Source organism: Cornus florida, unplaced genomic scaffold (genome assembly GCF_030987335.1).
Source record: "Cornus florida cultivar Cherokee Brave unplaced genomic scaffold, ASM3098733v1 CherokeeBrave_3.0.0_Hap2_Chr10, whole genome shotgun sequence".
Lineage (NCBI taxonomy): Eukaryota > Viridiplantae > Streptophyta > Magnoliopsida > Cornales > Cornaceae > Cornus > Cornus florida.
The window spans coordinates 111,520,049-111,592,137 of record NW_026775580.1 but is presented as its reverse complement, the minus strand read 5'-3'; the positions used below and the strand labels follow the sequence as shown (position 1 = coordinate 111,592,137).

The 72,089-nt window shown below is 34.2% G+C and overlaps 4 protein-coding genes across 10 annotated transcripts; 2 read left to right on the top strand and 2 right to left on the bottom strand.

Moving 5' to 3' along the window:
* Nucleotides 1-27,866: 27,866 nt before the first annotated feature.
* LOC132277170 (dolichyl-diphosphooligosaccharide--protein glycosyltransferase subunit STT3A) lies at nucleotides 27,867-46,123 on the bottom strand. The gene is made up of 23 exons (XM_059778934.1): nucleotides 45,903-46,123; nucleotides 45,584-45,646; nucleotides 44,955-45,010; nucleotides 44,766-44,837; nucleotides 44,471-44,576; nucleotides 44,290-44,340; nucleotides 41,452-41,547; nucleotides 41,195-41,254; nucleotides 40,995-41,108; nucleotides 39,937-40,023; nucleotides 37,334-37,437; nucleotides 36,914-37,009; nucleotides 35,436-35,556; nucleotides 35,222-35,302; nucleotides 35,003-35,134; nucleotides 34,668-34,895; nucleotides 33,575-33,718; nucleotides 31,842-32,028; nucleotides 31,667-31,764; nucleotides 30,028-30,107; nucleotides 29,846-29,933; nucleotides 28,350-28,439; nucleotides 27,867-28,253 (listed from the first exon to the last, which is right to left on the bottom strand). Exons 1-23 carry the CDS (start codon nucleotides 46,017-46,019, stop codon nucleotides 28,191-28,193), a joined length of 2,334 nt encoding a protein of 777 aa, XP_059634917.1. The 5' UTR covers nucleotides 46,020-46,123; the 3' UTR covers nucleotides 27,867-28,190.
* Nucleotides 46,124-47,090: 967 nt separating this feature from the next.
* On the top strand, nucleotides 47,091-54,746 carry LOC132277171 (SNW/SKI-interacting protein A-like). 7 transcript variants are annotated; one of them, XM_059778940.1, is made up of 4 exons: nucleotides 47,091-47,487; nucleotides 47,685-47,758; nucleotides 49,805-49,893; nucleotides 52,667-54,746. In XM_059778940.1, the coding sequence occupies exon 4, from the start codon at nucleotides 52,721-52,723 to the stop codon at nucleotides 54,527-54,529; it is 1,809 nt and encodes a 602-aa protein (XP_059634923.1). In that variant the 5' UTR covers nucleotides 47,091-47,487; nucleotides 47,685-47,758; nucleotides 49,805-49,893; nucleotides 52,667-52,720; the 3' UTR covers nucleotides 54,530-54,746. The 7 variants fall into 7 exon arrangements, with proteins under 7 accessions (XP_059634923.1, XP_059634920.1, XP_059634922.1 ...); XM_059778937.1 differs by having other exon boundaries at nucleotides 47,653-47,758; XM_059778939.1 differs by lacking the exon at nucleotides 49,805-49,893.
* Nucleotides 54,747-55,790: 1,044 nt separating this feature from the next.
* LOC132277169 (lachrymatory-factor synthase-like) lies at nucleotides 55,791-56,962 on the bottom strand. The gene has a single exon (XM_059778933.1). It carries the CDS (start codon nucleotides 56,612-56,614, stop codon nucleotides 56,090-56,092), a length of 525 nt encoding a protein of 174 aa, XP_059634916.1. The 5' UTR covers nucleotides 56,615-56,962; the 3' UTR covers nucleotides 55,791-56,089.
* Nucleotides 56,963-64,630: 7,668 nt separating this feature from the next.
* On the top strand, nucleotides 64,631-65,248 carry LOC132278403 (uncharacterized). The gene has a single exon (XM_059780194.1). The coding sequence runs from the start codon at nucleotides 64,631-64,633 to the stop codon at nucleotides 65,246-65,248; it is 618 nt and encodes a 205-aa protein (XP_059636177.1).
* Nucleotides 65,249-72,089: the final 6,841 nt, after the last annotated feature.

Genomic DNA, 72,089 nt, shown 5'->3' with positions numbered 1-72,089 from the left:
TTATATTTAATCCTCCTTTGGAGTTTGATGGCATAACCAATGAAGCATGTTCGGGTTTATGTATTAGTATAATGACCCTTTCATTTTACATTCCGGTTGTAAGTTTGAATTCTCTTAACGTTATAGTTTGCTGTATGTTGCAATATTTATCACGTTGTGCAACAGATTCAAATGAACAACGATATAAACTAATCGAATTTGTTGATTCATGAAAATATATAACGGTATTGAACCTTTTAAAAAGGGTTTTCAACTTATCGTGGACAAATTAATTGGAGGCTTGAAATTGCTAAAATAAAAAAAATAAATAAAAAAAAATTTACTAATTGAATGTTATTAAGAGATCTAACACTATCATTGTCAACCGAAAGAAAAAATTATACATTATAATAATATTTTTTTGATAAATAAATCAATTAAAAATAATAACTATACAACTTTCAAGGGACATATATATCCCAGGACCTTAGAAGAACAAAACCGGCCACAGCCATCCAAGACATCAACAGGAAGGAATCTCCAAAAGCTAAGAACAAGCCAAAAAAAAAAAAGTCGTCGCTGATTCGAAGTCAAATCACGGCTAATTATTCTTTCTTATTAACGTAATTGTGATTATATATATATATATATATATATGTATGTATGTATGTATGATGAATACACAATTACAACACGCGCTTCATTGACTTCGTCAGGTTGCTTCTTGTAATAATAGTAAGTCGTTATAAAGAATCATAAAAAGAAGAGGGTAGAAAAGTCCCCACCTAACAGAGGGTTCATTATTTCATTATTTAACAGTAATTACTAATTACTAAAGTTTTGATTAGTTTAAAATTCAGAACGGTCTTGACTCAAAACAAGACGACTTGCCATAAATTATGTTATGTTATAATTAAATTCTTAAAGAAAATAATAATTTTGACAATACCTATCTAGCGACTTAAAATCGATATAAATAAAAAATACTGAAGTCTAATAACTAGGTGGTCACTTGGTGATAAAGATCTATCTCTGCCAGCAAATTATTCCAAAATCTCAGAGATCCTCTTGATTTCCTTTTATGCTATTTCTATTATATGTTTTATCTGTGTACAAATTACTCATATGTACATATTTTTGCTTAAAATTTCTTATCTTTATCAAATATCTTTTCGGCTTTGTTGCAGGAAATGAAATTTTTGACGACTTTCTTATAATATTCAACTATAGTTTTCATCCAAGAAAGCAAAAAAAAAATAAATAAATAATGGGTTTGCATATCTATTTGGTTTCTCTTTTTCATCATTTTGAACTTTTTTTTTTTTTTTTTTCAAGAACAATAATTCGGAATTGAAGAACTGGGGTTCATGGGTTAACCGAGTCTCCATAACTCATTTGGAAAAAACATGAAAATAGAAAAAAGTTTAGAAAAAAAATACATATGAATATATGTGTATATATATATATATATATATATAGAGAGAGAGAGAGAGAGAGAGAGGGGATGGGAAGACTTGGGAGGTGGGTGAAGAGGAGAGAAGCATGTTTGCTTTTATTAAGGGCTTGTTTGTATTAATGACTTCACTAATTATAACATTACACTCGAACATTAAGAAAGAATTGGTACTAAGTAAATTTTTTTAAGTCAAGTAAAATAGCAGTGCTCAATTCTTAAACATCATATTAATTAATGTCTACTAAATCACACTCAAAGGTCTCTAGTACTAATTTCTATCTTATCTTCCTCCTTGTCTATATGTGGCATGGCATGATACGTCACAAAGAATACACGTTTGCATGTGCGAATACGATATTTGTATGTATATATATATATACGTGTGTGTTTGTGTGTGCAATATTAACAAATTGGGGTCCTGACCTCTAAAGGTGGTTGGTATGATTTGATTTTACCTCGAAATCCCTAGAGAGGCTGTAGCTCCATGCATTTGAACGGTCACTCTTCTCTTCCTTCCTTTATTTAGGAGTTTGGACATGTCTTGTATGGGCCCCACTATTTAGTTTTCGATTTAATGGTGTGTTTATGTCAAATGACTGTGATTTGTGTGGGCCCCACTATTTAGTTTTCGATTTAATGGTGTGTTCGTACTTTGTATATGTGTTGAAAATTAAATCTTCATCTGCTTGAACAATTTTGACAGGGAGTAATATTTTGGTTAATTTGTTTCACACCTTCTCAAATATATATATATATACTTCAAAGCTCATCTTAGGAAATCTTTCTTCGAGACTATCGTTTGTTTTGATCGAAGAAAAACATGCTTACAAGAAATAGTTTTCTAGTGTGAAAATAATAAAATAGTCCACGTGTACTACTTCTAGTCACCGATAAATTATTGTTATTATTATTATTCGATGATAACGGTGTCAAGTCTCTTGAGGTATTTCATAATTTACCAGACATTAATCGGGATAATTATTGAATTTTTTTTTCCATGAAGAATATAAACTTTAATTAATTCGTGTTAAGCATTAATTACAAATAAATATGAATTCCAAATCTTAGAACTTCATAATTTTCACATAATATCTATAATGTATAAATAAATAGTTAGATATAAATACATCGATCCGTAATTGTAAAACTCGTAGAAATCAAGGCAAACGTCGAGATCCTTTATGCGGAACGAATAATATACCAAACTGCAATAGCCAAGGAGTGGAAACCAAATTTTCTTTCTTGGCGTTTTGCACACATAAATATTATACGTGTTATTTTTATCAACGTACATAACTGATAGGAATATGCACTTTTATAAAAGTAGAGAGATGGTCAGTTTTCTTTTTAGTAACTTTAATTCCACTTTCCATCAAAGTACAGAATAAATAGGAAAACACTTCTCCAATAATTAATTACCAAAAAGGAAATTTATAAGTTGACCAAATAATATAATATTAATCTGATATCTATTTTATTTAATCACCAAATAATAAAAGTAAATCATTTGTCCAAATCACGTGAGCCACAAATATAAGAAAATATCTTACAGTCCCCACTTGGCCAATATGATAACTTCTGTAGTGATTTAGTAAAATAGTCATTAGTGTGCACCATAAATTAGATTGACTCATTAAGTTGGTCATCATAAATATTATGGTAAATAAACTACCAATGCGAGTTATGGCGGTTATATGTTCATAAATGACACAGTCCCTTACACGTACCATAACACTATTAACTTATTCAACATAGTTTATAAATGAGAAGTATCAATAATGATATAACAATAATGTCTTTTCCAAGACTATTCCTATTTCCATTTGTTAAAGCAATACGTATATGTCCATTAATTAATAGGAAATATCATAAACATGCACATTTAATCAGCGCAAAATGTCAAATATATATAAGCACTGTTAAGCAATCCACAATTAAAAAATAATCACCATTGACTACATTCAAGACCTATTCTTTCAATATGTTCCATAAATGTCTTGGGTGGTAGTCCATTCGTTAATGGATTGCAATCATAAGTTGTGTGCTTATATGTTTGTGGAGGGAAAAAATCCCCTCCAATGAGAATAATCCACGTCATCATAAATATAAACATATCCTTAATAAGTTTATAAAGCCCACCTCGCTCAAACCCAAATTGAGTTTGATACTAGTCCAAGATCACTATTCACAAGCCCAATACTATTGTTATATGACCTTCAGCCCTGTTGAAGCCCGAATTAAGAGATTATCAGCCCAACATGTTAATATTTAACATCCGGTCCGTTACTCAAGCCCAGCCGGATCAAAGTATGTTCAGCCCAGTTACTCAAGAATGCACAAGTCCTACCAGTTGAAGGATTTACCGTAGAAGGAAAATTCTGAGATAGGAAGTTCTGTACAAGGTAAGTTCTATGTATGGAAAATTAGACAATGGAAAGAACTCTATTAGTAAAGAATGTTTATATAGAAAGAATTGGAGGACAAGCAACGCGAGTCCTACCATAATTTTACAATCTTTTGTATATAAATAGAGGCTTAGACCTCCAATAAAGGCATCAAGCAATTTACGCTTCTCTATACACTGTTCTTATTTATTTTTATTGTTTTTTGAGTGAGTTGTTTTATTTTTCTCAATCATTATTGGTTGAGCGAAATTTTGCACTTACACTTTGGCGCCGTCTGTGGGAATCGTATAGAAATATATCCCCACCAAAGTTACGACACTTCAGATTAAAATCTCCAAGTCCAGCAACGTGACTTGAAATTAACATCTTCAAGTCCAGGATTTGAACCCAAGTCCTCTCCAACAACGACTCTCATGGTCAAAGGCCTCCACTCTCATGGTCAAAGGCCTCCATATAACAAGCGCCGACGTCTAAAAACGCAAGCCGGCGCACAAGGTTCTTTCCATCAACAACGCCGCTTTCCGGACAATAATGCGTAGCAAGGCTGAGGACAATAATGCGTAGCAAGGCTGATGAATGGAAAACCCAAGTGGCATCACGTGTGTTGGCCCTGGTAATCAGATGTCCATCCGAGCCCAAAAAGACATAAATTAATCAGATAAGTGTTCTGATCTTGGTTTCCTCTTAATTTTGATTATATATATATAATCTTGATCAACAAATCCAAACTGCATAATTATTATATAAGCGCTAGCTAGAAGTGATTAATTAGTTTTGCTTTGTTGCTAGTATATTATTCTTTGAGTATTATATCACATGAACAAAGGGTTTTTGGGTGGATCAGTATGTTAGGATCTCAATTATTGCAAAATATATTTGTTGGTTCATACTAATCTGAACTCAGGTTTATTAAGCTAAGTTGATCCCAAAAAATAATTTAAAAAAAAAAAAATAAGTTCATGTTTTTAAAAAAAAACTTGAACTACCCGGAACACTTTTTCCGGTGATTCTTGCTACTTTGACCACAATTTCTGGGAATTCCAAACCTGGCAATGATCCGTATAGAACTATGCAAAGAATTAGAAAATCGATTGGGGTTGGGAAGCATTGATATGACCGAATTTCTCTCTCCCCAAAGTGAGTTTATGCATGTTATCAGATATGTTTGTCTATTCAGCTAAGTTCTTGGATTGAGAAGGATATCACGCCAATAGGAGGATTCCCCCATTATGGTTGTTACCTTGAGGTAGTCTTTGTTGACACAGACATCCAGGGTTGCCTTGGAGGAGACTAAACTCAAATTCATTGATACACACCGGAACGAACTTTCTCGCAATGGACATCCTGATCTCGTTTCAGAGCTTGCTATCCGGTACGACGCACACGTTGCAGTCAAACCAACCATCTTTACCCATCACCTGCTGCACATCAAGCCCACCGCGAGTTCAACCGAAATTCGCCGTCATCTCGGCCGGAACAGAATCCATCCGAGCCAGCTGTCATCAAGCCCAGCCACAGTCGCTGGCCATCACCGTCCTTTTCACCAGCCGAGGTCAACCGAGTTATCATCGCTGCATCGCCATCAGGCCCATGCTCGCCATCGCTCTCATTTGATCTGTCGCGAATCACCCCCAGAGTTGGACCGTCGTTCACAGTTGCACAAGCTGCCATCACTCCAACAGCCTAGATTGTCACTACCGGCTAAGCCCGCCAGCGCATCGGCGAGAGGTCATAACTGCTTCCTCACGACCGGACCGGAGTTCATCCCAGCCAAACCACCCGTCTGCCGCGAGCTCGCCGGCCATCTCCATTATCACCGGCCGCAAGTCCTCACCAAGCACATGAATCTGTCTCGCCGGCGGTTTCCATCTCACCAGCCGTCCATCTCTGCCGTGAGCCCGCCGCCCATCTTTATCTTCGCCGAGCCGTCGCCCACAGGCGGAATAGCCCGCCGTCCACCATAGCCAAGCTTCTTATTGCTCGCCTCCTCTATTGACAGATAATTATATATATATAGCCTAATAGCCATTGTTTGGCGGCAAGAACAAAGCTGTCCCAGTTTTGGATTAGTCCATAACTAAACTGGTTCTGTGATAACCCAGTTCTATATAAAAAGAATATAATTGCCAATTCGAATTGGGGACTCATTCTGGAGCATTCAAAACTTGAATATGGTTATTGGAGCGCACGTAGAACAAACGACAAACATAGCTTTGTTTTCTAAGAACCTGAAGGAGTTGGGCTCTTAGGTCGGCGAAGTTCTTCCCAACATTCAATTTTTCAAGGCTCAACGCCACAAACTCCAGCAGACTTATTGGCCGGGTATTTCAAACATCCAATCAGATAAGTTTCCCAACTTTGATTTTTACAATTTGGGTTAAGCTTTTCATGATACAAATTGTTATTAAAAATTAAATACATAGTAATATATATATATATATATATATATATATACACATATATACATATATCATTATTATATATATATTTACACATGATGCAATCATATTTTGTAATTCATGTAGATGATCATTATACAAAAAGATTTATGACTTAATTTGGTATAACCTATAAGAACCAAATTGTTTATTCGGCACACTCTATTGTGTAAAAATATAAATGAGAGGCCACCATAAGCTTCTGTCTCCGTCAGCACTTAACAGATTCTTTAGTCTCTCCTTCTTTGGTTATGATCAGAAATCACTTTTATTCACACTTAATTTGCATCTCTCCTTATATATATATATACATATGTGTGTGTGTGACTGTCAATATTATAATAGATCTACGAATTCATCCCTCTTTCTCTCATCGAGGATTTTTAGCATTGCAATTTCAGTCATATCCACTAGCTGTTTCGCTCACGATTGACTTTGATCAGACTTTTAGATTATATCCATTAGTTGTTCACTGAAGGTTGATAATTGATCAGAACCTTCGAACCACAACACCCGATGTTATTGGTTCAGACTCTTCAGAGGGATGCACTACTTCGTCAATACTCAACTAAAAAGCGTTTGACCCTCTACATTGACTTCTGAAATTTATACTTGAATAAAAGATCTGAGGCCAAAGGCATTGTTGAATGCATGAGCTGTGCTATTTGGTCTATTACTTAAAGTCCGAAAATATTACATACATTGAGTAATTTCAATGTACTTGCTGCTAATTAGAATTTCTTATTAAAAATTCAATTTTGATATATAAGAAGTTCTTAAAATTCTTTATTTCCTTCAATCAGTTGCTATATGCTACATGTAATTATTTTACGTGCTTCTGATAACTTTGTTTACAAATAACTTCATATTTGCTCCTTATTCGTATATTGATTAATAATATTTATGTTTGGTTTATTTGCGTTGCAAGAAAGATTGATCCCCAACTGAAGTGGCAAATAGCCCAACTATGCAGCTATGTTATATGTGGTGTCAGAACGTCGAAAAAAAAATAATAAAAAAATAAAAAATAAATAAAAATGGGGGCAAGCCGAACACCAAAAAGTAGCCTCGGACCTCAAGAATCCGAAGGTATCAAAAAGTAAAATTTCTTCTAAGGCACACAGAGCTGCCGAGGAATAAAATTCATCTTCGGACCTCACAAGTCCGCACATTTCAAACTTCCTCTAAGCCGCACAGAGCTGCCAAGGAATAAAATTCATCTTCGGACCTCAAGAGTCCGCAGATTTCACTACAGTGGGGCTTGAGGTTAGAGGAATTGAAGGATCAGGAGCTGTAGGAGTTGATAAGCTTGGAGGATCTTCTGGGTGAGCCTTCACCATCTCAGCAAAAAGCACCTCAGCCTCTTGAGCCTTCGGACCCTCATCCTAAGGGAAGGACACCCCCGTGTTTGAATCAAAGGCATCAGGATCCATTGTTTTGCGGCCTGAGCCTTGATTGAAGCCGGACCGGTAAACTTTTGCACTCGACAAGTGCACCAAAGTGGAGTAACGGCCTTGCATCTGTCTCCCAGCAGTGACACAAGTTTTGATTGACTCGGTCAAGCGCTGGACTTCAGCCTCCAACATCTCCACCTTAGCTGCAGACTCAGCCAAGCGCTTCTTGTAGACATCCCTTGCCTCAGAAGTAATCTTCACATTCAGGGATGCGTTTGAAGCTTTCTTCTCAGCATTGTTAATGTCTTTCTCTAACTTCTTGATTGAGAGAGATTGCGCCTCACTAGTGGCACATAGGGCCATAGTATGATACAGACCCTACATCATCAAACAACAGAGATAACAATGTAAGTATAGTGGAAGCAAGAATTAAAAGAGCAGGGAAGGAAGAAGGAATAGATCTCTATGGCATGAATGGGGGCAGACGGAAGTAACTATTCCAATCTCATTCTGCCGATAATCTCTTCGTCTTTGGGGAGCCACATTCCCCGGGCAACTGCCAGTGCAGCTGATGGATAGGTGATCATAGAGTCACCAGAATGCAGGACCGATTTATCAGCCCTAGAAAAAGAAAGTGTCCAAGGCGTCCCAATTTCAGCCAAAACATATGCTATAACTTTATCCTCTGGCTCGATCTCTTCTGCCTTTTCCCCTTACTCTTAGAGGGAGTCTAACTCCTGCCAGAGGATTATAGATTGGGCTTAGTTTTCTTCAGAGGAGTCTCATCGACCTCTGTCTCATGCTCATTCGACCTAATAACTACCAAGGGCCTGTCCTCAACAGCTTTCTTCTTTAGGGCTTCAGCCCTCTGTTTTTCTTCCTTTGTCATTGGGAAGCTATCGAAGGTCGGGAGAGACAAATCCATGAGGTCTGCAGCTTCAGCTCTGGATGCGATTTCCTTAAGGTTTACCGAAGTAACAGATCCTCAATAGAAGGGGGTTCACACCAAACTTTCTTTTCAAGAAAAGAAAGCCTTTTCTTAGCAACAAAGGAAGGGAAGGTCACTGAAACAAGACCAAGAAATTCGTAAGTATACCGGAAGAGTAAAACTTGACATGGGAAACAACCAGAACAATTTTTATGTAAAGAAGGGGCATATTCTATACCTAACTTTCCAAACTTGCGTGGGATTGGGAGCTTGCTTGATTGAGATACATCCCATTTCCCTTTAACGATTATCATCCTCTCTTTCCACTTCTTTTCAGAGGAAGGGAGGTCTGTGCATATCCTCTGATATGAGGGAGAGGTGAAGAAAAAGCGACTAGGTTCGGTCCCATGCTTGGAAATAGTGTAAGTAATTAGCAAGTCAGCGAGAGTTAGGTCAAGACTCTCCAGCCTTCGGTGGACAAGGAGCGCCGAGATTATTCAAAAAAAGTTAGGGTTTACTTGAAGGGATGAAATACCTAACTTATTGAAAACTAAATGATAGAAATGGTGAAGGGGGAACCAAAGAGTGTTGAGATGCCTAACTGAGAGGAGCAACTCGTCATCTCCGACGCCCTCGCCAGCACAAAAGTCGGCACCCTCGGGGTATTCTACGATCTCAACCCCCTTGGGAATTTCGAAGTCCTCCATTGTGGATTCAATAGAGAAAGTAATACACCGAACAGACAAAATTGTCTCTCTCTCTTCCTTAGTAAAGGTATAATCTGACCCAGAAGTGGATGTTTCGACTTGAGGAAGAGGGATATTTGATTCATTTATCAGATCGTCTACAGAACCAGTGAGATTGGGAACCTTAGGAGGAGGAACCCTAATAAGTGTAGGGGATGACGAAGGCATAGATTCAGAATCCATGATTTATACGTGTTCAGGAGTAGTCGAAGTGTTTATGATGAAAGATCAAAAAAGAAGAAGACGAAGAACTAACCTGACAAAGATGACGGAGTGAAAAACGCAAGAAACGCAGTGAGAACAAAAGTAACCCTTATGGAATCTCTTAAGGCAGAATGGTAATGGGCAATCTTCGAATTGTCTTTTGCAAAAAACCATGCACTTTAATTCCCTTTTTAATAGGAGCCGCAATCCAATTAAAGAGGGAATTGGGGGCAAAGTGTGGAGGGAAAAAATCTCCCTCCAATGAGAATAATTCACGTCATCATAAATATAAACTTATCCTTGGTAAGTTTATAAAGCCCACTTCACTCAAGCCCAAATTAAAAACGCTACCAGTCCAAGATTACTGTTCATAAGCCCGATACTAATGTTATTTGGTCTTCAATCCCATTAAAGCCCGAATTAAGAGATTATCAGTCCAACGTGCTAAACATCCAGCCCGTTGGTCAAGCCTAGCCGGTTCAAGGTATATTCAGCCCAGTTATCTAGGAGTGAACAAATCCTATCAGTAGAAGGATTTGTTATAAAAGGAGAATTCTATGATAGGAAGTTCTGTACAAGGCAAGTAATACGTATAGAAAATTATATAAGGGAAAAGCTCTATTTGTAAAGAAACTCTATATAGGAAGAATTGGAGGACAAGCAATGCGAGTCCTACCTTAATTCGACCACCCTTTTGTGTATAAATAGGGGCTCAGAACTCCAATAAAAGAATCAAGCAATTCTACGCTTTTCTATATACTGCTTTGATTTATTCTTACTTTTTTGAGTGAGTTGTGTTATTTTTCTCAATCCTTATTGGTCGAGTGAAATTTTGCACCTACACTTTGGCGCCGTCTGTGGGAATCGTATAGAAATATATCCCCACCAAAGTTACGACACTTCAGATTAAAATCTCCAAGTCCAGCAACGTGACTTGAAATTAACATCTTCAAGTCCAGGATTTGAACCCAAGTCCTCTCCAACAATGACTCTCATGGTCAAAGGCCTCCACTTTAATGGTCAAAGGCCTCCATATAACAAGCGCCGACGTCTAAAAACGCAAGCCGGCGCACAAGTAAACCCTAACTTTTTTTGAATAATCTCTGCGCTACACTATTTCCAAGCATGGGACATGTGATCGAATTTTTTGGTCTATTACTTAAAGTCTGAAAATATTACATACATTGAGTAATTTCAATGTACTTGCTGCTAATTAGAATTTCTTATTAAAAATTCAATTGTGATATATAAGAAGTAATTAAAATTCTTTATTTCCTTCAATCAGTTGCTATATGCTACGTGTAATTATTTTACATGCTTTTGATAACTTTGTTTACAAATAACTTCATATTTGCTCCTTATTCATATATTGATTAATAATATTTAGGTTTAGTTTATTTGCGTTGCAAGAAAGATTGATCCCCAACTGAAGTGGCAAATAGCCCAACTATGCAGCTATGTTATATGTGGTGTCAGAACGTCGAAAAAAAAATAATAAAAAAATAAAAATAAAATAAAAATGGGGGCAAGCCGAACACCAAAAAGTAGCCTCGAACCTCAAGAGTCCGAAGGTATCAAAAAGTAAAATTTCTTCTAAGGCACACAGAGCTGTCGAGGAATAAAATTCATCTTCGGACCTCACAAGTCCGCATATTTCAAACTTTCTCTAAGCCACACAGAGCTGCCAAGGAATAAAATTCATCTTCGGACCTCAAGAGTCCGCAGATTTCAAAATTCCTCTGAGACACAACGAGCTGCCGAGGAAGAATATTCATCTTCGGACCTCAAGAGTCCGAGGACTTCAAATTACCTCTAAGGCATAACGAGCTACCAAGGAAGAAAATTCATCTTCGGACCTCAAGAGTCCGAGGATTTCAAATTTCCTCTAAAGGCACAACGAGCTGCCGAGGAAGAAAATTCATCTTCGGACCTCAAGAGTCCGAAGACTTCAAAATTCCTTTAACGTATAATGAGCTGCAACAGGAATAAAATTTCATGAAAATTACCTCAAATACATTAAAGGTTAAATTTTCATGAAAAAATTCTCTAAGGTACAAAATAGTGCCGATGAATAAAATTACATGAAAATCACCTCGAACTCAAATATGTCGAAGGTTAAATTTTCATGTAAACTCCTCCAAAGCACAAAGAGTGCCGATGCGTATAATTACATGAAAATTATCTACATCGCCGCCATCAAACGAGACATATTTTTCTTTCCTTCATGGGGGCAATACCTTCCATAACGGGGGAAATATAAGCAGCCCCAAAGAGATATTAAGAAAAGAAAACATATTCTCTCTTTTTTAAGCCCAGACTATCTGGCCTAAATACAGTTCCTCAGGCTCATAGCTGAGGAGCTTACTACCTCGGACCTCAAGAGTCCGATACATTACAGTTCCTTTCAGGTTTATGGCTGAGGAACTTACTACCTCGGACCTCAAGAGTCCGATACCTTATAGTTCCTCTCAGGCTCATGGCCGAGGAACTTACTACCTAGGGCCTCATAAGTCTGGTACATTACAGTTCCTCTCAAGCTCATAGCCGAGGAACTTACTACCTCGGACCTCAAGAGTCCGATACCTTACAGTTCCTCTCAGGCTCATAGCCGAGGAACTACATACCTCAGACTTCAAGAGTCTGGTACATTACAGTTCCTCTCAGGCGGAACTGCATACCTCAGACTTCGAGAGTCCGGTACATTACAGTTCCTCTCAGGCTCATTGCCGAAGAATTAGATACCTCGGACCTCCAGAGTCCGGTACAATACAGTTTCCCTCAAACTTATCGCCAAGGAACTACTTGCCTCGGCTCTCCAGAGTCCGTTACATTACAGTTCCTCTAAGGCTCAACGCCGAGGAATAATTCGCTTCGGACCCTAAATGTCCGCTTCAACACGTTTCCTTTAAGGCTCAGCGCCGAACAATACTTCGCTTCAGACCCTAAGTGTCCAGTTCAGCACGTTTCCTCTAAGGCTCAACGCCGATGACCGATTCGCTTCTGATCCTAAGTGTCCGATTCAGCAGATTTCCTCTAAGGCTCAGCGCCGAGGAATACTTTGCTTAGGACTCTAAGTGTCCAGTTCAATACATTTCCTCTCAGGCTCAGCGCCGAGGAACTGTACACTTCGGACCACAAAAAATATAAGGTCTTCAAACAAGTGTATTTTCTTGAGAAACAGGAGGACATTACTGTGCAACAAAGCGTATGCAATGTAAGGGCGGTCACAAATTCCCATAACAGAGCAGAGTCAAAAGCGTCCACCACAGTTGGACTTGAAGTTGGAGGAATCGAAGGGTTGGGAGCTGCAGGAACTGATGAAGTTGGAGCTAGATGATCATTCTGATGAGACTTCACTATTTCAGCAAAAAGCATTTCAGCTTCTTGGGCTTGTGGACCCTCAGGATAAGGGAAGGACACTTCCATGACATCATTAAAAGCCTCCGGATCATTCAACTTGTCTCCCGAACCTTGTACAAAGCCAAACCGAAAGGCCTTAGCCCTGGACAAGCGCACAAAGATGCAATCTTTGCATTCATAGCTGCATACGAGACCTTCTTTTCAGAATTGCCAAGATCTTTCTCCAACTTCTTGATGGAGAGAAGACAAAAAGAAAGAGAGAATGACGAACCTCAATGGCTCGAACAGGGGCAGATGGAGGCAGTTATTCCAACTCCATATTACATTCCCCGAGCAACTGCTAGTGCTACAGAGGGGTCGGTAATCATAGAATCACCAGAGTGAAGAACTGATTTATCAGCTCTAGATATAAATGGCTTCCAAGGTGCTCTAGTCTCTGCCATGACAAATGCTCTAACCTAGTGATGTGACAAAGTGAAGAACGTAAGGAATGAAATGAACGCAGTAAGAGCGGAAGTAACTCTTATGGAAACCCTTTGGTCAGAATATCAGTAATCACGCCTCAAATCCACTTCTTACGAAATTGGTAATCGTACAGCTTCAATTCCCTTCTTATTAGGAGTAGTACTCCAATTAAAAAAGGAATTGGGGGCTAAGTGTGGAGGGAAAAAATCCCCTCAAATGAGAATAATCCACGTCATCATAAATATAAACATATCCTTGATAAGTTTATAAAGCCCACCTCGCTCAAACCCAAATTGAGTTTGATACTAGTCCAAGATCACTGTTCACAAGCCCAATACTATTGTTATATGACCTTCAGCCCTATTGAAGCCCGAATTAAGAGATTATCAGCCCAACATGTTAATATTTAACATCCGGTCCGTTACTCAAGCCCAGCCGGATCAAAGTATGTTCAGCCCAGTTACTCAAGAATGCACAAGTCCTATCAGTTGAAGGATTTACTGTAGAAGGAAAATTCTGAGATAGGAAGTTCTGTACAAGGCAAGTTCTATGTATGGAAAATTAGACAATGGAAAGAACTCTATTAGTAAAGAATGTTTATATAGAAAGAATTGGAGGACAAGCAACGCGAGTCCTACCATAATTTTACAATCTTTTGTATATAAATAGAGGTTTAGACCTCCAATAAAGGCATCAAGTAATTTATGCTTCTCTATACACTGTTCTTATTTATTTTTATTGTTTTTTGAGTGAGTTGTTTTATTTTTCTCAATCATTATTGGTTGAGCGAAATTTTGCACCTACAATGTTCAATAGATATTCGTTGTTTCTAAACATCCTTCTTTAATAATAAAGTATTTCAACTTTAGAATACCTATCATTTTTCATACAAGAAGATCAACAATTGCAACATAAATTTTCAGCAATCTGAAAATGGTACCCATAACTTCAAGTCCTAAAATAAATTCTCCAACCATAAATTGTAGCCACAAAGCAAATTACAAATTAAAAATTCATAAAAGATAAAGTAATAATAAATTACTTTACATTTTTTCATAATATTGTTCCTCCAACCAAAAGGAACAAATAACCAATTAAAAAATATATTCCTAAGTGTGAGCATATAATCTTTTATCCCCTACCAACTTGTATATACATCAAATTTCACAATATATGCATAAGGAATATTTTTCATTTATTTACCTTCTAACTAACTTATTCTTTGGGATTACATTAGGCTGAATTTATCTCCTTTTATGTATGAAACAATACTGGTTGGATAATGTTCCATACCAAAACTTTCTAGAACTCTTTCAATATATGTTTTCTGAGACAACACTAAATATTCACGTGATCTATTCCTATTACGTAAGATACCTTATCCATATATTTCATTTCAAAGTTCTTAGAGATAGCTTCTAGTTTCATATAATAAACTAAGATCATTACTACCAAACAAAATATCATCAATATATATAGAATAAAGAATATAAACTTACTCCCATTAACCTTATAGTATATACACTAAACAACAGTGTTTTACTTGAAACCAAAATAAATAATGGTATAATTGAACTTAATATACCATTGTCAGAAGGCTTATTTAAGTTCATATATTGACATCTTAAGTTTACAGACCATGTAATTTTTACTCTCTAATGTAAAGCCTTCAAGTTGTTCCATATAGACTTCCTCTTTCTAAACTCACATTCATAAAAGTTGTATTTACATCCATTTGATGTAACTCTAAATCATAATAAACTACTAATGCCATAATATTTTAAGAGATTCCTTCTTAGATACTGGAGAGAAGGTTTCTTTATAATCTCTTCATTCATGGCGCTAATCCATTTAGTAAAATCATTACTATTAATGGCTTATGAATATATAACCGGATCCGTAGATATCTCACTATATATCAAAATCAGATTCTTGTAGATATATCACATAGTCATCCGGAATAACAGATCTCCTTTCTCTTTGAGATCTTCTTAATGTTATTCCTCTGTGGTTCTTCTACAATCTATTCATTGGTGACAATCTCATCATGGAGTTGTTGATCATTCAATTGTTATTCGTTGTTATACGGTTCAACAATTGAAGGAACAATTATTTTCTTATAAGTTATTGGTAAATGAATTTGTACCCTAACTTCTTGAATGATCACACTCTTATTTTTTATCACTACAATTGATTTCACCATTTTTAATGAATCTGACATTTCCAATTTCAACAATTCTAATATTATGTTTAAGATAATAAAACTTATATCCTTTAGATTATAGGTAATAAGAAATTACTTACCATACTCCTAATCATATCCATAATAGTACGATTGCGCCTTTTAGCTATACGCTTTTGCTGTGGCATGTATAGCAAAATGTATTGAGCACAAATGCCATAAAGTTGAAGGAGTTTAGCAAACGGTTAGAGTTTTAACCCGTTTCATCATATTTTTCATAATATTCACCATCTCTATATGATCTTATGATTTTCACTTTTCTATCTAATTATTTTTTAACCTCATTTATGTATACTTCAAGAGTACCAACTGCTTGAGATTTTTCATGCAACAAATAGATATATCCATAACGTGAAAAATTAACTATAAATGTGCTAAAATACTTTTCTCCACCAAAAGATAAAACATCAAAAGGTCCATAAATGTCTGTGTAAATAATTTCAAGAAATCCTATACTTTTTGTGGCTCATCTTTTTGTGTGCTTGGTTTGTTTACTCTTAATATAATCTACACACACACCAAAATCAGTAAAGTTTAGATTCAGAAGAATCACATCCTTTACTATTTTTCATAACATTTCACTGAATATTATCCAGTTTTTTATGCCACAAGATAAATAAATTTTTATTAATTGAGTTACGCTTAATTATAACATTATGATGCAAGGTCAAAAGGGTTTTAATAAATAAATTATCAATTTTGAATTTAAAGAAATCATCAAAAAAATAGTATAACTCACAAATTAGAATTTCTTAAATAAACATCATTATCAAATTTAAAGGAAAAATTATTAACATAAAGTTTTGAAATTAAATCAAAGTATGAGAAATTGAAAAAATATAAAGAGTTTAAAACAATTTAAATAAAATTCATTGTCTAAGACTACACAAAATATCTCAATGATTTCAACAATTTTTTTTCCTAATTCTCACAAATAAGAAATTCTCATTTAAATTTGTGATTTAGACCATAAGTAATCATTGCATCTATTATAAACATAAACGTTAGTACTTAAATCAACCTATCATGTATTAGAAAGAATTTCAATAAGTAATTCGAAATATACAAAAGCCAAAGGCTTACTATTCTTTTTCGAATCATCCTTTATATTTCATGCAATCTTTCTAAAAGTGTTCAGTACATAAATGACACTTTTACATTATTACATTCCTTTTTATTTTTATTTTTTATTTATAGTAAATTGACCTAAATCTTTTAATTTTGGGTGTTGCTTACTTAATGCCTTTTCAGGCTTATTCACAAATTTCTTTTTAGCTTCTTGAGTCATTAGATGAATATAATGATTACCTTGCTGCTTCAGCTTTGCCTCCTCCTAAATTAATATAATGGTCAATTTTTTCACTTTCCACTTGTCTTAATAGTGTAAATTCGAAATGACCCATACTGAGTAGACAAGATATTGAGAATAAATTGAATAAGAAAATTCTCATCCACAATCATCCATAGGGTTCTCAATTTTGTAACAACATTAGTCATCTCAAAATTATGTTCATACATGGTACGAGTACCAACACAAATGCATAATAGTGATATCAATTAATAATTTTTGTTTTTGATATTTATCTATAATACGAAAACATTCTTATAGTCAAATATTCCTTAGCACTATCACTATGGGAAATAATAATTCGCATAATTATAATACTTAACTTACTCATTTTATTACGAGAAGTTAGTCCTATTGAGAATCAAAATAAATGTAGAATGCGAATTAAGAGATGTAACAAAGAAACATAATAAGATAAAATGCTCATAACAATAATGTTTTGAGTTACAACACGTATGTATAACTTAAAAATATAAATACAATATATAACTATAATACCCCTTTGGGTGGCAACTATAAAATACTAATAATGATTCTTACATGTATTTATATGTATATATTCATTAGTGATTCATTATTTAATTAAACAAATAAGTTACATTTGGATATCCTACATCTACCTAATTAAAAATTACATACAACCCCTTAATTTTTATTTAATCACTTAAAAATCAATTCTCGTTGGGAAATTATTTATTATAATTAAATAAACTCAATATTCATGAATATCATAAGAAACCATAAGTATCAATAATTCATGAAATATTGCAATTATGTCTATTATTAAAACTAATATTCATCAACCATTATGGTTGGTCACTTTGGCAGCTACTAAGCTTCACATAATATGAATATTAAATTAGGTATTGACTAATTTCATCATTAATTATGTTTACTACTCGAATTAATATTCATCAATCATCATGGTTATGCCACTTTGGCAGTTACCAACCCTCACATAATATAAATATTAAATTATCTAGTGACATATTCATCATTAAGTTATATTTACTACTAAAATTAATGTTTATCAACCATTATGGTTAGACCACTTTGGTAACTACCAACCCTCACATAATATGAATATAAATTGGCTAGTAACTAATTAATCATTAATTTACCCATTTAACATTATACACACATACTTATAATGATCGATCTAAGTTTAAGTAAGTTCAATCCCAGAAATTTAATAGTAAAAAAATTCAATAAAAATATCATTTTACTTTATAAATATAATAAAATAAATTATTTTTATTTTCAGATTTGAAAATCATAATTGAATCAATCTAAAATTGACTCTCCATCATGTATGCATGTATTAGTATAAAACAATAATTTATTTGTATGTTCAATAAAACCAAATTTATATTCTAAAATTTTAAATAATAAAATAAATAAATACACATATTTTATGTATTTAATAATTTATTAATTTTCAAATAATTAAAATAGAATCTTTGAAATCATTAGACATCAATTAATATAATAATAAGTTTCATCAGAACAATAACAAACATAATTCTATTAAAACTTTCCAATTCAATAAGTTATTTCAGTGATGCACAAAAATCAAGAAACTAACACATATCTTGTTTGTCTATTAATTTACCATTGCATTGCTCATGAAAATCAATAAATAAATACATGCTAGATATATCTTGTTTAAATCTATAATAAAGTACAATCCGAATCCAATTTCATCGTAATGCGATAACCGCACATGATCCTAATAAATAAATAAATTATATAATTATAATTTTTATTTACACATATTATTTATGCAATCTTTAGTGAAAAATAATGAACCCCTATACCATAAGCTCTGATATCACTTGTAAACTTTAATTAATTTGTGGTAAATGTTAATCACAAATAAACATGAATCTCAAATCTTAGAACTTTATTATTTTCATATAATATCTATAATATATAAATAAATAGTTAGATATAAATATCTCGATCCGTAATTGTAAAACTCGTAAAAATCAAAGTAAACGTCGAGATCCTTTATACAGAACGAACAACATACTAAAGTGCAATAGCCAAAGAGTTGAAACCGATTTCTCTCTCTTGGCCTTTTGCACATATAAATATTATACGTGTTGTTTTCATTAGCGTACAGAACTGATGGGAATATGTATTTTTATAAAGGCAGAGAGAGGACCAGTTTTTCTTTTAGTAACTTTAATTCTACTTTTTAAAAAAGTAATTTATAAGTTGACCAAATAATATAATATTAATCTGATATTTATTTTATTTAACCGTCAAATAATAAAAGTAAATTATGTGTCCAAATTATGTGAATCACAAATATAAAAAAATATCTTACAAAGGAACCCCAAAGAAATTCAAACTCAGTCGTAGATAATTAACTCAAACTCAGTCGTAGATAATTAACTATAGTGATTATTTTCAATTGAATTTTAAAATTCATTCTTTGATTCCTTAAATGATTATTTTTAGTTATATATATATATATACATACATGCATTTAGACTCTAAGATAATCGCCATTGCTCGGGATAAGCAAGGTAAACCTAAAAAAGTGAATTTAAGTCTAGGTCGTGTCAGTTCAGACAACGTGAGACCCCACTAGATGATGACCTTCATCTACATTACTATCACGTGTTTGTCTTCTCAATGGGGGCAACGTGTTAGGTGTACTGGACGTTAACATTGGAGGATCAATCCTGTATAACCTTACATACATGTTCATAGTTGATTTATTGCAATGAAATTATTAAAGCTCTTCAACAGCCTTCATTAATTAATTTCCTAACAGTTCAGAGGTCACTTGTCAATCCTTGGAAAGCCTCGTACCCTATTAGAACCAATAGGGAAAAAGACAATACCTTTAATGTTTTTTTTTTTCAACGTGGTCCAAATTTTATTCAGTGGCCACTTCTAAAGGTTTCAAGGGCTTTAATGTTCATGTTTCATTAAATTTGGCACAGTTAGCAAACTTAGCAGTCAGCTTCTAACTTTTTTTTGTTACGTACAGATTTGAAAGCTATGGTCCATCATCAAACAATTTCACGGCTAAAGCACATGGTAAAGGCACATTTGCATGACCTAGAGGCATAAGTTTGGACCTTGGTTCTAATTGTGATTGTGATATAACGAATTCAGAAGAATATCGATATAAGTATTGGCTTATTTATAATGGTATGTAATAATATCGGTCCCTTAAAAATAAGTTACGAATCGACTCATACGACGAACCATGTATCTTAGTTTATGCATGATATGAAAAGATTGCATATTCTTGGGCACAGTTTAATAGTTGACGTTGGAGTACTGCACATTTGCCCATGAACGTTTTAGCTCCCTCATGGTCACTCCAAAAAAAGTTAAAATATAGTGATGAATTATAAGATGTTCTAAAATGCCCAACGTGAATTACCATAGTTAATTAAAAGAATTTTATCTTTTAATATTTTGTTAAAGAGGCCACTCACGCATTACACACAAGGATAGAGCCAATGAAGGCCTAGGGGGACGTGCCCCTTGAGTTGGCCCGCAGTTTATAATATAAGTGGTAATTTTTAAAATTTTTTCCATATATATGAAAAAAATTATACAGTATCACCCTCAATTTTGTAGTTCCTAAAATTATATCTTTTTTTTTTTTTTTTTTTTTTTTTTTTTTTTTTTTTTTTTTACTTTTAGAATTCCTTAAATTTTCTTAATTGAAAAAGTCAAAATTTTCTTCCTCAATTGAAACTTTTTAACTTTTTTCTTTTAAAGTTTTTTTTTTTTTTTTTTGACAGCTTCTTATGGCCCAACTTGAAATCCTGGCTCCGCCGCTAACTAATACAAATTCATGTGTCTGCATTAAATGCTATATACTTAGTAGGCTTTATATGGTTACATGACAAATTTTATTTGTTTGGTGATATAACCTCTGCAAAATAATATATATACTATAATCGTTTATAGTTGTATTAAAGACTTTTGAATGACGTAAATTTTAGAATGAGATCCATCTCTTTCAAGTGAATATTTTACTGGTGAATTTTAAATATTTAATTAATATACAGTTCTATAACAACCACATATTATAGAGGTTGTAATTAATAAAGTATAGCCTTTTGGCCGCCTCAACTTGAACAAAATCAATGAGACATCATTGTTGTTCCTAAAGCCGGTCTAATCATCACAACGCTTTGCTTTAAACCATTAGATGAAGGCAATTAAGGCTTCCACTTATATCACAACTATTCAGTTATCATTATTATATATATATATATGTATGTCTATATAGATATATATATATATACATCCTCTGCACTTGGCATGGGTTTTCATTGTAAGTAGGACTCTATTTCTCATTCATTGTCTTGATTTACAGATTAGAAGAGGCTCGATCTCATGGTTTTTCATTGATTATCACATTCGCAAACCTGCAAATTATGATGTCTTCTTTTTGTAAAAAAAAATCAGCTTTTGCAACAACAATTTTCTTTTCCAACTTATAGTACTATTTACTGTCTTTTATGGAATGTTTGTCTAGTGATTTGAGTAGCATACTAGTAATTAAAACTTGTAGCTTTCACTCCAAAGTCAAAACTATTAGTAATTAAATATAGAGATTAAAAGTTGTTTGTCATTGAGTCAAATCTCTATTTGAAAGTGAAGCATTAGTCAAATGGTATAATTTCTCGGACGGAAAACGTTAAAGATGTACAGTTATGTTTTGTATTCTTTGTGCTTATTATTAATTTCAAATGCTTTTACACAATTAAAAATATTCACACCTATAAATATCAACAATCTCTCTTGTTTAGATAATGTGAAACACCACTAAACAATTCTAAACAATATAGGAAAGGAAAAATAAGATTGTTTATTCATAACGAAGAAGGAAAAAAAAAAAAAAAACTATGCAAAACAGAACATACAAGCCTCTTCGAAATGCAGATCAACACATCATATATCAAAACCCCAGCGATGATCTTAAGTCTCGCTCATATCAATATAGTGTATACCAAATATAATATATTGTATAATTTCTACCTTTGAAGCTGTCAAAACCAGTTAGTATGTGAATACAGATATACTTTATCTCTGCGCATGTAAGTATTATAATGATGAAATGATTGAAGATAGAACTTAAATTTTACCCCTAATAATCTTTAGTGAGAGAATAGAACAGAGAAGGTTTGAGATATATGGATCAGATTGACATACAAAGAGACATCGCAAAATTGATGGAATGAGAAGCCATTATTTATTTCCTATTTTGTTGTTTGTTTGTTGTTATCGATCAGTAATTTAATTCCAAGTTTGTCACATCACATCACATTACATCACATCCTACTCATTAGCTGCCACTAAGATAGGTTTGACCTTTTGAACTTTAAACCTGGTTAATTTGGTAATCCTCTTCTATGGTTATGTCATATGTGATTGGTACCTTTCAAAGTAAAAATCTCTTCAAGAGCACTTTATTTGCCAAAAAAATAAAAATAAAAAAATAAAAGAAAAAGAAAGGAATATATATCCAATGATTAAATTTGGTAAATGGTATTTTTAAGTGATGGATGCATGATTGATGCATCCTAAACATGTTTGGCAAACAAGGTTGGTTTGTTTCAACTTTAAGTTAAATACTGTAACAAAATTCAACCCATTCTTTGAAAGGCATTTTGGTTTGCCAAGATGGTCCCACCTAAAACCTAAGGATCAAACTAATCAAACATGCACAATAAAAATATCTTAAACCTATAATCAATCATTCCTACAACAAACATTATCTGGAATATATAAAATTAAAATTAATTCGGGTATTCATATACGCGTACATATTTAAGGCATCAAACATTAATGTCAGATATACCCTTGTTTGGAATGAGTGATACAAGTTAAAATTTCATCAACTTCAAATCAATAAGGCATGCCTTCCAGTAGGAGTTAAAAAGAAAGACAAGGAGAGGATAATTTAATAGTGCAATCAACATTTTGTAGGTTACAACTGTAATTTGAGAATGTATATGTGAATTTACTTATTGTGTTAATCTCACTTCTTTCGGTGTACTGAGAGAGGAGTGAGATTAACTTTATCTTTTTTTGATCATATCAATTGAGCATGATATTATAATAGTATAATTAATATTTTATTTGAAATTGGTGCTTTGTTAACGATTAATTTTTATTAATTATCAATATTATCACAACGAGATTCATTACTCTACACTCTCCCATCTCTCACCCAGATTGCAATAATATTATCAATTAGAGATTATTTTCACAAGTTTATACTATGTGAATTACACCCAACTTGTTTGGTGTTGAGTTAATAATGCGTGTTCTTTAGGGTCAGTTTGGTAGAGTGGAAATGGGAGGAAAGGAAAGGGAATGGAAGGGGCAAGCTTGAGAGTTGAGAACGGTGAAACTTGCTTGCGAACAACGAACGGCAAACCCGAATTGGAACAGCGGGCGATGGAACCTGATATGGGTTTTGATTTTTTGAACAATCTGATATGGGTTTTGATTTTTTGAACAAATATATAAACTGAGTTTTGAACTTTTAATTCTTGTAGTAGTTTGTAGTTGCAGAGGAGAGAGAGAGAGAGAAGTTCAGCGTTGAGAACGAGAATAGAGAGATGGAGTTGCGAATGAGAAGAGAGAGAAGAGAGATGGAGTTGATTTGCCCTAAAAAAACATGGAGGCTGAAATGATTTGTCCTAAATTTTTTTTATTTTTATAGGAGACGAATATATATATATAAATTTATATTTTAAAATATAAAAAGATATAATAGTAAATTTATTAAAATAATTCTCCTTCTTATCATTTCCTTTTTTTTCTTTCATTAATTAACCTAATTAACCAAACACAATATCAAATTAAAATGAAAAATGAAATTAAAATGAAAAATTAATAAATCCCGCAAATTTTTCATTTTAATAAATCCCGCAAATTTTTCATTTTAATAAATCTACACCGGCAAACATAACCTTATTAACCAAACACAATATCAAATTAAAATGAAAAAAAGGAAATGATAAGAAGGAGAATTTTTCATTTTAATAAATCCCGCAAATTTTTCATTTTAATGTTATCATTTTTGTTCAAATCTACACCGGCAAACATAACCTTAGGGAGAATAAAACTGGTGGTGGTCATGGCGGCAGAATATTAAAATGAAAAATTTGCGGGATTTATTGAAAATGTGAAGAGATTGTCGGCACCTTGTGATGGAGACACGTGTTATCCTAAAAATGAAGCAGCCCACACTTCCATTAGATTACAGTGTGATTTGTGATTTGTGCACCCTGAGGCAGGAACATAAGATGAAAAAAAGTCAGAAGGACCCACTAACTTTGTGCTAATTTTACAACATTTTTCAAGATTTGCGGCTGTCAAAAAGTCTGAGAAAATAGATTGAAAAATTGTAGCTGTTGTGTCCATCATTTGACTCACGACCGACCTAAGCTTTAGTCGCAATTGCATGTGTGTGTGTATATATATATATACACACACACATGTGCGTGCGTGTGTGTGGATATATGGATATCATGGAAATGTATTCGGCAATTATAAAAAATTGTTACAGACAATCATTTAATGATAAACAAAAATTTGAGAAATAGCTTTAAAAAAATTGATAAACATTAGTATTACTCATTAATATGGTTTTAAAACCAAAATAAAAAGTCTCCATCCTTATTGGTGACTGATATGGATAGATAGTCAACTATGGCATTAGGCAAAAATATCTATAGGCTTTTAAATTGTTTCTCTTGAACCCCGACCCAGAATATATATATATATATATATATATATATATATATATATTTTTTGAATGGTCCAGATCCAGAATATTATGTGAGAGACAATGATGAAAATTTTGCAATAGTAATATTTAATGAGTATACAACTAAAATCAGGAGGGTCATAAATGCTTAGAGATTGAATATCTGAAAATAATTAATAAGTTATATTTTAAAAGGAGTTATAGTGATAAAATATTATATTTTAACAATTCTGTTTTAATGTTATATTTTAGCAATTCTGTTCCAATTGTGCCACACTTTAATCGATACATTATTATGTTTTTCCATCAATTCCAATTGTGCTAAACTTTAATTATTACTTTTCTTATTTTAATTAATACATTATTCTTGTTTTTTTCATGTGACTTTTCAATCCATGTCTGACACAAAAATCCAAAAAGAGACGTAGCATTTCAAGTTGTCAACTTATAACAATTTGTTATATATAAGAAATTTTTTTAAGAATATCATGTTTTGAGAGATTATATATCACACTATTAAAGTATATCAAAAAAACAAAATCTCCTATATTTTAAGTTTGTGAGAACATTTGAGAGAGCGTTGGAGAGGACATTTGAGAGAGTGTGTGTTTAATTAAACTTTTTTAAAATATAACAATTTTTTTTTAACAACCGGTGAAACAAACATTTCATTTTGCTTCTTTGAAGATGGAGCTAGAATATTGACTATTAAGGGGACTAATATCAAATACCAATCCTTGAAATTTATGAATCATGTTATATAATTTATAAGTATATATGTCCACGTAAGGGAATTATTGAAATATTGTACTGATTTTGAATGGCAGTAATTAAAGTTGAGAATCATTGAAGTGAACCCCACCTATTGGTTAAAATGATCCTCATCCTTTCACTACACTGGAAAGCAAAGCTCGCTTCTCCATCGATAATGAAACGTGGATTCACGTAGATATGGAAATAAACAGGTACCCAGTGAAAGGAGACTAGTGGGTCCCCAAGAAGGATGTGTATATATATATATATATATATGAGATACGGACGACGTGCTGCCGACTCATATATGATGTGTACTTTATGGATGCAGCAACCAAACCCAAAGTGACAAATGATGTGTGAGGTAGGGTTACTGTGTGGAGGGTCAAGGGGGTGGCCGACGTAAAAAGGTGGTAGCTAGAATTGGGGCGGTGGTTTGATCGATCGCTGAAGATTTGCGGCGTAAAAAGGGTCGTAGTCTTACAGACAGACAATATATACTAGTGTATATATATATATATATTCTATTCTCGCCCACATTTTCAACGGTCGCCTCAGTAAAAGCACGTGCCACTCATGTTTGGTCCACACAGCACACGGTCATGGAAGAAATAAATCCTTGTCCAAAGTGAAGACACTCTTATCACAACTTTTAGAAAATCCCATTTGCTGACTTTGATCAATACTAATAATATATATTTTGAAATCAACTAACGAAAATGTTCATACATTTGAGTAGTTGAATCCAGAGTTTCACCCCCCAATTTAACCATTTAACCGCTAGAAGATGCCACACTCTGATAGATTTGTTGCATTATTTTTTTATTATTACTATTTTTAAAAAAATGAGATATATAATTTTTTATTTTTTTTTCAAAAGGTTTTCATTGTATATGACATAATTTAAGTGAAATTTCAACGAATTTTGAAACTTAAAAAAAAAAAAAAGTCATCAAATTCCTAAAATTTTCTGAATTTTTCTATTCGAATTTTGTCTATTTAAATTCAAATAACCATTCATAATTTGGGTGAAATAAGCGATGACATGGGGGCATAAGAAAATTACTATTAAATTTGAAAGCGAGTAAGTATTTTAAAAAGAAAATAACACCACAAAAGAATTTTTTTTTTTTTTTTTTTTAGAGAGAGAGAGAGGGGCAGGGCACCTAAAAGGAGACGTTTAGAAATTCTTTGATGGGACATTTAGGTTCCTTTTGATTAGATGTAAAATATTTTTTTAATTTTTGATATTTGGTTGTCTAAAATATTTATGAAATTTTTTTTTTAAAAATTTGACTAAAATAACTTATTCATTAATTTTTAGTAAGTTATTTTATAGACTCTGCCCGATGGATTTCATCCCAATCTTAACCTCAATTTAGGCCTTTGCAAAATATCAAAATGTAATATATATATATATATATATATATATATATATATATATATATATATATATTTATTTATTTTACCTAAAAAAAAAAAACCCTTAAAGTTTTGAACAATTATTATTGCTAAAAGATGCTTTAGAGGACGACCACGCACACTTTTTACCAGTAAATGCATAGATTAGTAGTAAGTCAACAGAGGGGTTAACCCAGTTAATGATGTGGATTTTGGATTGAAAAGTGGTATTCATACCATTGACGGTCTCACCACAAAGGATATCAGACCACAATTATGTAATCTATGAATTTCCGGATATCAGACAGGATGGGAAGGTCATTATTTAAAATGCCAGACAGGAGGAAAACATTATCTAGTGACAAAATGAAGCGTCAGAGACTCGGTTAAAACAGTCAACTTCATACCATCAAATTTTATGTCCTATTAATAAGTGTCATCTGGACCTAGTTTGCTCCACAAGTTTTTCTCTCCTCTTCTCTTCTGTATGTAGGGTATAACTGGTAGACTGCAGTGCACAGAAATAATAACAAATCTCTCTCTCTGTGCTTATTATCGAACCACAAAAATCATTTATATGTTTAGGCCTTAAGTTCCATAACGGCACTGTTATAACGTGTTAAAAAGGATGTTTTAGTTAGGGAAAAAGATTTGTACCGCAATCAGGTGACCTAATTTTTATTTCTAATTTTTCGAACGGTAAAACACACCGACTGTTTGCCCCTTACTCCTCTCCTCTTTCATGATGTGACCATGCTGCCTTCGTTGCTAGTTTTCAAATAATCGAAGATGACAACAATTGCGGCACAGCCAGAAAAAGTGGTGGCCATAGTGGAGTCAGGAGCACCCAAAAAAAAAACAAATAGTTTTCGCGGAGGTGTCCATTTTTAGCTGCACTTGACAAAATGGTAAGAGCAGCTTATTAAAAATTTGGATAAGTAAAGAGATAGAAGTATATATAAATCAAATTTGGAACTTGCAATCGTACAAACATGAATTATAATTTATTTATTACTTAAGGCTGAAGCTATCCCTGATAGACTGAAAAAGTACACTTGAAAAGTCTATAACAGCCAAATAACTGGTCCAAAATTGATTAATTTTGCTATTCCTAGAACTATGAACTATTAAGAGTAGCAGACAAAGTATAAGGTCAGAGTAGACTGCAAAATCTTTGATCATTTTCATTTCCGGAAAGAAAATGTTCAACTTCGCCGGCAAAATCCCTCTCAAGAGTCTCGTGCATACAACAAATATATATGTAATACAAATAACTGACATGAGATAAATGCCCATAAGAAAAGGCTTTTTAGTGCCAAGGATTCTTCTTTCTGTTTCCGCTTCTTTTTGAGGTGGTAGTGGAGCCAGTTTTCTGCAAAACAGAGCAACGGGTAGGTGAACCACAATGGAATAATTTCTTCACATACATTCTAAAATAAATAATAGAAGAATCATCATTCATACATACCGATTTAGATTTCTTCGTCTTTCCCTTGATCCTGTTCTTTTGAGGTTTTAGTTTGTATATCCGAACCATCCAATGATGAGTCGTGAATACCTAGATTGATCGTAATCCACAAAAAAACTGAAGCATAAGAACTAAATGAATTACGAACAGAGAAATAATCCACAACATGTGCATGATCTCACTGGACATTGGTGTAGTAAAACTATTCAGAAGTCCATTAGAGATTTCACAACGAAAAGAGAGAGTATTTGTTTAGATACAAATTACAGTTAGAGAAAACTAGGATACAGAATCAAAGAAACATATACTGCGTTTGACGTGCAGGAATGAAATGGAATGGCCATTCTCATTATATTGTTTGGTTGTAAATATGAAATGTGTAGGAATGAAATGATAATTACCATTCTAGCGTTTGGTTGGACCGATTTAAAATTTAGAATGAAATAAATTTCAAATTGAGTTCTCCAAATATCCCTCAGAGTAAATAAATTAAATTAATAAAATGACATTCTTCTATAATTTTTTTTAAAATAAATGGTGGCAGTGGCGGTGGTAGATGGGGGTGGAGGAAAGTGGTGTAGGTGGTGGTGTTGGTGGAAGGCAATGGAGGTGTTGGTGGTGGTGGCGGTGGTTGAAGGCGGTGACAATGGTGGTGGAAGGCGGTGACGTGGTGGTGGAAGGGGTGGAAGGCAGTGACAGTGGTTGTGGTGAAAGACAGTAGCGGTGGTAGAAGGCGGTGACGGTGGTGGTGGTAAAAGGCAGTAGCGGTGGAAGGCGGTAGAAGGCGGTGGCGGTGGCAGTGGCGGTGGCGGAAGGTGGTAGTAGTGGTGGAAGTCGGTGGTGGTGGTGGTGATAAGCGGAGGTGGTTGTTGTGGAAGGTAGTAATGGTTTTTGGACTTGGAACATGAGGGTTTTTTGGGAAGTTGATTTTTGAAAAAAATTTACTTGGGAATGGAATGGCCATTCCATAGGTTTAGTTGTGGAATGGATTTTCATTTCCAATAATGAATTTTCATTCCAACGGAATGACCATTCCCACTTTAAATTGCATACCAATCAAAGGAATGGTTGGAATGGATATTCATTCCATTCCATTTTTGCACGCCAAACGCAACAATATAGAAATGCTGAAGATACTACAAATTTATGTCATTTGTGCATTTGTGCATTTGAATGCAGATTATATGTGTTTCGCCATAAATAAACAAGGTACAGAATCAAAGCAATATAAAATATTTCCTTACGCATCAATGCGCCATAAATCAAATGAAGCCAAGCACATTCATAAATGCTGACATTGCCACATCAAATGAAGATAAACACATCTCTTTAACAAGTTACCAACACACTACCATATAACCCAAGTCTACTCCAAATAATAATTTTAAACACCATGCAACCCAAAAAAAAGATATAACCATCTTATCATAGCATCTCATATGGTATCTGGGGGCTAACAACAATTTATGCCTCGTAGAAAGTTTAGGTCATCTTACCTCCTCAAAATGGGTAAGTTTAAAATATTTCTTCCCAATCTCTGTCCGTCTTACTCTATCAAACCCCTTACCATCCGTCTCCACAAATCTAAAATATAACAGTGAGAATTTATTAACAATACAGCCAAAATAAGCACAACCACCACATGTAAACAACCAAATTTACCACAAAAAGCACACACCTGAAATACGAGAGTTTGTACATGAGGCAATTTAGCATAGTTGGTGTGGCCTGAGAATCAATCCGGTATTGACCATCTCTCTTTTCAACAAAAAGGACAACATAAATTTTAGTCCAAATTAAATAGTATCAATAGAAAAATTTAGAATTAGAAAATCTAACACAAATTTCAAGTTCTTTTGGACAGACCAAAGAAGGCAGGTACATTCATGATTTTCTAAAAAAAAAATAAAATCAAATCGGCAATTAGTGTACGGATAAGAACATGAGCACACAAAAGAACATTGGAACTGAGTCGACTGACAACATAGAAACTGTTTATTTTTAAGGAATAATAAATGACATATGTTAAAACATCTTATGCTTTGAAGTTATGTCGACATAAGAAATTTATCTGTACATAATATATAGGGTTACTAATGGATATTTAAACATGACAAGTATCTTGTAATAACCCTAAATTTAAATAAGCAATAAGAATTTGTGTAAGGTGTATTATCGTACAATAAGTATAATTATAATTAAATTGAAAATAATATTAAGGAATAACCTACTATTCCTTATAAAATATTATTAGTATACAAGTATGAGAAACGGTATAATTAGGGTTTTGTTAAATTCTATACAGATTTAGACTTGGAGAGCGGCAAATTAACTTAGCAATTAATCAACTAAATTCAGGTAAGTGGTGTTCTAACTTTTCTATAATAATTATTATATTCTGATATTATTTACAATTTAATCATGTTGGTTAAAGACGGAAGAAAAGAAAAATATTTTTGATTTTTGATTTTATATGTGTGTGCATGTGTGTTGTGTGTGTATATATTGGGTGGATTAATGGATGTGTAATTGAGCATGAAAAAGAGATTGATGAAACACATTAATAGAACTAAATTTTGATTCAAAGTTTAATGAAATTTACAAGTAATAACTATATTCTTTATTTCTTTTCAGAGAAACTATGTACTGAGGATTGTGTTTAGTTCTATTTTATTATTGCATTGGAGTATGGTGGTTATTATTGTCAATTATGTTGAGAAATTTATGAGATAGCAAGTTGGCATTGTTAATTATTGAATTATTTTTACTTGATGGAATGTTGGAAAGTTAGTCATACACCTGTTTTGTGAAAGGTCAAGAGTGCCTTTAATCTCAACTTGGGGACGTGACAATTTGGTTCAAGCAATCTCTTATACAATTGATATCAAACTCTTGTACTAAAGACAATTTTTTCAAATTCTCTAAACAAGAAACAAACATGACACAAGGCTTCTCCATACTATTAGCAAACATTGACATTTCTACCTTGCCATCATATATTTTGTATTCATAATCATGCTAAAATTTCATTAATACTTTTAAAGTTATCCAATTAGAATGGAAACATAGGATTAGCCGGCCCCAAGTAGTTGGGAAAAAGGCTTGGTGGTGGTGGTTGTAGGCTTTCCAATTTTTCTTTTTTGGCAGGCATATTTTAATAGAAAGGTACTTGTCATCTTGAAAGCAGGATGTTTGCTAGTATTGTGAATGGTATTTGAGTAGAGATGCGTTCAACTCCCACAACACAATACCATCAATTGCAAGAAAACTATAAGAAGTTCAATTTAAAACCAGCATTGCTAGAACTGACCACTTACCAGATAGTCAGGTTCCTTGATGTGAGGGAATACACCCCCTCCTATACGAACCATCCACAGGAACTTATTAATATCGTCACTGGGGTAACCAACAAGACCTGAAATGTAATTCAGACTTCAGAAAAGCGTCTTTTTCCCCTCTATGGTAAGGTCTGAGCAACATTAGGAAACTAACCTCCAAAGACGACAAGAACATATTTTACATCCAACGAGTGAAAAATTTCCCAAGCTGCCTTCTCTGGAGAAGACATGGCAGTGCCAACAGTTGCGATATGTGTATTATTCCAGGTATTATTGTCAACAATGACAGTGCGGTTAGCCATAGCAGTTGTTTGGTATCCATAGTCCCACCAAGATGCAACCTGAAAGAAGTTCACAGAGATGAATCATGACACTTGGAACTATCTTCATTTTGTTAAAAGATGTCATGTTAGCTCAACATACTATTTTCAGACAAAAATAGCTCTGCAATAATCCTGCCATAGCTAGTTAAAACCAGGTCAAAATTACCTAACTAGGGTAAAAGTTGAATCCAACTTTTATTGTTTTTCTTTTTATCACCACGGCAAGAACAAATGCCCAACATATACTTTGTTATAAAGTGGCTCAAAGATGAAATCAGCACTCATTCAACACTTAACTTCTCAAAAGGGGAGAGATTAAAACCATTACTGCAGCCTCCACTCGTATACCTCATATGTAATTTTCAAATGTACCTTCTACCAAAATATAGAAAGCATTTTACAGAACATTTTGCCAAAAGACAGATTGAAAAGATCAAATCCAGAGCTATCATCACATCTTCAGCGCCTTAAATCACACTTAAACCAGTTTGTTACCATCACAATTTATCCCGGCCCATTTTTCTACATCAAAAGCATATTTATGTCTATAACTATAGCGACCCACTCAACCACATGGTATGATATTGTCCGCTTTGGGCCCGAGCTCGCTCGGTTTTGCTCTTAGATTTTACCCCCAAAGGCCTCATACCAATTGGAGCGACACACCTACATATATATCACTTCCACTTTTTCACACCCAGGCGATGTGGGATTGTGCACCTGTAACTCGCCCAGTGTTGTAGCCTAGTGTAACGGGTGGGCGCTTGCCCTTTTACCCACTAGCTTAAGCTATTGAGTAGTGCTGCGTACCCACCCATTTATACCCGAGTCATTTCCCATCCAGATTCGATGTGGGACAAGTCTCCCCTTGTAAAACCCAGACAATACCTCTTGCACCCACCCACAAGGTCGCCGCAATCACCCCCCTTGGGGCTCAGCGTCCTCGTTGGCCATACTTCTAGTTGGGTCAAGCTTTGATACTATTTGTAATGACCCATTCCACCACATGGTATGATATTGTCTACTTTGTGCCCGAGCCCACACGGTTTTGCTCTTAGGTTTTACCCCAAAAGGCTTCATACCAATTGGATTAACACACCTACATATATAGCACTTCCCCTTTTCCACACTCAGGGCAATGTGGGATTGTGCACATGCAGCTTGCCCAGTGTGGTAGTCTGGTACCTCACGCACCCGCGCCCCCCCCCCCCCCCCCCCCCCCACCACACACACACACACACACACACACACACACACACACACAAGGTCGCCACAATTCCTTAGTAACTCAACTAGGAATGATAATTGTAATTAGTTTATGCAATTATATAACTTTTTTGATAAGTGCAATTATATAACTTGAGAACACTCGTATAAACAATGATCATAATTCAACACACACTTGCAAAATGCAAACTACGATTCCAGTATGAACCTAATGAGCGAAACATTGAGTGTGGGCATCAGATTGGCAAACCAGATTAACAAGTGGGGAGCAATACAAAATCAACAATAAAAGAGGACTGCTATATAAAATAGGGAAAATGCGGAGAGTATAATTCACCTTATCATCCACCTCAGTATTGTGGCTCAGCCATGAATAAGCCTCTCTAAAATCATCAAAAACATGAAGACCATCATGAGATTGAGATGTAAGAACAATAGAAGGGGCTGAATAAGCTTCTGCTGCTGCCCAGACACAATGAACCTACAAGAAGAAATATCACTTGCATATAAAAGACCCAGCAAAACTACCATGTAATCAAAAAAAGAGAATTACATGAAGAACTACCAGGTTTCCTGCAACAAAATCTAACCAAACTAAGACATATGATTTAAGTACTACCCTGTATGGAGTACTAACGTTTAAAATATAAGAGCTTGTCAATGCTAATTAGCATGTATTCATGGGAAACTCGGGAATCATTGAAGCTAAAAAAAGGAGGTTACCCCAAAACTTCATTGCAATGTGTTAAAAATGAAAGGAAGAGGATGGAAAGGAACACCACTACAGGAGATCGTTCTTGAAGGGGGTGGGTGGTGATAACCAGGTTTGAAATAGATGATGAACTTGACATATGTTCAATCATTGATGGCTACTCAACATGTAAATGATACAGAAATCAAGCTGCCATATGCATAAATAATATTAGCGTCTTGCTCCAAAGGAAATGAAGCATAGCACACCATGACCCCTATAAATGACAAAATCCGTTCCATTTCAATCAGCTACTAACACATAAAAAAGGGTCATTACCCAATGTGGTCTCCAATAATCAAGAGTCCTGGGAGGGAAAGACTGGTAACATACCTAACATTTGACAATTTTCGGTCAAAGTGGTTGCTCTCAAGATTCAAACCAACGTTTTCACGCTTGAAAGTCCGAGAATTTTACCATTACACCATACAATGACCCCTATATATATATATGAAGTAGTCAAACTAGTTAATGTTAATCTTATTATTTACTGTATTTATTTTACTTTTTTTTTAGAGGGTGGAGGGCAAGGGGCTTAAACAAAATGCATTACAGCACATCAACAGGTTTCATGAAATTGGCCTAAAAAACATGACGTACACAGATACAGATTTGTAAACAGAAATCATGACATGCAATTACTACCCATTGAAAATAGATAACAAGAAAGTATATGTACCACATAGAAGGCACCTAGCAACACAAGTAAGAAAATAGCAATGACTGATGTCTCCAGAGGTAAAACCAGAAGCCTCTTCTGAATGTGAGACTTAATCGAAGCCTTTTCTACAGTCTCTTTTTCCTTTTTCTTATGCTTTCTCGAAGGTCGTTCCTTTATAGGATCTTCATTTTTATCAGTCTTCACCACATCATTTTGTGTAACAACACTACCAGAAGTATCCCCTGCCTTAATGGACAGCACCATAAAAAAATTATCTTAGTCTAGAAGCTGAATTTTCACAATTTAATGGTTAAAAATAATATCTTTTGAAGGAAAAGAGCTGAAATTCTTACATCAACCTGGGGATTTTCTGATATTCCTGGTAACTGAGTTTTGATTGATCGAGTAAAAACATCAAAAGCTTCAGAAAGAGCAATTCCAGAGGTTATGCATGCCGCTGGAGCAAATACAAGCATTAAGCGCACCTGTAATGTCGGTGGAAATAAAAAATGAAGACCAAGAATTGACAAGAAAAAAAAAATGAAATTGGCCATCCCAAAAATTCTCCTTACCATGACTCCAGAAAAATATACTGATGTAACAATGTAAAGGACCACAAAGGCACTTGCATCAGATAGCGGCAGAAAGCATGACTACCAAATGGAAACAGACAGATTAACAGTTTTAAACCGCACAGTCAAAAGTTATAGTTGAAAACAATATGATATGAAAAAGAACAAAAGGACAGAAATAGCAAGAAAATTGAGTTGCACATTTTAGACTTACAATAATGCCAGCTGGAACCAAGAATGCTAAAACATTAATGTCCATAAAGTAAGATGGCCAAGTAGGCGGTTGATGTTCACTAACACTGGCAATAATTGGTATGTACTTGCTAGCATAAGTTCTGTCACAAATAAAAATAAAATAAAAAGGTATGTAAGAAGGATAATATAAGACAACTTGAAACAGAATACATAGGAAGGTATTAGAAAAATGGTAAATATCCTTTGCAGTTATGCATAAGAAGCATTGTAACTCATTCCAGAGACTCAACAAAATGAATACATTAAAGATTCTAGTGAAAGAGTCTCACATTAGTGATAGAAAGATAGAAAGAAGGCAGGGGAAAAAAAAAAACGTATCCTTTCTTTCCAGTTGCTGAAGTAGAAGTGTCAAGTCTAAAGTCAATCTCGGAAGGCCAATGAGCAATTCACATTTCAGATAACAATTATTGCAACCTGGTTAGTTTTGGGACAAAACGAGAACCAAACTGCTCTAAGTTCACCCAAGTTTCTAACCCAAAAATAAGAACCATATTACAGCTACCAGAAGCAAAAACCAAAATGAATTAGGCAGTTTAAAACTTCAAATTATACGGTAACATTTTCTATATATATAAAAAAATGATTGTATCTAGGGGCGGAGCCAGTGTATGCCCGCGGGGGGGGGGGGGGGGGGGGGGGGGGCACTTGCCCCCCCTGGCCTGGCCCGCCCACTATACATATACAATTTTTTTTTAATAATTTATATGTATATATTTGGAAATTTTTATATAATGCTCCCGCTAAAATTATTAGTTTTTAAAATTATCTCTTATTTTTCTAGTTTTTTTTTCCTAATTTACACTTCAAATTCCTTAAAAAAAGTTAAATTTTCCTTGTTAAATTAAATTTTATTTTTTTCCTTTTTAAGTTGTCATTTTTCTTACTTTTTTTTCCTCTTTCTTATTTTTTTCCCTTCTACTCCTTTAAATAATTTTTTTTTTCTTAACATTGTGCCCCCCCTAAACTAAAATCCTGGCTCCGCCCCTGATTGTATCATCCATTTATCATGAAATTATAGCAGTTAAACCCAATGACTTTACAACAGAAAGTCCAAGAGCAAGAGGTGCCTCTATAAATGAAAAGGAGTGGTGTTCCGCTCGGCAAAGGTTGTAAGGAGTGACAGCTGGGTAAGAGAAACCCTCCCAGTGAATAAATATATTTCCACTACCACACATCTATTGAATACAATTTAAGGATTAATCATAAAGTTTAGTACCTCGTTCCCAAAAAAAAAAAAAAAAAAGACTACCAATTTCGGCAAACTAAGGACCTAAGTCCCACCAGAGAACCAAAATAAACCGTAGTTCAGGTTTTATGGTGCACTGGACCAAGTTGCTTCCCAAAATGTCACACTGAAAATTCATCAAATCTCTTCAAGAAGATTAAAAGTAATAGCAATATAAGACCATGAAATGAACTGTGAGAGAAGCTACTTACGGATCAAGAAGGCTCAGACTTCGCCCACTCCATCCCTTTGTTGGGCTAGAAGCTACCAATGCTACAAGTACTGCTACCACAGCACAACATACTACCCTGCATAATAAAATTATAAATATATAATTAGTCAAGAGAGAATGTTTCACAACTACTGATCTGTGAAGAAATACAGGACGTCGCGAGACCATGTTAGCTTGCCATGATAATGTGATGTGGTGTAGGAAAGTTGTCTTAAATTCAACTGATCAAGTTAAAGAAAACTTGTGCAAATACTATTTAAAAGAACTTTAAAAACATGATTGGAAAAAATCTTGATGCACCAAAGCAACAGCTATATTTACTTCTGTGTTGCCATCTCTATTTGTTATTTCGTATTACCCTGTTCACAAGTGTGATGAAATCAAAGATAGGGAAGCTTACAGGCCAATAGATAGAACAAGTGTGACAGCTACTTTAAACATTTTTGGAGAGAGAATCCCTTTAATATAATACACGAGAGCCACCACATGGAGGATAATGAAAACCTGTAGACAAAAAATTAGCCCCAAGAATAATCGGTATCAAGGAACAAAAAGGGTAAAGTAGATAACAATCATAACATGATAGAAAGTATATGTGCATGGCCTTAAGTACAATGAACAAGAGTGCAGGCAAAGTAAATTAGAGCTATACTGCATACGTTAACTTAAAAAAGTATATCCCTAAATGTAGATCTATACTCTTCTTTTCAATTCAATTTCCATATGATGTTAGCCTACGCATGTACATATTTTTTTGATAAGTAGCCTACGCATGTACATATAATCACAAATGGTACTATTTTCACTCTTGCTACCAATTAGAGATAAACAAAACTCAATCCCTTCCTACAGGCATATACTCAAAAGAACTATAACAGAATAGATTAAAGCAGAAACCCTAGTATCCACTTTGAGCAAACCACACTTAAATCAAGCCAACCAAAAACGTATATAATAAGACTTTTATGAGTGTATTGCAAAGCTACTTTTTTAATGGTACCAACAGGTATCCATGGCCACTTACCTTATCAAATCAAAACAACAAAAAAGGTATAGATGGCAAAGGCTAAGAAAAAGTTTCAGTAACTGGCATAAAATTAACTGTTGGTGAAGACCATGTTTTATTGTTTGTTTGTTCCCTGTTATTAAAGTAGTTTGAGATTTATTCAATGAATCGATGAATCTGATTTCGTAGTTTGAGATTATCTTCATGGAACAAATAAGATTTGATCGCTGGTGATGCTCGCATGCCTTTTCCACAGCAAACCAATCTACGACAAGGCAATCTTGATAATCAATTTTCCTTTTTCTTCAGTTGATTTGGTGTCCTTGAAATCTGTCTGCCGAGATGGTTTCTAATCAACAGTTGAAACTATTGATCTCTTCTTCTTTTTCAAAAGTTGAATCTATTGATATGGCTTTACACTTTTCTTTTTTTCTTTTCTTTTAACTTATTCCCTGATAATTGTTTTGATTCATTGATTTATTGATCTGCGAGATCTGTCTAATCTTTGAAAAACAAAAATATTAAATCTCTGTATTAATGATAAATGATTTTTTGATCATTGCGTTAGTCCACTGAAGCAGATCTTCATGAAAACACTCGCCCACAAGACCATCACCCTTGTTCAGATTCGTCGTTGTTTTCTATAGCTCTTCTCCATGTTCCAAGAAATTTTGGGTTTCTACAATTTATTTTTTGGGGGTTACAAGCGGGGTGGGGTTAGAATTTCTAATCGGTTGCAGGGTCAGGGCATGGGAGGCATTTCTTAAAACGGTTTTGGGGCGGAGACGGGGGATATAAACTTAAACAGGGGCGGGGATGGGGAACAGCCCCCCGCCCAGTTGCCATCTCTACTGCCAAAGACAAAACCAACTGGGCCATGGGATTAAAGCCAATCATACCAGAACTGGAAATACCAGCCTGCAAGGCTCGTATTACTTGGCATACTGGCTTGGGTCAATACTATGTCATTAGAAGGCGTTGTGAATGCCATGTCATGGCCTTCACGCCTTTGCCTAGCCCTCAGATCTAGTCCCGGAGACCCAAACATGCCTAAATATCCCGAGAGCCAACACCATGATCCATCCCTCCAACACCATGTCAACAGTTCATATAATGAGAAGCCATATTTTGCAATGTGAATATTCTTCCAGAGACTATCCTGCTTCTTCAAACTACACCCATTTGCCAGATAGAACTAGCTTCATGGCCATGGACAATTAGTCCTCAATCCACCACACTCTTTGTTGGAATTAACTCATGTTTATCAAGCAAACAAGATTCCTCCAACAACTGGAAGGTGAACCTACTCAATGGTTCACCCACAATTGTGAATAGAAAAAGTGAATCCCCTTCTTGATGCAATCATGAAGAGAAAGAATAAGAATGAACTAAGCTGAGTAAGAAAACCACATTTTCATGTAGCAATACCCTATGACATGGGATTGCTGGTGAACTGACAATTCAATGCTTCAAAAGGAATGCGAAAAAATAAAAGACAAGGAGAAACCACTTCTCAAAATTAATTAATGCATGAGATTTATCTTAAAGAGTAGAGAAAAACACACAAGACAAAAAATAAAAAAATAAAAAAATAAAAAATATGACACATCGTCTACTTTTTCTAATCTATATCCAACTTAAGAATTAAAAACTCCAACTCTACTATTATTCACATCCCTCTTTCCTTATAAAGCCTTCTAACCAAGCTATATAGTTCTCTGACTTACTACTAACGTTAGAGCCACAGATTAATGCACAAGTTAAGAATAAATAGATGCTATATATTATAAACACTACAACACTGTCAATCTAGCTGAAACAGCTCAAGCACAACATAGTTACATAACAGACTGTAGACTGGCAATATTGGTTTTAACATATCTCTAAAAAAATCTCCCATGATTTAGGTTAAAATAGACACCCCAAGATACTAAATCATAAGTACATCAAAAATGGACAAGAACAATGCAAAATTCACTTATCAATAAGGAACTCACCAAAAACGATGCAAAATGTTCTGATGTCATGACAGCATTAAACCCAACAACAGGCACCAATGAGGCTAACAATGTTCCCAAGACAACCTGCATTGAACAACTAAAATTTTAGTGAGAACAAACAAATTCTTTACTAAAAATTTATGGAGCAGAAATATTTATCCTAGAGATAAATTCTTGGTGTCAAATGTAGGAAAGTTACAGCCGAAAGAAAATGAGTGTTGTAACATGCATTTAGCATTTCCAAGAACGATAGCAGAAAACTGAAAAGGAAAAAGTGTATATTGCCTAAAGGCAAGCAGCTAACATTTCAATAACTTTTGACATATCTCCTCCATTGGTGTCAAATGTTGGAAAGTTACAGCAGAAAGAAAATGAGTGTTGTAACATGCATTTAGCATTTCCAAACAATAGCAGAAAACTGCAAAAGGGAAAAGGGCATATTGCCTAAAGGCAAGCAGCTAACATTTAAATAAATTTGACTAATATCTCCTCCAACTACTAGAGCTTAAAATTTGTTCAATTCGCTTTAACAGTGTGCTATGGGGGCGAAGAAGAAAATGCTGACCACAACTCCAATAAATCAAAAGAGAACAATTGAACTCTCAACCATCCCATTCCTGAAATTTTGAGAAAAAAAAAAAAACATTTCTAGTGATGGATATGAAATCAAGAAACCGTAACTTCTTGTACTGCTTAGAATATCCTCATCTAAGTTCTACATCTTCCTTAAGCAAGATAACTCACATCTTTATGTATGGCATATATATGAAGAAAATATGAGAGTGAATTCTCTCCACACCATTTATTTGTGTCCCTAGCATGTCCTCATGCCTCAAGCCCCAAACCCTTCCAAAGTCTGCTAAAAAAACCTACTTTTTTATTGACCTCAAGTAGAAAGGCTTTGTCAGGTTGAGTTTGTACATGTATAGCACCCTCCCTATCCTTTTTATCAGATTCTAAGACAATACTAAAAGGCATTCTTCAATCTCCATGCTAAAACACATAGTAATTGTTTTTGACTATCATGCAAGCTTAATGAGCTCCCAGATACTTACAAATGGAGCGTATGCAATGTACAGCCGGGAAGAATAACGACCGGTTACAATACACAGAAGCACGTGCATTGGAATGAGATTAATAATAAAGGTATACCCTCCCCAAGAGCAAACCTGAAAAAGGAAACAATATGCTGACAACCATGAGTTTTATGAGAGGCAGAAAGAGACCACTTGCAACACTAGCACACAAAATTTACCATGTAAAAGTATGATATGGCATTTAAAGTCGCATAAAAGAGGGATCCTGTGTTCAGCGTCTGCAGGATAATGAGTAATCAGTCAAGAAATAGTTAACCATATATGATAATATTCCATGTCCATAATTCTGAAAGGAATTGATGAGAAACAAATAAAAAATGATCAACTATTATCCAGTAAGGGAGATATTCACAGTAGTTATTTTAAGTAGAAAATATGGCACAAATGGATCAGATGACTTTGATCAAAATCTAACCTTTATGTATAGATAAAAAGTGAAGATCAAAGCAAAAATAGCCACAGCTTCATTGTCATAGCTGCCAGCCACAGATCGAGATATGTAGGATGGAACCTGCAAACAGTAACATTAAAGAGAGTACCATATAATATGCCATCGTAATATGGATGACATAACATAAAATACATATAGCAGTGCACTTCATACAAAATAGTAGCATGTCTTAAACAGAAATTTGTCTTTTAAACAAAACATTGTGGGAACTTATCAAACAAATAAATACAATATATTAAAATTTATATATAACTTCATTCTGTAAGTTATCCATAGCAGAAAACAGTCTCATACTCTCAGGCAAACAGACTAAGACTCCCACCAGATCCTCTGTGCTCTGTCTAGTGTCCAGAACCCAAATTTCACAGCGAGTACTATTAATCACAAGTACTCTTTCAAAATGGACTTATCAATGATTCTTCCGAAACTTTAACATGTATCCTGCAGAAGGTACAGCTTGCATATGTTGACTGATTTGACAGGAAATCAATCTCTAAAACCACCAAATGCAAGTAGCCAAACATTGTTCTTAAGTTTTCAAGGAAACTTGAGCTCTGCTTGCCTAATTTCTAGAGACATCCTCTAAAACATTTCTTACCACAAATATGCCTCAGCAATAACAAAATCCTGTTGATTGGAGTTACGATTTCCAGGTTCTAATGACACCCTCTAAGACATTATTGACTACAATTATGTTCCAATTGATACCAAATCGCATTCCAAAATTCCCTCATTTGTAGCTGAACATGTAGTTCCTGCCAAACACAGCTCAGTATAACTTCAGAACATACATTGTAAACCTCCAAACATTCACTAACAAGAACCTTCACAGGTTACTGCTGCCAGCATAGGCCCCTTTAGATTTCTCTGATATACAAGGATCACACGATTTCTGGCTCTGAACTAACATTGTTTGCATACATCAACATAACAACTTTGATCTTTGGGCAATATTATTATGTATGCCTGACAAGTGACAACAAATTTCACAGCCTACCAACATTATACCTGTTGGAAATTGTGTCTTAACTTCCTATTCTAATTAGCCTTCTATTTTAGAGTCGTATTTTATTAGGTAATTGCTTGTTTGGCAACTGTTGGGCTCCAAGGAATTGTAATCCTTGTCCAACAAGGAATTGAGTTTGGAACTCTATAAATAGGCACTGAGGTTATTGGTTGAGACTTATGAGATTCAGTGCCCCAATAGAAGACTGCCATCAAAGGATCTCCTATTCCGTTCCTTCCACAAGCACCACCAAAGATACAGGGCTGCTATCCTCCAAAAGTCTCGGGCTTCGGCTCCAACTATACAACCTCTCCAAGCCTCCAACGTGCCTCACAATATAATGGAATTTAAAATATAAAGGTTGACCATTCTCCTGTTTTTCTATTGTGTGACAGAAGCAAAAGAAGTCAAAGTTCCTTTTTTCATATGATTGGTAGTGATGGATAAAGTTTTTAATTAAACAGGATGCACTTACGAAACTTAAAAGAGTGATTTACACATTGTGACGGTGAGAGATTAAAAGAATTTTTGGGCGTATAACATATAATCTCTAGTGACACACCTAAGTTCTAATTAAATGTTTCTCTAAAATAATTAAACATAATTATCAGTAAGAATTGTATGATCCTTCGTGATTCTATGGCAAGGATGCGTCTCAACGAACTATAATACAAGAAAACTAATTCGAAAGCTTGCAAAGACATTAACTTTGCACTCGAGGGCATGTTTCATTACAAGTCTACCATTACACCATGTGTACCTTCTGTTTCAATTACAGACAGATGGCAATATCTAAGTTACTGATACAACTCAACAAAGCATTATCCCAATTATTTAGAGTGGTTATGTGAATCTTACATCACCTTTAGTTAAACCGCAAGCTATTATGTATACCATTATTATCTCCATAATTTTTTATTTATTTTAATTTTCTTTTATTCCAAACGTTACCCAAAATGTGAACCATATCACTCTTCTCGATGGCGGGCATAGTAGTTCTCTATGCATAACCAAATCATCTTAGACAATTTTCTATCTCAAGTGTGTGCTATTACCGCCATTTCAATACTATATTCACTTCTAATTTGATCATTTCTTACCTTACCATATATTCAATTTAAAGTCCGCATACAATCTTATTCATTTTGTGAACACTTTTTTTTCCATATCCCTCAATACTTGATTAGATAAAGTGTTAACTAATATTTATTATGTTAGAATTTTCCTTTCAATTTTATAGGTTAAAGTCGATCAATCAATACCCCGAAGCACTCCTCATCTTAAATTTTCACACTAGAGTTCTATGAGCAATATTATTTTCAATCTTTCCATTGATAAAAATAAAGAATCTATTTAATAAAAAAGTTCAAATTTTGGCATCTCTTGAAACATTAATATTCACTACATCCGCTTTTGAGTTACTACTTTTGCTGTAATTTCATATTTAGCTCTAGTTAGTAACTCAATTTTTTTTCAAAAAAATGATAAAGAATAAAAAAAAAGTCATCAACAAATAACACACACCATGGAACCTTGTCCATTATGCGTCCCTTCAATTCATATAGATCATAAGTACGACAAAAAGCACATTGTTGATGTAAACCTACAGTAACTGGGACAAGAATATCTAGATAAACGGGATTATATAATCTCTCTTTTTTTTATATAAATAAATAAAACAGGATTATATACCTTCAAACAACGAAGCTGAAATGACATGTCAAAAGCAACTTATCAAACTTTCAAACAATTTCATCAAAAATAAAATAGTAACAAATAAACTCTCTGCAATTTACCATGGCCAAAAGAGCTGCTGCAGTCAGTCCAGCACCAGTGCCCTTAACTTCCTATATGAACGGGCAATTGAAAATGATTGGCAAATCTCAGTTAGGATACAATATAAAATAAATAAATAAAAACAATATGAAGTTAATAACAACAATCAGAAACACAAATTAGTATAGCCAGAAAAAAAACCTTTGTCAGAAGGTAGGTCGCCCATGCAGCATTAGCAGAGAATATAGGAGCAGTAAATACGCAAACAGTTTCCACGGATAGAGGAATATTCAAAGAATTAAGTATCCTGCGATCAAAAAGTAATGGCTCAAAAATATCAGCTGCCATAGGACTCACATACAGGTTTCTTCTACTTTTTTATTTTCTTAAAAACCCAAATCAATATAATTCGTTTTATCTGGTAAGAAATATCAGGGACAAAATTAATGGCATTAATCTCCAACTATAATGAGTTTTCTCAATCTCAGGTACACACCGCCATAATGTGCCTGCTGTCAATGTCAATCCAGGGTAAACAGTTCCACCAATCACTCGCCCAAGAGGATACCTTAGGAGAAACAAAATATGAAGTGTAATGTTAGGTTAATTAAATAACAACCTATAGAAGAGATAAAGGAAACAAGAATGGCACTAAAAGAATATCCAAGAGTTGTATCGAAATTACCAGGTCCGGTCATCAAACCAATTCCAGAAATCATATATTCCATTTTTTGTGAGAAACTGAAATCAGAAACATTCTTTTCATCTTCAGTATACTTGTAAAATATTGAAAATAATTAATAATTAATTGAAATGAATTAAAAACCAATATTTTAATATATAATTTGGACAAAGTTTGAAACAATTAACTGGAAGATGGAAACTTCGGGGTTACTGCAGAAGTTTCAACGTTTCAATTTTCATAAGCTACTGTTTATACAACCCATGGTTCCACCTCCATGCGTGATTTCATCAACATATATGCTCTGTTATAGTTATCATAAAAATACATGTTTCCAAACCTTAATTCACACAAACATATTACACACATGTATATAGACACGAGCTGGCTACACCCACTTCACACATCCCTATCGACTTCTTGAAGAATCCATTTTGAAGCTTATTCAACTTCTTGGAAAATAGTTCAAATAATATATATATATATATATATATTAGTCGGTTGAGTGAAAAATCTTATGAATTATTCAAAACTGGATGCTCCTGTCACAATTATCTGTAATTGAAAACGAAAATGACACACAACAGTTACTTCTAGTGAAAAGATATCAAATGTCAATGAAGAAATCAAACCTGAGTGACTCTGTAATTGAAATAAGGATCGAACTCGTGAATCACACTCTCGTACTTTATGACCTGTGATCATAAATCAATCCATATAATTATACGACCCCAAGTACAAATTGAACGCATACAACCAACTCTTTTCCACAAAAATAAAAGCCCTAAGGCCTTAAGTTCTTAATTTGAATAACGTTTCAACCATTGGATCTAACTTGTGTGTGCGTACATATAAACATGTTTATAATATAAACACACGTGTATGTGCGTATGTGAGCGTTTGTGATCATATATGCGTATTAAAAAGTTAAATTTGAGATCAGAAGTCTACTGAGAAAAGGCGGATCGAGAATGCGAGAACTCCGATCAGGAGGAGAATGAAGAGTGCAAGGACATTCCCAAAAGCATGTCGCAGGGACGATCCTTTGGCGTTCTCTGAGGCCGACATTGACGGCCAAACCAAGTTCTGAATTTAGAGAGAGAAAGGGTAGTTCTTGGATAGATACTGAGGGTTTTGTAGGTCGTGAGAAGACAGACAGGGGAGGAAGACTTATTAGTGTGGTTTTGGTCAAGTTGATTAGCTACGAAATTACGGTCTTCCGAGCTCGGGATTGCTTTCTGATTGGTGCTCTGCCACACGGCCTGACCCGATTCGTTGAGCCACATGCTACTTTCGTTATTTTAGTTTTCTTTCCATTCCTACTGTTAGTATTAAGGACAAATTATCCGTATCAACTATCAACTAATGAGGCCCTTTTATTTCTCAAGTACAAATGGAAATCTTGAATTTATGTTTGCCCATCTCTGCATGTTGTAACCATTATTTATTTCTTAGAGCACGTATATCAGTCCGCACATTGCACATACTATTTAAGTTAGGAATGTGAGAACTTAATTTATCTTCTGAATTCTTACCCTGAAGACACATGTTGTAAATTTAATAAAAGGGGTATATATTAGGATTATTATTGTTGACTCTAAATAAATATATATATTTTTATTTTGAAACTAGAAAAGTAGTTTTTTTTTTATATTTTTTTTTACAAAATTACCATGACATTTGGAAAATATAACAATCAAATAGAATCCAAGTTAAAATTAGGAGGCAAACTTATGCTTTTAAGTAAACAGGACTGTTAAATTTTCAATACTCGCTATTCAATAAGAACATAAACGTCTGATGTTAATTCAATAAAACTTGACTAAAATATAGGGTAGTTAATTTATTAAAATAAATTATTAAGTGTATTTTAATCAATTCCTTTAAAAATAAAATTTATATTTAGATTATAACATATTTAGGCCATATTTAGTTCGTGATATAATATTTGTTTTGAGTGTTTTGTTTTTGCTAAAGTGGCCCATATCAAGTTGGGATGTTTCGCTTGGGCCAGTTTGGTCCGCCATTGTTTAGTTCTTGGACTTGTTTGGATGGCTAATGTTGGGATAATAATACTTTTTTTTACGGATTGTGCTAATATTAAAAAAAATAAATAAATAAATAAATTTTGGGGGTCGCTGCGTCCGCCCTTAACCCTATACCACAGCGAAAGAGGCGAACCATTGCTTTAGAAAAGCATCCCCTCTCCACGCCCTCCCTAATACCCAGCACGGGAAAGCGATTCCCATAATCTTTCATCGTTTTTAACACTTGATCCCCGTGTGAATCAGCTCTTTCTTAGCCGGCCCGGCCTAGAAAACCAGGTTCGACTCGCTGCTGTGGAGAAACCCTATTGTCGTGTTTTCGCGCCCACAAATCTTTCCCCTTTCTTTGCAATCCTTTGTTGTGGCTGTCGTTCCGATCTTGTTCTCTCAGTTGGATTCAAAGGCAAATCGGCTGACACCTTAGTTCCTTGTTCGCGATCAGGATCGGAGCTTTTTCTTTGCAAAGCTTGGAAGAGCTTATCCTATTCACGGTACGTGCCCTTCTTCGCACCATTTTCGATACGTAATAAATTGAAACAGGCTTCGAAGTCCTCAATAAGAAAGCCCAACCATTTTTGGGGGCCCAAATCAGAAAATACAATAAAATATAAGGGTGAAAAAAAAAAACAAAAAAACCCTAAATCAATCGATTTCAGATTTCAGACAGCTGATTCTCTTTGACGAGCAGCTTTGAGCCTTCTCACCGCTTCTTCGACATTCAGCGAACACACCAAGTCTTCTCACGCCAAAGATTGGTTACAGGTTCGAAGTCCTCAATCCTTACTCCTCTAACCTTCTAAGTTTTCACCTCTCAGATTACTTAACAAAGTTACAAACTCAAGGGTTTTTTTGTTTGGTTTTTTTTTTTGGTTCTGCTTCCATTCTATCTTCTGTGCAAATTTATTTACAGAGAAACTAATCAAGTGGCTCATATTCTAGGTTGTTTTGTTTTGAGAATTATGTTGACAAAGTTTTGAATCTGATTTGGCTGGGGAGGTTAAATAATGTGATTTGCAATAATTTATGTTTGGCGTTTTCAATTTCATATCAATTGAACTTTCAGAAGCAGTATTATATTGTTGTGTTGTGATTTGTTTCGAATCATAAACATATTAATAACTACTTGGTCCATAGTCCATACGTGAGCATGTGACTACTAGGTGATGATGATTTTGAGGAATTTGTTCAATTTTGAGTGTGTTCTGTTATGTTTATGTCTCAATTTTTTTTGTGTTTTGGCCTTATTCTTGCTATATTTTACAAACACTGTTCTTTAAAAAAGTATTTTGAATTTTTTTTTTTTTTACAAATTGTTAGAATCTTACTATTCCAATTCTACGGAACCCAAGACGACTCTACTTAGAATCCTGATTTTAACAACCTTGGTTACAAGTAATTACCCAAATTCTCAACTCAATCCATGCTTATTGTTTTCCTGAACACCGTTCTAATAATTATTTCTGATTAACATATCAAAAAAAATAAATAAATTATTTCTGATTCAGTTTCTGGTTTTCGGCGGAGTAAGTATTTCATTAGAAAGTTTCTTTAGACACAGAATCATTAAAAGATTGAATATTATATATGTATATATCTTTCAAAAACTGAAGTACAAAAAATGATGAAAGTATATGTGTGTCAGTGTGTGTGTGTGTGTGTTAAGGTATGATGCTCAATATTTTCTTTTCTCTAATTTATTATTCTTTATATAGATTTAGGTTTGAAAACTAACAAAAATTCTCCTACATCAACCTATTTTCCAAAACAGAATGAAGAGTGCTTGTATGGATATATTGGTCAAGTATAATTTTTAAAGTCTAGCTACTTGTTTAATTGCTTTGACTTTGGTATTCAAGTGTGGTGAAGTTTTTTCTTTAATTTTGAGATATCAGCGTATTAATATACATGCAACTTTAATTAGTTCACCTCTCACTAGCTGTTTTTACTGCTATGCTTCCTGTTTTCCGCCACATCAATGGTTCTAATTGATGTCTTTCTTTTTTTATTGCTTTCGTTTTTTTTTGTGTGTAGTCAGTAGTGTGTGTGTGACAGATGTGTGGAGTGGTGAAGTCTCAGCGAGTCCAAGGTATGCTTGCATAGCTGGACTCTGAGAGATAAACGAATGAGACTCCTACTTACAAGTGCTTAACTGAGAACCCATTAAAATTTTATTTTATTTAAAGATTTTTAATGAATTTTGTTGAAAAAATCAAAAGGAGTTCAATATTGGGCATGCTTTATATTGTATTTCTTTTTCTGCATGCTTTATAAATGAACTAAATTATAAAATTTACTTAAAATTAATTAGATGGAAATCAATAATCAAAATGATGAACAAAATTTCAACACAATTGAATTGGAAGGAGAGGACGTAATAGATATGACAATAGCTACCGTAGAGACCAATTCCACAGCTTGGTGTGACGCCCATCAAGAGACATTCATTCTCTTTATGGAGGAAGACGTTAAGCAAGGAAATCGTACAAGTACCACTTTTAATTTAATTGGGTGGAGACATATTGTGGAGAAAATGTTGGTAGAAATTGGAAAGAAGTACACGAAGGACAAATGTAGACAAAAATTCAACACAATGAGATTAGTGTATAAAGAGTTCAAAAAACTATTAGTTGAGATTGGTGTGGGGTGCAACCGTGAGACAGGTATGTAGTAGAAGATGAAAAATGGGAATGGTTGCTCAGGGTTAGTGTTTAATTATGTTATGTCTATTTACCATACAAATTTTTTTTTAGCATTTAATGACTATTTAAAGGGTTTTATAAAGTTTAATGTTAAGATAATAATTTGTAGGTCATCAGGGGTGCAAAAAAATTTCAAAGACAGGGTTGTAAGCATTTTAACAAGATGACCATCTTTGGGGATACACATGCTACTGGAAGGTATGTCCACCCTTCTACTAGAGCACCCCTAACCACCCAGGTGGCAACACATTGTGCCCCAATGCATAGCATTGGGGGCAATTTTGTAGTAAGAGACGTTTTAAGTCCATTTACTATATATTAGCAGAGTTTTGATTACGCTACAGATACATGACTGCCAGCTGCAAAGATAGGGATTAATAAATTCACTGGCTTCATGAAAAAAAAAAATCAGAAGATCCCTCTCCTGGTGTGTTCTCATTAAGGTTGGAAGAAATCAATATTTTATAGAGTGGAACAAGTCCAAGAGGTATTGGAGCACTGGAGTTTGGAATGGTTATAGTTTTAGCTCTTTTCCTGAATGGAGGGAGTTTTTTTTCGTTTGCAATTTTATATCAAACGAAAACGAAGGCTACCTTATTATATATCATATTCTCAATACATCTGTGTTAGTAACATCTGTGATGGATGTGCCAGGATACTTCACGACTGTTGCATGGTCCCCTAGCTGTTGGAATTAGGGTTTTTTTTTATGAACTCAACCCCGACAACAATAGCAGGTTTATGTTTTTTGCAGGAATCTCTCTCGTTTCTATCACAAGTTTCGTAATCCAAATCCAGAGCCAACGCTGAGATCACGACCTTACATGCATACATACATTAATGTAATAGAAACCCTAACCTTAGATGCATGCATACATCAAACAACTTTTGTTATCTGTTAGCTATCCAAACTATGATCTGCTCAGCAAATTTTTTGTTCCGTATGCCAAGGTAGATGTTAAGTGAAGTACCTTTCTTGAAGAAACCTAGTTCAAAAATTGTACCTTGAGACACCAGGGTCTGACTTATTGAGAGAGACTGGTGTCACTGGCCCATTGAAAGAGTATCACCTCCAATAGAGAAACAGGACTTGAACACATAGGAAGAACCATGATCTTGTTATGGTGTCCATTTCCCTCAAAAGATGCCGCGTCTTGAATACCTCAATATCAGTTAACAGAAATTGATGAAGAAGAATGAGGAGTAGAGAACTCAAATATTATATATCTTAGCAAAAGATGTTATATTTAACTTTGGGTCAAATTTATGTGTGCATAAATATATGCAGATGGCTCCTCATATTCATAGTTTATGGGAATGAATATCAAGGGCAATCTGCATAGAAGGGTAAAGATGACGGTGGTGACGGAGATGGTAAAGAGTCGAAGAAAACTAGATACAATACAGTTCCCTTTTTTTTCCTTAATGGCTCCATTCAAGATGATAAACTTCTACATAAAAATAATTATGTAAAATGTAAATGGGACTTTTGAAATTCAAGGGACATCTGAACAGGCTATAAGTTTATTGGACAACATTGAAAACAACATTCAGTTGAAAGATAACAAGAGTACAAAAGTGTGGGTTTAATGGTTTTTCATTTTCGAGTGCATGGAAATATAGGCCAAAAAATTCAGTCTCCATTATACAACATTTAAAGTTTGATTATATGAAGGAAGAATTTTTATATATACATTTTATTATGATTCAAAGGATGGATTTTTGAACCAGACAACTCTCCTATATAGATCCATGGATTACAGTTCTGTTGATACTTGCAATTTGTACAATTTTTCAGTACGCATAGATAGACGGTAGACAACTAGTTATCTTTAGTAGTCAAGTCAAAATCCCTGGTCATGTCCGAGGATATCAAGTCATTGAAATGTGCCAAACCTGAATTGAGAGGAGCTTATATAAGACTATTTCTAGCAAAAAAGATGAATTCTAGCAAGATTAAACTGATAGATATCATTCCAGCCCAAGTCCCCATTTATCAAGGGTGTTGTGTCTTGTGAGGAGCAAACTTGGTAGGAAAATAATCTTTGGCATTATTTGTTAAATGCCTTTTTTTTTTCTTTGTACTAGTAAAATGCCAGAAATATTTTATCTAGTAAACAAAATCTTGAAGGTGGTTGAAACTTCTTTTGTTTTGGGGATCTGCTTTTATAATAAATTTTCTGTCTTATTAATTGATTGAATCTTGTCCCTTCAACATATATGAGGCAGCATTAATATACCAATCAATATCCGTTTTAATCTTTGAGGTATGAGGCAGCATTCAAATAATTCAGAAAGCCAGCCCTGAGCATCTGGGATAAGGTTTTGCCGATTCCTTAGCTTTTGTGCATTTTGCTTATGGAACCATTGACTACCCCGTGGTTAATTTATTTTTCTTTTCTAATAACAAAAAGCCTTCCAATTGTTATGCAGTGACATAGACTGATAGAATATGATACAACATAAGTGCAAAAGTATAGACCTCACTTCTCACCATTGATATTGGAGGACTAGTCCCAAGCCTGGATTTAAGGTGAATGATCATTATAAGACCTCCGTTCAGACCTAAAAACATTAAATCCTGCAAAGAAACACCAAAAGAACTGTTACAACATTGTCAAACACAGAGGCTAAAACAATTTTAATGATCACATGGCACAATTACAAGGTGAAAATCAGTTAATGAAATGAAATGTAAAACAGTTCACATAAATCAGCTGTACCAAGCAACATTAAATTAACATTCTAACCAAACGAAACTAGCAAACCTAGAACAGATGTGTATAATTAAGGATCCAATCCCTATCGGTGTGTCTAAACTCATACCAGGAAAATGTCCTTTTTCACCATTATTCCTTTTATAGTACATGCGGCTTCTTACTTTTCTGATTCATTGTTGTGCTTTTTTAATATTTTTTGGTTTAATTTTACTAATTTTTTGTTTTGTTTTGTTTTTCCTTCCTTATTTCAGGATTTGGAGGTAGTGAAGTCTTGGGTATTCATCTGGCTTTGGCAAGGGTTTCTGATGGCAGCTTTGAAGGAGCTTCTTCCACCAGTGAAATCAACTGGGAGTTCGCATTACGACCACTCCAATGATCCATGGTTCAAGCAGAGGTACAGCGCAACTGAGGCTGAACAATCTGCTGTAATCAAAGCAAAGCCAGTGCCACCATACTTGAAGAGGGATGGCTTTAAGCCATCTAAGCCTGAAGATTTTGGAGATGGAGGGGCGTTCCCAGAAATTCACTATGCCCAGTACCCTCTTGACATGGGTAGGAAGAAAGATGCGGCTCCTGGAAGGAAGACGCTGCCCGTCACTGTTGACGAGCATGGTAATGTGAGATATGATGCAATTGTGAAGCAAAATGAGAATGCTTCTAAGGTAGTTTATTCACAACACAGAGACCTTGTGCCGAAGATTTTGAAAAATGATGAAGAGGAAGAGGACTTGGATGTTGAGTTGGAGAAAAAGATTGAGGAGACAACCCAGGAGACAAAAGCAGCTCTTGAGAAAATTGTGAATGTGAGGTTGAGTGCGGCACAACCAAAGAACGTGCCAACACAGTCTTCTGATTCGAAATTCATCAAATACAAGCCATCGCAACAGTCTGCGGCTTTTAATTCTGGTGCAAAGGAGAGGATAATAAGGATGGTTGAGATGCCCGTGGATCCCTTAGAGCCACCAAAATTCAAACACAAGAGGGTTCCAAAGGCGTCTGGTTCTCCACCCGTGCCAATCATGCACTCCCCACCTCGTCCTGTGACTGTGAAGGACCAGCAGGATTGGAAGATCCCACCATGTATTTCAAACTGGAAAAACCCAAAAGGGTATACAATTCCACTTGATAAGCGTCTTGCAGCAGATGGTAGGGGACTTCAGGAGGTTCAGATTAATGATAATTTTGCGAAGCTTTCAGAAGCATTGTATGTTGCAGAACAGAAAGCTAGAGAGGCAGTGGCGATGAGATCTAAAGTTCAGAAGGAAATGATGATGAAGGAGAAAGAAAAGAAAGAACAGGAATTGCGTGCTTTAGCTCAAAGGGCGCGGTCTGAGAGAACAGGTGTGGCACCCCCAGCTGCAGTTCCGATGCCTTCTGACAAGGCTATGATGGATGTTGATGATATAAGGGGGGATTTTGAGCGCATGAAGGATAAGGATGCCCCAAGGGAGACAAAGGAGGAAAAGGAAGAGCGATTGCAGAGGGAGAAAATTCGAGAGGAGCGGCGCCGAGAAAGGGAGAGGGAAAGAAGGCTGGAGGCCAAGGATGCAGCAATAGGAAAGAAGAGTAAGATCACTAGAGATAGAGACCGCGATGTCAGTGAAAAGATTGCTCTTGGGATGGCCTCTGCTGGAGCAGGAAGAGGAGGGGAGGTTATGTATGACCAGAGATTATTTAACCAGGAGAAGGGAATGGATTCTGGGTTTGCTACTGATGATCAGTACAATGTTTATGATAAGGGCTTGTTCACTGCTCAACCTACCCTTTCGACACTGTACAGGCCAAAGAAAGATGCTGATTCTGATATGTATGGAGGTGCAGGTGCAGATGAGCAGTTGGATAAGATCATGAAAACCGATCGCTTTAAACCTGATAAGGGTTTTGGTGGTGCCTCTGGTAAGACTGGTCCAAGAGATAGGCCTGTTGAATTTGAGAAGGAAGCAGAAGAAGCCGATCCGTTTGGTTTAGACCAGTTCTTGACAGAGGTGAAGAAGGGTAAAAAAGCCATGGATAAAGTTGGCGGTGGAGGAACTATGAAAGCAAGTGCTGGGTCCATGCGAGATGGCCATGAAGGATCTGGTAGAACTCGCGTTGCCTTTGAAAGGGGGCGTTAGGCAGAGTTTAAAGATTCCTCCCATATTTATCTGTGCTTTTGGTAATTAATTTTTCTTGCTGAGTTATGTTTGGGAAATTATGTACGTAAGTGGTAACTTTGCATCTTTACAATGTAGTTGAATAAATTTTATTACATGGCTTTGCTCTGCTGTATAATATTTTCCAGTTCTGTAGTATGATGACTAATCTTAGTTTTATAATTGGTTATTTATGAAATGGTGACTTGAATAGATCAAATTGGATGCATGCTATGATTTTATTGGTTAGCACCTTACGATTAATTTCACGATCCAATTTTCTTCTGAACTTAAATTACTATGTTGATGTGGTGGTTATTGTTTTGTTTCGTATTGTTTTCTTTCTATTTTAGCACTCTTCTTCTAAAGATTTGATGGGATATGTTCATATGTTCAATTGTATGTGTGGTTTGCCCGAAAGCTAGAACCAATGTAGTTGCTGTAGTTGCAAAGTGATGTGTGCTGTCGTCTGAATGGTAATAGTTGTTTCAAGTGTTTTTAGATATTGAATAATTTATTGACTTTTCATTTTTTTTTTTGGGTGGGTAAGGTGATGTATTGAGTACTGACAATGTGACAGCTTCATTGGCAAGAGCAATCACTTTCGCCTGGGTGCCTTCTTTCCTTTCATTCTCTCTTTGTTCCATGTTGAGATTGATTGTGCTTTTTGATTCCACGGTTAATCAGCACATCTTATGATCACTTTGCATATATACATTTAAATTTTTTTTAATGAGATTATGATTCCATATACACCATAATTTACATGTTTCCATTTTCACTGAGCTTTAGTATAATTTAGTGAAGAGCAAAAGAATTTGGAGAAAAAGCAGTCCATGACACGCCAAAAATATTAGTACTTTCTATGCAGCTCTTCATGGATTTAACTCAATCATTACCTTAGGAAAGTGGTATATATGCAAAGCACTTTTTTTTTTATCTTCTTTGTACCTAATGGTCCTTAATACACACAGAATATTAATTATCACAAAAGTTGAAGCTGCCAAAAATTTCGATCCAACAATGTATACCAAGATTTTACACCCATGGCTAGTCATAATCAAAACATGGCTAGGTCTTACAAGAAATATAACTGGGAATATTTGCACATCCTGTAATATGATGGTTTTTGCGGCCATAACAATTGTAAGAGTAGTTAAATTTTGGCTGCTGAATATTGCAATGAGAATTATGTATTTAAACACTCGCAAACCAAATTATAACTTTAATATATATTCCAAAATCTGGAAAACAAGCCAATAAATTGATAGGTCTGACATCAGATAAGTTTCACTCCACTTGCTTTATTTGCAGTGACATACTGCTAAATATTACACCATAAAGCAAAAAACAGAGGAATACAAATGCACCTGTTTTATTCAAAACATTAACCAATTAAGTGACATGTTCTACCAACCTGGTAAACCAGAAAGTTGCTAGCCAGTTTGACCCTAAAACATCAAATATTTAATTAGACAAGAATATAATAATTCAAAGGAAACATCAAGAACAATCAAAGCAGCTAGCATCAGTAGGGACTAATTAATTATTTGATATATCGGTAGCGACGCCAACGGAAACAGCTTCTTCCATTCTCTTAGCCATGACTTGCAACCCCGAGCCAATAAAAGTATCCAGATTCTCCAATACCCACCCTTCCACTGGTTCAACTTCATAACACCACTCAATGTTACACCCATCTTCCCTTGGGACCACTCTAACACTGGAAACATAGGAGTTGAACCCCACATTTCCATCTATAATGGAATAACTAAATGTCATTTCAGTTGGATCAATGGACAGTAGTTTTTGCTTTGTCCAATTTATGATGTCGTCGCCACTGTTGACCGGAGTTTTGAAGCCAGCGCAATAACGCACACAGCCAGGTTGGCCGGAGACGCCTTCAACAGGAAGGCATGTGTGGAGAGTTGGAAACCACTTGTTTAGGCCAAAGAAGTCTTCCAAGAAAGGCCATACTTGTTCTGCCTTTGCACCTGCTAGCTCTGCACAGGCTTTGCCTTCCCATTTCGGCTTCTGCCCATGGGCCATTTCTTTAGCAGACTCCATTGCTCTCTGTAGTAGTTGTTGATCTTGGAATTGCAAAACCAAGGACTCTTGTGAAGGTTTATATAGAGATTATAGCTATTGTACTGTATATTGATTTATGCTTATTGGTGGTCCTAACATGACTCAGTATTGGCAGTACAATAAATCCACTGAGGCTAATGAAAATATAATGCATGAAAGATTAGGAAGAGAGATGAGACTGACCAAGACTATAATATACAGTAATTAAAAACAACATTACATTTTGTTTATATATGTATAAGACAGTTCACAATTACAGATAGTATGCTGAAAACTTCACTACAAATACCTGAGTGTTGGTTTATCACATTGCTATAAGCATTTACATCTTATTAGTCTTTCTCATATATATATATAGGTATGTTGTTGATTTTTTTTTTTCCCTGTTAATTTTATGTGTGAAAAGAATCTTACTATTCTTGTACACAAATTATTTTCAGTGTCGTATTGTTCTAAGTCAGCGACATAATTAATTATAGAGTTTAGGTACCACTGCACACTCAACCAATATCGTGTTTCTATGAAAAGAAGTGGTGTTGCATTACAATATTTAACTAACCTATCTATCACTAATTTCAAATCCTATATCCTATATCTATATAATTTCATAGCTTAACTAGAGAACAATCTTTATCCCATATCTATATAATTTCAAATCTTTAACATAATCACTCTATAAGCAGAGAGCACCAGAAGACAATTGAGCAATTAACTAATCATATATCTCTTGTCAAATTATTTATTTATTATTATTCTTTTTTTTCCTGATACATAAATCTTTGGGTAATTTACACAGACTTTTCCTATAATTTGTCATAATTACAGGCAGCACCCTTTCTGTTTCAGAAATTACTCAGACCTCCCATACTTTTGAAAATATCTTACACGGACCTTCCTTCCGTTACGGTCAACGCCGGTCAACGACAGAAATTGATGACGTCGTCTACTATTTTTTCTAAAATACCCTTGTCTATATAATTTTATATTATATTTAAAAGATATATATATATATATATATATGTAAACAGACCAATCCTCCTCTGCCTTCACTTCTTTAACACCAAAACCACCATTGACCTCAGAAACCCTCATTTGATCATCACTCTTGTTTTTAATCTCACATCCATTCACCACACAATCTGATAGTCTAGTGCACCCACATCAGACATTAATGGGAATACTTGCTTCCCTGTAGAAGTCAACAAAAGAGACCCCCGTCAAATTCTTGAATGTTAGAAAAATGAGAATAAACTTGACTCTGCATAGTATTACTCCAAAAGAAAATATTAACCCTAAATATATTTAGGAAGAACATGTAAAAGCCCCTCCTATGGAAGTCAACAAAAGAGATCCCCAATCAAATCCCTGAATATTGGAAAAATTAGAATAAAAATGACTCCACATACTGCTCCAGAATAAAATATTAGGTCAAGAAATAAAGATTTCTTCGATATGGCGATAATGATCACCATCATCATCTTCATCATCCCCTGCTTCTGCAATCAAATTCCCTTTCTGGGTATAATCCAAAACACCCCAAGAAGGCTTGATCATAATACAAGGAGGGTAAATTTTTCTCTCCAACCAAACCCCACAGCAAGAACACTTCAAACCCACCTCACCGCCATTCTCAACCTTCTCTCATTCTCTCTAAACCTCTCCAATCTGCTTCAACAATGGAAAGAAAGCATAATTCCCCGATGACTCGTCACGGAACTCCGGCTGCGAAGATGAGCAGTGAGAGAGTCACAAGCATTTGATTTAATTTTCTTGAATTTTGAGAAAGTTCTAAGCAACCAATCTTTTTATTTTTTTTAATAATCATCAACTAATACATCTCCAGTTTGCTAGATTTTGAGTCCATGGCTGCCTAGAGAGAGAACGTGAAGATAGAGAGAGAGAGAGAGAGGCGATAGTGTATAAAAAGTTGATGTCATGCCTACTCAATAATTTATGGGAGTAGTTTAGTAATTTCAGATGTCAAGGAGAGAGTATTTTAGTAATTTTGACAGTTCTGTTACTGTATTTAATCGTTCGTCACACATAAAAGAGATTCGTGTAATTTTCAAAACAAAAATGATATTTTTATAATTAAGATAAATTATAGGAGAGGTATATATAAATTATCCTAAATCTCTTGTCAATTCAAAGTCCCACAATTTTCTTTGATTCCATTTGTGTGGCTTTGGTAAAGTGGGGTATTCCATAGTACAGAGGTCTAGATTAATATGGCCACTAGGCCCAACAAAAATATATCCACGTTTAAAATATTAAAAACACATACACGTTTAAAAAAAATTAAAAGAAGTCACTCACTTGACATATCCACGTTTAAAAAATTAAAAGTACACATAATTTGGTGTGTAGTTTGGAACTTTGGATGTAAAATATATTTTTTATTTTTTTATTGTTTGATTGTCATAAAATATTTATAAAATAAAAAAATATTAAAATCTAATAAAAGTTGAAAGACTTGCTTAAAGTTCTTTGTTTTGCTGAGGTTTATAATAAAATTAGCTTCATATACAGTTTGAGTTTTTGGAGAAATTAATTTATAACATGATATTCAAGCCATGGTACCCCTAGGTCCTTTGTTCAAGTATTTACATTTTTTATTTTTCTGCTCTCTTTATATTTTTTTCTTTAGCTTCGGTGGAATTTCCAACAGAAAATATTTCAGTATCAATTTCTTATAAAAGAAATTTTTTTTTTTTTTCCCGGTGTGTTATGAAAGAATTAATGTACAATACTGATTATGGATCATTTATTTTTCATTTCCAGGATTTTTCAGTTTCTACTATAAATGATTTGTTTCTGGTATAAAATTATTGCTGCCTAACAAATGGTTGTAAGGATAATTTATGAGATTTCATGTATCACAGGATAATTTCTCTTTCTAGAGCAACTTCTCATGGTGAACCCCACCCCCACCAAGATTGCTATAATATTTGGGCTGGGCCAACCAACGAAGTGGGTTTAACCCAAGCTATAAATCTATAGCAACAAATTTGGATTATAAAATTTTAGAAGAAAGTTGGGCTTGAAATAACAAAGTCCAACCCAACAAAAGCACTGATTGCTTGGATTGTGGCCTTATGTAACCAACCCAACAAACCTAATCATTATGCAATTTATGCTGATATATATAAGGAGTTTCAAATCGTAAAATGAAAGAAAAAGGTGATCGAGTAAAAAAAAAAAAAAAAAAAAAGATGATAGAGGGCCATCAGTACCGGTCTAAGAGGTGCCGATGATCAAGTCAGTGCTAGATCAGGAGGTTGGAAGAAAGATCAAAGAACTCTTTTGAAGATTTGTATCATACCTTATGAGTTGTCCGACCACCGCCTTTATAGGAGAGTTAATTGTAGTGTTCACCTAGGAAACTAATTTCTTGACTTTTCCACTACGTAGTGGGAGAGTTATCAGAAAGAATAACTGTCTTTATCCTTACTACTTGTAGCCTATTCAATCTTTGTTTTTATCCTCGTCACTCGTAATCTATTCAACCTCTTAGATTACACTTTGCTTAGATTTCTTTCCATATATATATAATACGAAATATTCTACCTGTAAAGATAATTGAGTTAGAAGAAGAAAAATTATTCAAGAAAAAAGAAAAAGAAAAAGAAATAGAAATATTACTCAAAGCTTGTTTATAAATGATCCACTTCATAATTGTGGGCTATAGTTTCCATGATATAGCAAAAAAGCCAATTCATGCTTCTAGATATAAATTCAGAATAGAGACACCCAGACAAGAAATAGAGTGACACATGTCCAATTTCATATAAATACGAGTATAAATAAAATATATACCAATCCATCTCATAACCTATTTTTATTTTATATTGGAATACTTATATGTAAATGTACTTCAATTTATTAAGCTGGAATTAAACTTGATTAACTTCATGCACTGCACCCTCTTAATTACAGAGGAAGAAAAAAAAAAATACACTAGAAGTCGCTATCACATGTCAATTATACATTTAAAGGCTTAAAAACATTAAAGTATAGGTATAGAGGATTGATATTGAAAAAGTCTGAACAGAAATGTTTCAATTTTCAAATTGTCCCCATGGTGATAAGAATGTCATTAATTGAAGTTTACCAAGAAAGTTGGAATACATTGAAAATGACCTGCAAATAAGAACCATAAGCACAAGTCATAGACCGGACCACCAATAATGTTTAGGCCTTAAGAGTCAAATAAAAAGCATCAAAGTGGTTGGATAGTTGGAAATGAGTGGCTTTGGTAGGCCTCATTTTGCCACGCTTGCATTAGTTGCCATTTCAAATAAATGTATAGTATTATTAATTAATTTGATAGATAGAATTTTCTTTTTGTGCGCGCGCGCGAGACTATTTTTGTCACATTAATGATTTTATTTTGAATTATTAAATTCAAGTTTGATCAATTGAGAGTTGCTTTATAGATCAATGGGGGACCAAATTAACAAAATGGATTAATTTTCCTTGTTATTACTTTTAAAGGAAACGATCAATTATTATTATTGTGGTTGTATTTGTCACCATTAATTCTATTAGTTGCGTTTGGTCCATCTGGATGAAGTCCCTGTCTATCGCAGCCGTAATATGGGCTTATTAGCATTAAATTTTAATTTGGATTAATCGAGACGTTGCTTTTCTGTACCAATGGGACCAAATTCGAACTAATATTTGATTATTATGAAAGGTAAAACAGTCTGAAAATTTGTTTTATAGATCAAGCAAAATGATGGGTGGTCGAGTTACCCGAAAAAATATATATATAAAGTGATGGTTGGTCATAAGAGTGATAAAACAGTAATTCAGAAAATCTGGATTAAGTATATAAATGTATATGTATTATGTATTATGTATATACATGCACACAAACACATCTAAAATATTTTTACGTAGGCCACTGGGCTAAAATTTAATTAGGTTTTGTTATATGACCTAGGATCGTTCCATCCCAAAAAACTAAATGTTTGTTTCAGTAAATACCAACAACTATTATTTTATTTATAAAACAAGTGTAGTATTGATGATCATCTCAAGGCATGCATGATTTAAATATTATTCGGATAAAGGAGTTTAATTATATTTTTTTTTTTGGGGACTAATCTTTGATTACCTGATTTTTTACTACATTGAATCTTTTTTATTGTCTGTATAAGTTCTTACATATGAAAGTTGCAACAATATGATTTAAAGTTAAAGGAAAAAACTTGTTTTCTTAAAAAAAAATTAAGTAAAAGAAATTATCTCAAGAAAGTACTTGATTGATTTAAGGAGAATAATTTATTATTTTGGAATATAAGAGTTTGGATGGCCTTCAGGACCTCAACAATAATTTTTGTTGAATATGTAATTATTTTACTTAATTCAATCAAAGTAAAATATGAACTCTTAAAGTAAACTATTTTGTTATTTAAGGCTCTTCTTACTCTAAGTAAGTGTAATTTTCCCTTATTCTTCTTCTTCTTCTTCCTCTTATTTTATTTTATTTTTTATTTATTTATATTATCCTACCATTATCTCCTCTCTTTTTTTTTCTTTTTTTTTTTTTTCCTATTATGCCATTATCAAAATTCTACTAATAAGCATTTATGGCAGGGGTGAGGTGCCTAATTGTTACTAGTGGGACTTGTCCCATATCAAATTTAGATGGGGATTGAAGTGTGTATAAATGAGTAGGTATGTAGCACTACCTCACAGTTTAAGTTTTTGGGTAAATGAGCAAGCACACGCACACCCATTACAATTGGTATCAGAGTTAGACCCGATCCTTAATTCGGTGTCCCGCCAAGCGCCTAGCCAGAAGGGTGTCCGGGTCTGGCCCTGGGGTAAGCAGGGTGGCTCGACTACAATGAGGGAGTTACCCAGGTTCGGGTGGGGGAGAATGTTACAAATGAGACTTGTCCCATATCGGATTTAGATAGGGGTTGAAGTGTGTGTATAAATGGGTGGATATGTAATACTACCCAACATTTTAAACTTTTGGGTAAGCGCTCACCCGTTACACTAATCTAGTCTGATTTCTACAAATTGTTCCTAATCCAATCTGATCCGGTGAATTTGATATGTTACTTTATGAATTTGGGAGATTCAAGCCTTTCTATAGTAGTTTTGGCATTATATTTTTTAAATTTGGGGGGTTTAAGCGTAACTTTAGGAAGGATAGTTTTGACATTATATTTTTTTAATTAGTTGACTTTTGACTTTTTTAACGATCAACTAACAAAAAAAGGTGTCAGTGCAAAGTTAACCATACGTGAGGGAGGTTGATGCTCTTTTTTTTTTTTTTTTTCTTTTTTTACTAGTTTAATTTGTGAATAATAAAGACAAACCTGGGTATTGGACCATTTAACATTTATTTGAAATACAAAATTATGAACTGTATAAGAATTTTATATATATTTGTTAACGGATTGGTTCCTGGGTTGATTAAACGGATTAAATTGATTTTTAGACCCCAATCTATTAATCAGTCCGGTTACTGTGGATTTCTTGTTCATAAATCTGTCACCAAACTATTAGGCTAAAAAACCAATCTAATCGGCGCCGTTCTAATTTACGAATTGACGAATCAAATGAATTACTTTTAACAATATTGTTATCATAGTAATTTAAAAACAAAACTCTAATTAAAAAAAAAAAATACCTTAATATATTACATGATCAAACTCTTTACCCGCACGGATCTAATTTACGAAATGACGAATCAAATGAATTACTTTTAACAATATTGTTATCATAGTAATTAAAAAACAAAATTCTAATTAAAAAAAAAAAAAAAACTTAATATATTACATGATCAAACTCTTTACTGTTTTTATTTTTGTATTTTTTATCTTGGCGTTTGAAACACACTCTTTGCCCCCGGAGACTTGAAGTTTATCCTTCACCTCTAATTTATCGGCCTTGTTCATGAGATCGAACACTTTTTAGGTGGTAGCAGTTTATGACAATCAATCAGATTTTTCCTCACCGCAACTACTACAAATGGATAGCTAGTGCAGTGGTGTAGTGTCTATCTTCCTCCAGTTATATTTGAGAACATTAAATTGCTACGAGTTTACTTGATTCAATTTTTTAAGAATAAACTTCAGAGAATTAAAAATTAAAAAATTGTATAAGAATATGTTTGGTTAAGGGATTATTACATATGGTGTTAATGACTCATATTTATCATTGAGTCAAAATCTCCTAATTTAAAAAAAATAAAGTTGACTAAAATACTGACGTGAATATGAAAAAACCTACATTGTTCATTTGCTAACATAAGTACCACTCTTTTGTGCATGCATGGTACCACTTTTATTTTGGGCATAAAGATACCACTTTTTGCACATATATACCACTTTTTGTGTACACGTGTACCATTTTTTTGTGCAGCACAAAAATTAGTATATGCGTACCAAGTAAACTGCTATATGAGTCATTTTAAACTAGTATATGCGTACACAAAAAGTGATATCTACGTGCCTAAAAGTAATACATTTTGACAGATGAAATGTGTTTTTTCATGTTTACGTCTGTATTTTGGTCAACTCCATTTTTTTTTAAATTATAAGACTTTGACTTCATCAAATAATAAATATAGGCCATTAACACCATTTATGTGTAATAATCATTTTTTAAGAATTATTTTATAAAAACTTATCTAAAACAAGATTATAAATATCTGAAAACCTTTTTATTTTTTATTTATTTATTTTTTGAATTATTAACGATTGTTTTCTGAAGACAAAGTCCCTAAATTTCTTTCAATATCAATTCTATTGCATCAGCAACATAAATATTTAATTTTGTGGCCTCTTCGATCTCCTTGCACGGACCTATGTATATATATATATTCCATCCTCTCTCTCACATTATACCAGATCGGAACATACAGTACTCTCTCTCTCCCTCTCCGGCCCTCTCCCTCTCCGATCTGCCCATATCAAAAATACATTCCTCTTTTTCCCTTAAATTATACAAGATTCACTCGCTATCCCTCTAGACATGGAAAGTGAACCAAATCCACCAGTGAGAGCCAAAAAATTGTGGAAAATAATACGGGTAGTCTTCTACATGTTGAGCAAAGGTATTTCAAAAAACAAACTAATGGATGATCTTAACACGATGATGAAACGTGGTCAGATCGCTGGAAAATCCATGGGCAACCTCATGAACCACAACTACTCAGCCCTCACTTGCCGCCCAGACGACCCACACCTCTCTTTCATATCTCCCCAAGAATACGAGTTCAGCTTCCGCAACAGCCCCGCCTATCCCTCCTACCACACGAGGCGAAAGCACCACCACCTCCACAGCCGCCACCACCACCGCCACCTCTACCATAACGCTGACGTGGTTCAAAAGGTGTTTGATATGTTGAACAGTGAGGTACCGGAGGCATCTCCAGTATCATTACCGGGGTTCGGACGGAGCCCAATGGTGAGGCAGTTGAGAGTAACAGACTCTCCATTTTCAGTCAAAGGTACGGAGGATCATGCTAGTTGTGATCAAATAAACAAGGCAGCTGAAGACTTCATTAACAAGTTCTATAAGGAATTGAAGCAACAAAAGAAAATGGCTGCACTACAATCACCCTCACCTTACCACCTGTGGGCCGGATGATATATATATATATATTGTATCAAATTTCCGACGATCGAGATTGTATTCCGGCCGACATTTGCTCAATAACTGTATCTTCGTACCAATAAACTGATAAGTATTTGCGACATTAATTACATACTGCTTTTTTTCATGTTGCAGCTGTTACTAGGTTACCTGTACGTGGCTTTGGGAATGGGTTGGCTTCAACGCACAAATTGCACACACTTTTTTCATTTTTAATTTTGTTTTTCAACCATATTAATGTTATTTCCTGCTCGTTATAGTTTTTTTTTCGTTTTTATTTTTATTTTTTATTATTATCTCTCTCTTATCTTTTCCTTCTCTTGTTTTCTATTATTATTTTTTTTCCCTGTGAATGTCATTGTTTGGCTATCCAAAAAACCCTAGTATAGATCTAGCTGGTAAACAACGCAAAATAAAAATGTTAGTAAATTTGGGATAAATTATACTCACATTGTCTGAGGTATAACATAATTAAACCGGTTTTTCTTATTTATTCAAAAAATATATATAGTATATTGGCCTCCCATGTCAAATGTTTTTGTTGGATGGTATTACCTTCAACAGTTGTTATATTTTGTAAGGTTCTTCTTTTTTCGGTAAATAAATATTTTGTCAGTTGAAAAAAAAAAAAAGGGAATTAATTAAAGCTAATGAAAGGGGCTGGTTTGAAATATAATTTGGCAAGCTAAGCATATTTCATCATATGACTTCGGTTGACAATTAATATATGAGTCAAATTAAATATGACGTTGTTGAGTTTATTATTATTATTATTATTATAATTATTATTTGGTAGAATGTGAGAATGTTTCATATCAAAGTGGTTATGAAAAGAGAGTTGTGTTTGGCCTTCTGTAGCTTTTTTATTTATATTACCTTTAAAAGGTTGGTGCCTGGTTGCCTGGTTGGTACGTAATTGAAACATATGGATTTATGAGCTAGGTTGGCTTCTTTTATGTGCAACCGTCTCTTTTACTAGTGCCTTTTTAGTGGTTATGCCTCATTCAAGTAGTTGGATGTCACCTATCATGTACAATCGAGCAAAAAGCGACATTTTTTTTTGAAAAAAACATACACGCATATATGTATGTAATTAGGTTTGTTTTGGTTCCCAAAAATATTGAATTGGTTTAGTAATTAGGATTAGGATAATTAAGATAATTTAACCTTTATGTTGTTAATTTACAGTCAGATATTTGGTCGTGATCAAAAGAAATCGGCCGAAAAGTCAACTTTTTGATCAAGTTACATACTTACATTAAAGGCTACCTGCATTTTATTTTATTATAAAAATAATATTTATAATTAACGACATTGGCACACTAAGGAAGACTAAGAGGTGAATTTCAGACACACTCTTTTCTTTCAGTGGCAAGGCAACTATAACATTGCTCTTTTACGTATGTTCAGTACATAGTATATATCCCTACATAGTACAATTATTTGTGACGAAGTGGGCAACTATAACAGCGTACAATTATTTTGGCCATCATATTTTCCTGCAAGTGCAATCCTACGCAGTATTACATGATTTTCCGTTTAATGATTATAAAGTTATAGAACACTCATATTTCAGCCTTTTCTTTTCTTTTCTTTTTTTTTTTTTTTCCTTTACCATTCAAAAAAAAAAAAAAAAAAGGTTGAAGTAGTGATTGTCTTATTTAATCCCCACCCAACTCAAAGTTAACTCTACACCAGATTAAAAGTTGCTTCACTGAGTCACTTGTACGTGTGCTATATATGTTTCACCACCATAAAGTCTCTACCAACATAAATTTAATTCATTAATCGTCATTTGACTTTGTTGAACATACGATGCCATCTACACGTGTTGACAAGTCTTTTTGGTACTTAACTGGTAATAACTTGGATAAGAGTTTTAATCATGCATGGGAATGAAATTTGGGACGTTTTAAGTTTTTTTTTTCCTCTTTAACAATTTAAGTTTTTTTTAGAGAAATTGGTCAAACATTGACATGATATCAAAAATTAAAAAAAATTATAGGCATTGTATAGATTATGATGTCACGGTCTAATTTACCCAAAAAAATAAATAAAGAATGCCACTGTCCACTAGTGAAGATGAGCCTACCTACTGGGTAATATAATTCAGGCATAAACTCTCAAAGATTCTTTTATATTTCAGAAGAAGAAAATAATTTTGTTTACGTAATTTCCCTTGACTAAAAGAATTCCAAAGGAATTTGAAACGTGAAAAGCAACACATGTAATAATTAACATCTGCTCGGTCACTATAGTATGGTGACTATACATATAATTGACTTTATTCAAAATCTGACTTATGATGCATTTCATGTTCACATGTTTGTGTCAAAATATAATATCACCTAATTATATGGAAAAATATATATATATATATATATATATATATATATATATATATATATTTAATCAACTGCACTGATTAATCGTATGCAATTATTTTCATGCATATATGATAAAGTATAACAGGAAAAAAAATTAAAAACACTTGAAATGTAAAACATTTAAAATCCTTCATATAATATATCACAAAACACCTTTTTAGTTTTTACTTACAACAATTTGATAATAACGTTAGTGATAAAATGGTTGTTTCATTTGTTGCATTATACCAGCAACAAATGATTTCTGAGCGGTTGTGGAACCTACCAGCACTGAATAACAAATTGTCGGCTTTAGATCTAGAAGAGAAAAAAAGCCATCAGAAAAAACACGACGTTCATTATTAAATAGTAGGTGGAAGAGTACGTTGTGGACCTGGTGGTGTTGTATTACTCCATGATCAAAGAAGAGTCTCTCTCAAGCACTTGAAAAGACTCTCTCACGCAAACACACTCTCAAGCACTTAAAAAGAGACCCCCTCTCTCTCTCTCTCTCTCTCTCACACACACACACACAAACACACACACACACACACGATAATAAACTTGATTGATGCTTATCTTTTAAACATCGAGCGTAATTCGTATCAGCAAAAAGGCAATGCCATTGATATTTTCTGGGTGATAATATATATTTTTCAGCATATCTAAGAATTGTTCTTTAGCGGCATCTTATAATAGTGTTGATAAGGATATGAGAAATAAGCCTTTGAAATTTCGCTTTCGAACTACATTTGTAGGGTCGATACACGTATTCTTTAAAAAAAAAAAAAAAACACCTAAAAATCACTGTGACATTCACAATTATTTAACACTAATCAATCTATTTTTAATGCTTGCAAGGCATTTTCAATCATTGCTTGTCCAATTGATAGTGTGATGCTATTTTGCCCGATTATAAAAAAAACCTACTACTAAGACTCTTTACGTGATTGAATACATATCAAATGATAGCTGAATATGTGAAACTTTGCTCCTTTTATTTAGTTATTTATTTATTTTTTATTTCTTCTTTCTTCTCCCTAATTGAACTTCCATGAAACAAACAAGATCGCCTCCAACAACATAGTAACTGAAAAAATCATTAACAACCAACAAAAAAAGGCTCTCGATTTGATTTGAATTTAAGTTTATGTAAAATCACTAAAAGAATTTCTACTATTAAAGACAAAAACAAACGTCTTTAAAGGTGCCCAAACTGTCCCTAATGCCCTTTTGGGACGATTGATGCAACTGTTCCAGTATGTGGCATCCTAGAAGCCAATTAGGGACAGACCAACTGGGACGGAATAAGCCTCCGTCCCAAATACTTATTTGAGACGGACGAATATTTCGTCCCAAATAGGGACAGATGATATGTTTGGGACGGAAGTAACATTGTTGTCCCTATTTCCCATTTTTTTAATTGGTCGTGGCTACCCTTCTTTCTTTCTTCTTCTTCTTCTTCTTCTTCTTCTTCTTTCTTTTTTGCATGTTACATTCATTCAAAATCAGGTTCATCTATGTCCATTCATTAAAATTAGAGTGTGAGACATTATTTTGTTGTGGAGTTGACTATTTATCCCAGACCAAATGAATGTTCCCAAATATGACCCTCTCTCTCTCTCTCCCACGCAAACACAATCCCAAGAACTTAAAAAAGACCCCCCGCCCTGCCCTGCCCTGCCCTGCCCTCACACACACACACACACACGTACATGATAATAAACTTGATTGATACTTATCTTTTAAAGATCGAGCGTAATTCGTATCAGTAAAAAGGCAATGCCATTGATATTTTCTGGGTGATAATATATGTTTTTCAGCATACCTAAAAATCATTCTTTAGTGGCATGGCAGTGTTGATAAAGATTTGAGAAATAAGTCTTTGAAATTTCGCTTTCGAACTACACTTGTAGGGTCAATATACGTGCTCTAAAAAAAAAAGACATACCTAAAAATCACATATGACATTAACAATTATTTAACACTAATCAATCTATTTTTAATGCTTGCAAGGCGTTTTCAATCATTACCTGTCCAATTGATAGAGTGTGATGCTATTTTGCCCCGAAGTGCTATCCGGAAAGGCTTGTTGCCCCGGCAAAATCAAATTTGTCATTTGTAAATTAATTATCTATTATATCTATTCCTAACAGTGGACTATAAAAAACCTACTACTAACGACTCTTTACGTGACTGAATACGTGTCAAATGATGGCTAAATATGTGTCAAATGACAGTGAAACTCTTATCTGCTCCTTTTATTTATTTATTTCATCTTTCTTCTCCTTAATTGAACTTCCATGAAAACAAACAAGATCGCCTCCAACAACATAGTAATTGAAAAAATCATTGGCAACCAACAAAAACAGCCTCTCGATTTTATTTGAATTTAAGTTTATGTAAAATCACTACAAGAATTTCTGTTATTAAGGACACAAAAAAAAAAAAACACGTCTCTAAAGGTGCCCAAACTGTCCCTAATGCCATTTTGGGACGATTATGTAACCGTCCCAGTATGTGGCATCCTAGAAGCCAATTAGGGATAGACCAACTGGGATGGAATAAGCCTCCATCCCAAATACTTATTTGAGACAGACAAATATTCTGTCCCAAATAACTATTAGGGATGGATGATGTGATTGGGACCGAATTAACATTTTTGTCCCTATTTCCCATTTTTTTAATTGGTCGTGGCTACCCTAATTTTTTTTTATTTTTGCATGCTACATCCATTCATAATCAGGTTCATCTATGTCCATTCATAATCTGCTTCTTCCACAAACTAAGATAAATGTCAACACTAATAAAAAAAACTCAATTTTAGTAACCATTAACTAAAAACAAAATAAAGTTCGAATCACATTTCCAACAATTCTCCCAAAAATAAGTACCAAATTAAAGATATAATATTTAAACATAATTTCCAACAATTCTCCCAAAGAAGTACCAAAAGATATAATATTTAAACATAAAAAACACATTATCTAAGCATCAACATCTAAAATGCGAGGAATAATCGATCAGTAATCATTGATCATCTTCTGGATGCTCAGATTGAAATGGTTGGTACGGACCAAATGGACCAAACGTAGGTGGTTGAGGACTATTTAATAAACAACCAAAGGGTCTATAAGCTGGCGGTTGTTGCTGTTGTGCCAAATTGTGTGAACATAAGTTGAGAAGACATTCTATTTTGATTCTCCGCGAGACCAGCCACAGTTGCCTTCAAATCATTCATGGACACCATCATTTTCTCACAGGTTTCTTCAGCTCTATTAGCCCTTCTCTTCTCGGCTTCCAATTCTGCATTGGCATTCCTCTTACGTCCTCATGGAGCCTTCTTCCCATAACCAAACCCACGAAAATAAGTACCCTTTCCTGTTCCAAGACAATTCTGCAATATTTGCTCATCCACGAGAATTGGACTACTAACATCCACACTATCAGATTCCTTTGACTGAGCCACCATATTATCCTACATTTGAAATGTCAATGAAGTAACATATATAGCATTCAAAATTTCAAATATTTCAAATAATTGTAAATACAACTTGAATGACCGTAATAATATTCACTGCACACTATATATAGTAAGAAGAATTCTATAAAATTCTGAAAAAAAAAAAAAAAAAAAAAAAAAGGATTTCTGAAAGTATGCATTATAAATACTTAACAAATTTATCACTAATTTAAATAAACAAATCCGTAATTACGATTATCTTAACAAGATGAATCATGGCATTTTGTAACAGAGCAATACAGTGAACAGAGGGAAAAACAGCTTTATGCACTTTCCGAAATCTAAAACATGGCTATATTTAAAAACATGGCTGAAATCAATTAACAAAATATTGTGTCAATTATCTTAATTATTACCTAATTTGGTTTAAGCAAGATCCAACATTTAGTGCCCTAGTTTACATGTTTTAACTAAAAACCTTCCTTTTGCAGCACAATTACCTAGAAGAACTGATAATGATATCAAGAATTACTGGAATACAAGGCTGAAGAAGAAGCTACTCAGTAAGAAGCACAAAGAACAAGCAGCACGTAGAAGTAGCTGCGCGAAGCAAGAGGCAAGGAAAGGGGTTGAGAATTACATGGTTGTCAATGAAAATGGTAACCAGACTGCGTACTCGCCAGAGCTTCCGGTGCTGGCACCTATGCCCTACTCAACCCATAAATCCAACAATGTTGTGAAACCAAGTTTAAAATTGAACAAACCCACTTTTCTATTGAATCAAATCCCACCCAACTCTCTTCATCAATATTCTTGTTTTCTTAAATCATGTCATATTTAGTCTATTTTTAAGGCAATGTTTTTTTTTAAAATAAAATTTTGATCTGTTACACCATTAAAGGCACAATAGACAGAAAAATGATATGGTACCTGCTACAATAATTATATTAGACACATTGGGTTCCTTTTGGGTATTTTGCTGAGATTATTGAGTACTCAAAATTGA

Excerpts from the sequence above, each read along its gene's own strand:
- LOC132277171 (XM_059778941.1), top strand. The coding sequence starts at position 52,721 with ATGGCAGCTTTGAAGGAGCTTCTTCCACCAGTGAAATCAACTGGGAGT.
- LOC132278403 (XM_059780194.1), top strand. The coding sequence starts at position 64,631 with ATGGAAAGTGAACCAAATCCACCAGTGAGAGCCAAAAAATTGTGGAAA.
- LOC132277169 (XM_059778933.1), bottom strand. The coding sequence starts at position 56,614 with ATGGAGTCTGCTAAAGAAATGGCCCATGGGCAGAAGCCGAAATGGGAA.
- LOC132277170 (XM_059778934.1), bottom strand. The coding sequence starts at position 46,019 with ATGTCGGCCTCAGAGAACGCCAAAGGATCGTCCCTGCGACATGCTTTT. Across the intron at positions 35,557-36,913 it reads AGTCTGAGCCTTCTTGATCC|AACTTATGCTAGCAAGTACA; the intron begins GTAAGTAGCTTC and ends TATTTGTGACAG. Across the intron at positions 31,765-31,841 it reads TGTTCTTGTCGTCTTTGGAG|GTCTTGTTGGTTACCCCAGT; the intron begins GTTAGTTTCCTA and ends ATTACATTTCAG.